The sequence below is a fragment of the Vigna angularis genome, chromosome 5, assembly GCF_016808095.1.
Source record: "Vigna angularis cultivar LongXiaoDou No.4 chromosome 5, ASM1680809v1, whole genome shotgun sequence".
NCBI classification, from domain to species: domain Eukaryota; kingdom Viridiplantae; phylum Streptophyta; class Magnoliopsida; order Fabales; family Fabaceae; genus Vigna; species Vigna angularis.
The window spans coordinates 979,049-1,039,996 of NC_068974.1; the positions used below are offsets into that span (position 1 = coordinate 979,049).

Here is a 60,948-nt window from a genome sequence, read left to right on the forward strand (position 1 = left end):
CACCCAATTTCGAATTGACTAATAGATTTGTTTTATTCATGAGTGTAAAATAAAAAAAAAATAAAAAAAAAATAAAATTAAAACATAACAATAAAAAAAAGAGCGTTCGTCCTCCACCGTTCGTCCTTTACCTCATTCGACCGTTCGTCCATCCATTCCTTTACGACGTTCGGCAATTCTCAGCTTCAACCGTTCGGTCATAGTGTTTTAGTGAACGTTCGGTCTTGGTGAATTCTCATTTGAACGCTCGGCCTCCATGATGTTTCTCTTCAGCGTTCGGTTTTGAGCGTTCGGCCAAGTATGGTTTTGAGCGTTCGTTGACCAGATAACGAACGCCCATCGAACAGCAAGCGAGGACGCTCGTCCAGCGCGCATCGCGGAGGGGACGCTCGTCCAGCGCGCAGAGGAGGCTCGTCCAGCAAGTGGTTGCTCGTCCAACAAGTGGACGCTCGTCCAGAGAGCGGAGATCGCTCGCCCAGCTAGCGGAGAACGCTCGCACAGACGCTTGTCGCCCAGAGGGGACGCTCATCCAGCGCGCAGCGGACGCTCGTCAAGCGCGCAGAGGAGGCTCGTCCAGCAAGTGGACGCTCGTCCAGCAAGTGGACGCTCGTCCAGAGAGCGGAGATCGCTCGCCCAGCTAGCGGAGAACGCAAGCCGAGCTGGCCGAGGACGCTCGTCCAGACGCTTGTCGCCCAGAGGGGATGGTCGTCCAGCGCGCAGAGAGGAGGCTCGTCCAGCGCGCAGAGGACGCTCGTCCTATCAACCATTTACAGCAGATATGTGGTGTGCTACGACTGTCTCATTTTTTGTGATTGGAATTGTTATATGGATTCTTGAACACCGAGTCAATAGTGACTTTCGTGGTCCTCCTAAGAAGCAAATTGTAATTATGTTAATGTACGCTTTTGTAGCGTCATATGATAACCTTTTACGGCCAGTTTATTGAATTTGGTGCAGCAATAGGTGCCCCAATGTTCATCTTTTGTTTAAGATTCTAAATCCATTTAACGAGTTATTGATGATTTGAATTAATGCAGTATAGACTAGGAAGTATTGCGGTTCAGTCATAGATGACACATGAAAAAAAGGGGCGGTTTTTTTTGGATTGTTTTGCAAGGAAAATTAAATTAATTAAAAGTTGAAAGTTAAAAACAATTGACTAAAGACCGAACGGTCCAAAGCACAGAACGAAAGGTTGAAGTATAAATTGCACAGAAGTAAAAACCGAGCTGTAATAACATTGAGACCGAGCGGTCTCCGATAATTGATTTGAGCGAACGCTAAATACCGAGCGTCCTAACTGCACGGTTCTTATAACAAGGCCGACCGGTTAAGGCAGTAAATCAGAAATGAGCACAATAAAGCCGAACGGTAAAAGCAGCTTAAACAGTTAATGAACAGGACGAACGGTATTAGGTGACCGAACGGTATGAAGATAACAGGCAATGGAAAATGATATTGAAAACTAAACCAAACACAAAAACGAACGTTAATGACCGAACGGTACAAGAATATTCATTCATCACTTCCCACCACTAAAACACCAGGACCAGCCTAAGACAAGATCAAAAGTGCTTAAAACTCACTTATTTTGACAATGGTCACCCATGTTAACCTGACTGACTACCTCTGTTAGACTTTCTGTACAAAATCCAATTTTCTCTCGGGTAATCGTTTACAGTGTCCTTGTAATCGATTACAGTGTAAAAGAAGGTGTAAACTTGATTTCTAAGGCATAATTTGAAAGGTCTTTGAGTATAGATTCCAACAAAAAAAGAATCAACTCATTTGGAGTTCGGTGGAGAAAGTTATGACCAAAAGAACAAGCAAAGGTCAGAGTTGGCAAAAATATATGAAACGCTAACTTGAAACAATAAACTGTACCAACTCAGATGTCCAAAAATTACAAATTAGTAGTCATTGGAAAGATTTTTGAGTCTAGTTTCTAATAAAAAAAGAATCACATCATTTGGAGGTCGGTGGGAAAAGTTATCAGTAAAATAGCCAGCAAAGGTCAAAGTTGACAGCATGTTATCTCACCCAAGTTGCTCATCTCATAAACATTGTTTTTTCCCTCCATCATGGGGTGCCAAAACATCACTTCCCACCACTGAAACACCAGGACCAGCCTAAGAAAAGTTCAAAAGTGCTTAAAACTCACTTTTGTTACCAATAAGGAGTATTGGTAAATCTTGAAGAAATTTGTTTTGATGATGCTACAAGAAGTTTTAGTTGAAGAAGATATTATAATTAGTTAAAAGCAATTTGTAGAAATTAAATGTAGTAGGAAATTCTTGTAAACCTTGTAAACTTGCATTTTTAACTGCAATAATCGATTATGGAATGGCAATAATCGATTATCACAAAGTCATACAGGAATAATCGATTATCTCTTCATATAATCGATTATCACATTTTGAAAACCCTGTAACGGACTTGAATAATCGATTATCACTTACAATAATCGATTATTCATGGCAGTTGGGAGCTAACCTTTGGCATTCAGTGTACTTGGCTATATATTTTGATTTGGAGAAATAAAAAAAAAAAAGTTGTTGAACAGAAGCTCTAGCAGAATACTGTTTGTCAGAGGAAGTTCTCAGAAGCTATAGTTCAAGTTCCCTTGCTTGGTCTCGTGAACAGGAGAGGCTCGCGTTTCGTGTGTCGATTGTCGGAGCAAGCTCTCTTCGAGTTAGCAAGGTGCTCTGCCTGGTCTCGTGAATAGGAGAAGCTCGCGTTTCGTTTGTCGATAGTCGGAGCGGTTCTCTTCGAGTTGGCAGAGTGTTCTTCTTCCGGTTCGTTCGTCGAAGGAAGGTTTATTTATCTGCTTTATTAACTATTTGTTGTAATCTGTTAAACCATTTTTAGTGAAAAAGGTTAATCACTATTTATAGTGATTAACGACTGGACGTAGAATCTTTTGATTCGAACCAGGATAAAAATTCTGTGTTGTTCTTCTTATTCCCTGCACTCATTTTATTTTACGTATATCAACTGTTTGATAAATTTTCTCAAAGAAAATTATTTTTACTAAAAGGACCAAATTAATTTTAATTGTGATCGAACACGCTTTCCACTCTCTTTCAAGTTTTTAATTCCGCTGTGCGACTCTATAACGGTACCGATTGTTCCAACAATTGGTATCAGAGCTTGCTTTGATAGTTTTTCAAAATTTGCGAAAATGGCCGGTCACAATCAAAACCATGTATATGCTGAGGGTGCTTCCATTAACAGACCTCCATTGTTTACTGGTGATAACTATGCTTTTTGGAAAGTGAGAATGGAGATTTTTATGGGGTCTGTTGATAGAGGTATCTGGGAAGCTGTACAAAATGGCCCTTATATTCCTATGAATACTGTTGATGGTGTAGAGACTGAAAAACCTTATTTTAATTGGACTGCTGAAGAAAATAGACGAGCTCAGTTTGATATTAAGGCTCGGAATATAATTTTATCTGCACTAACCATTGATGATTTTTTCAAAGTATCTGTTTATAAAAGTGCTCAGGAAATGTGGAAATTTTTAAGAGTCACTCATGATGAAGTATTGAATGTGGCTAAGTTGACTTGTTCGAACTCATGGTCTACATTAAACTCCTCAAGCTCAAGCGATTCTAATGAGCAAGAAAATCTATGCTTGATGGCCAACGATAAATCATCTGAAAGCAAAATCTTGAAGGAAAAGAAGGACTATCAAGGTTCCTCTTCAAGCTTCAAATGTTATGGATGTGGTGAAAGAGGCCATCTGAAAGCTGACTGTTCAAGCAACAAAAGAAGTAAAGAAAGAAAAGAAAAGAAAATTCACAAGAAGAAGAAGGTTCACATTGCCTCGAAGGATAATGCATCAACCACCTCTAGTTCAAGTGATTCTGTTGAAGAAATAAACTTGTGTTTGACAGCTAATTTTGATGATGCTGGAAGCCAAGTAAGTAATTCTAGCTATGAATCTAATGAATTTGATTTACAAAAGGCGTTTCTTGAATTACTTGATGAATCTGAAACATTGAATGCTGCTTATAAAAATATGAAAAAGGAATTTAAAGAATTGAAATGGAAATATGAAAATGCATTAGATGAGGAAGTCATATTAAGAAACAAAGTTAGTAATCTTGAAACAAAATTGTCTGAATCTAATTCAAATGAAAAACCTGTTGAGTGTTTATCTTGTAAAAGTCATATGTTTAACATTGACATACTTGAAAATTTACTTTCTAAAGCAACCAAGTCTGTCTCACATGTTTTTAGAAGGAGCAATGTTAGAAATAAAGAAGTGCATCATAAAAAGTCTAAAGTTAAGAGAACTCGTAGAGTTTGGGTTGAAAAAGGAACAACTGTAAAAACCAAACTGCATGGTGTTTGTTGCTTCTATTGTATGAAAAAAGGACATACTTCAAATAAATGTAGTATCAAACATTTTGATGTTCCTGATGGAAAATGTGCTTGGATTCCCATTATAAAGTAATTTGTCTCTAACCCTGAGGACCCAAATGAGATTATGGGCACCAAACCTCTCTTGGATGGTTTTGCAGGTTAAGTTCTCAAAAAGAGAGGAGAGATCCATGGTATTATGCTTTCGGAAATAATGATCTAAGAGCAGGAAGTGAATCCATCAAATGGCATTCAAAGCCTTGGTTCGAACTCCATGTGATTGAGCTAAGTGTTGTTTGAACTGTGTTATTGCACTTTGTTCTGGTTATCTTTCTAATTTTCCATTATTTGATTATTGTTATATTCATTTAAATGAGTTGGTTGATAGATTTTCATTGGCATTTTTAGATAATTAAGTTATTTGATGATTGAATTGGCATTTCCGTTTCAAAGATGTTTTCTGTGGAGATCTATTTATATGCATGCCATATGAGCTATGATTTGCTCCACATAAAGCTTGATTACAAACTGTGAAAATCACTGTAGAATAGTCTTTAAAAGCAGTTGTCAAAACTACATTTCCTTGTTTGAGTCAATTTTCCAGTTTTAAATTCTGGTTTGCCAATATTTCATGGATAAAATCCATTGAACCAAGATAAACAATGTTATTGAATTAAATCTGATTACTGCATATTGATGTTTTAATTTTTATATATGTTGTTTTATATGCAGAGTTGAATTCATTGGGTTGAACAGATTGGGATATGAGAGTGCATGAATCATAGCTGTTGTTTTGAAAGTTGTAAATTGTGTTGTCAAAGTTAGTTTTTTGAACTGATTGTGCTAGCTGAAATGCTTTCATATCAAACCTGTAGCAGCTGTGATAATTTCCATTTAAGCTACTGTTGCATTCATTTTAGTTTATAAATTGGTTGCTTAATCATTGATATCTTAATTGTTTGAAAAATGGTTGTTGATTTCGTGGGTTAATTGAGTATGCTAAAAGTTAAATTTGAATTGCATATTTAAGGGGGTATCTTTACTTTATGAACTTAGAAGAGAGGTTGGAGTGTTAGACATATCTTAGAATCAAAATCTATGCAAATTTTTGCATTTTTCGTAAACTTAACGCTTCATAATCGATTATCATCAAGTCATAATCGATTATTCATGCATTAAAATCAATTCTGGAAAATCTTGAGCAGATAATCGATTATCATTATGCATAATCGATTATCATGCAATTCTGGGCAGTAATTATTGAACTGATAATCGATTATCACAAGCCATAATCGATTATCACGCTGACATGTTCAAAAATAGAGTCGTTGGAGCATCCCATAACGGCTATAAACGACCATAAACGGCTAGTTTGTCCATTCTTCTTATAATGTAATATTTATTTTCATAAATAAAATGATCTCTTGATTATATGCATCCTTTGATTAATTGAGGGGGAGATCATATTTAGGGGGAGCCTTCAACATCCGATCTTTTTGCTTCTGATCAAAAAGGGGGAGAAGAATAATACAAGGGGAGAAGTATAAATTATTACAGGTATTGCTAACCTTGTTGTTGTTTGTTAGCTTGTATGTTTTGCAGGTAAGCCAAACTTGCTTTTAAAATTGAATTTTTGATCATCATCAAAAAGGGGGAGATTGTTACCAATAAGGAGTATTGGTAAATCTTGAAGAAATTTGTTTTGATGATGCTACAAGAAGTTTTAGTTGAAGAAGATATTAGAATTAGTTAAAAGCAATTTGTAGAAATTAAATGTAGTAGGAAATTCTTGTAAACCTTGTAAACTTGCATTTTTAACTGCAATAATCGATTATGGAATGGCAATAATCGATTATCACAAAGTCATACAGGAATAATCGATTATCTCTTCATATAATCGATTATCACATTTTGAAAACCCTGTAACGGACTTGAATAATCGATTATCACTTACAATAATCGATTATTCATGGCAGTTGGGAGCTAACCTTTGGCATTCAGTGTACTTGGCTATATATTTTGATTTGGAGAAATAAAAAAAAAAAAGTTGTTGAACAGAAGCTCTAGCAGAATACTGTTTGTCAGAGGAAGTTCTCAGAAGCTATAGTTCAAGTTCCCTTGCTTGGTCTCGTGAACAGGAGAGGCTCGCGTTTCGTGTGTCGATTGTCGGAGCAAGCTCTCTTCGAGTTAGCAAGGTGCTCTGCCTGGTCTCGTGAATAGGAGAAGCTCGCGTTTCGTTTGTCGATAGTCGGAGCGGTTCTCTTCGAGTTGGCAGAGTGTTCTTCTTCCGGTTCGTTCGTCGAAGGAAGGTTTATTTATCTGCTTTATTAACTATTTGTTGTAATCTGTTAAACCATTTTTAGTGAAAAAGGTTAATCACTATTTATAGTGATTAACGACTGGACGTAGAATCTTTTGATTCGAACCAGGATAAAAATTCTGTGTTGTTCTTCTTATTCCCTGCACTCATTTTATTTTACGTATATCAACTGTTTGATAAATTTTCTCAAAGAAAATTATTTTTACTAAAAGGACCAAATTAATTTTAATTGTGATCGAACACGCTTTCCACTCTCTTTCAAGTTTTTAATTCCGCTGTGCGACTCTATAACGGTACCGATTGTTCCAACAACTTTTTTTGACAATGGTCACCCATGTTAACCTGACTGACTACCACTGTTGGACTTTCTGTACAAAATCCAATTTTCTCTCGGGTAATCGTTTACAGTGTCCTTGTAATCGATTACAGTGTCAAAGAAGGTGTAAACTTGATTTCTAAGGCATAATTTGAAAGGTATTTGAGTATAGATTCCAACAAAACAAGAATCAACTCATTTGGAGTTCGGTGGAGAAAGTTATGAGCAAAAGAACAAGCAAAGGTCAGAGTTGGCAAAAATATATGAAACGCTAACTTGAAAGAATAAACTGCACCAACTCAGATGTCCAAAAATTACAAATTAGTAGTCATTGGAAAGATTTTTGAGTCTAGTTTCTAATAAAAAAAGAATCACATCATTTGGAGGTCGGTGTGAAACGTTATCAGTAAAATAGCCAACAAAGGTCAAAGTTGACAGCATGTTATCTCACCCAAGTTGCTCATCTCATAAACATTGTTTCTTTCCTCCATCATGGGGTGCCAAAACATCACTTTCCTCCATCATTGGGACATAATCACATCACTAACCTCCCTCTCCCACCATTGGAACACATGGAATAGCCTAAGACAAGTGCAAAAGTGCCTAAAAGTCACTTCTTTTTCCAATGGTGACCCCTATTGACCTGACTGAGTACCTTTGTTGGACTTTCTGTACAAATTCCAATTTTCTCTCGGGTAATCGTTTACAGGGTTGGTGTAAACGATTACCAGACCCTTTTTTCAACACCCTCACTCATCCCTTGCACACCTTGCTCCTCCAACTGATGAGGGGTCACCCCACACTCCTTGGCCTCACATCACATCACCAACCACCCTATCCCAGCACTGAAACACCTGGACCAGCCTCAGCCAGGTGCAGAATTGCATAAAAGTCACCGTTTTTTTTAATGCTGACCCTTGTTCACCTGACTGAGTACCTGTGTTGGACTTTCTGTACAAAATCCAATTTCCTCTCGGGTAATCGTTTACAGGGATGCTGTAAACGATTACCAGACCCTTTTTTGAACACCCTCATTCATCCCTTGCACACCTTGCTCCTCCAACTGATGATGGGTCACCCCACACTCCTTGGCCTCACATCACATCACCAACCACCCTATCCCAGCACTCAAACACCTGGACTAGCCTCAGATAGGTGCAGAAGTGCCTAAAAGTCACCTTTTTTCCAATGGTGACCCCTGTTCACCTGACTGAGTACCTGTGTTGGACTTTCTGTACAAAATCCAATTTCCTCTCGGGTAATCGTTTACAGGGATGCTGTAAACGATTACCAGACCCTTTTTTGAACACCCTCATTCATCCCTTGCACACCTTGCTCCTCCAACTGATGATGGGTCACCCCACACTCCTTGGCCTCACATCACATCACCAACCACCCTCTCCCACCACTGAAACACCTGGACCAGCCTCAGACAGGTGCAGAATTGCATAAAAGTCACCTTTTTTTTAAATGGTGACCCTTGTTCACCTGACTGAGTACCTGTGTTGGACTTTCTTTACAAAATCCAATTTCCTCTCGGGTAATCGTTTACAGGGATGCTGTAAACGATTACCAGACCCTTTTTTGAACACCCTCATTCATCCCTTGCACACCTTGCTCCTCCAACTGATGATGGGTCACCCCACACTCCTTGGCCTCACATAACATCACCAACCACCCTCTCCCACCACTGAAACACCTGGACCAGCCTCAGACAGGTGCAGAATTGCATAAAAGTCACCTTTTTTTTAATGGTGACCCCTGTTCACCTGACTGAGTACCTGTGTTGGACTTTCTGTACAAAATCCAATTTCCTCTCGGGTAATCGTTTACAAGGATGGTGTAAACGATTACCAGACCCTTTTTTCAACACCCCCACTCATCCCTTGCACACCTTGCTCCTGCAACTGATGACGGGTCACCCCACACTCTTTGGCCTCACATCACATCACCAACCACCCTATCCCAGCACTCAAACACCTGGACTAGCCTCAGATAGGTGCAGAGGTGCCTAAAAGTCACCTTTTTTCCAATGGTGACCCCTGTTCACCTGACTGAGTACCTGTGTTGGACTTTCTGTACAAACTCCAATTTCCTCTCGGGTAATCGTTTACAGGGATGCTGTAAACGATTACCAGACCCTTTTTTGAACACCCTCATTCATCCCTTGCACACCTTGCTCCTCCAACTGATGATGGGTCACCCCACACTCCTTGGCCTCACATCACATCACCAACCACCCTCTCCCACCACTGAAATACCTGGACCAGCCTCAGACAGGTGCAAAATTGCATAAAAGTCACCTTTTTTTTAATGGTGACCCCTGTTCACCTGACTGAGTACCTGTGTTGGACTTTCTGTACAAAATCCAATTTCCTCTCGGGTAATCGTTTACAAGGATGGTGTAAACGATTACCAGACCCTTTTTTCAACACCCTCACTCGTCCCTTGCACACCTTGCTCCTGCAACTGATGAGGGGTCACCCAACACTCTTTGGCCTCACATCACATCACCAACCACCCTATCCCAGCACTCAAACACCTGGACTAGCCTCAGATAGGTGCAGAAGTGCATAAAAGTCACCTTTTTTCCAATGGTGACCCCTGTTCACCTGACTGAGTACCTGTGTTGGACTTTCTGTACAAAATCCAATTTCCTCTCGGGTAATCGTTTACAGGGATGCGGTAAACGATTACCAGACCCTTTTTTGAACACCCTCATTCATCCCTTGCACACCTTGCTCCTCCAACTGATGATGGGTCACCCCACACTCCTTGGCCTCACATCACATCACCAACCACCCTCTCCCACCACTGAAACACCTGGACCAGCCTCAGACAGGTGCAGAATTGCATAAATTTGAACCTTTTTTTTAATGGTGACCCCTGTTCACCTGACTGAGTACCTGTGTTGGACTTCTGTGCAAAATCCAATTTCCTCTCGGGTAAACGTTTACAAGGATGGTGTAAACGATTACCAGACCCTTTTTTCAACACCCTCACTCATCCCTTGCACACCTTGCTCCTGCAACTGATGAGGGGTCACCCAACACTCATTGGCCTCACATCACATCACCAACCACCCTATCCCAGCACTCAAACAGCTGGACTAGCCTCAGATAGGTGCAGAAGTGCCTAAAAGTCACCTTTTTTCCAATGGTGACCCCTGTTCACCTGACTGAGTACCTGTTGTCGCAACCGGAATCGCGACGGGACGACGATCCAATAAAAAAGAGTAAATTTTGAAAAGAGATTTTGGAGTCGCCACCATAGTTTATTCTGGAAAACTACGGAAAAACCATAAAATGATAAGGCATGGTCAAATTGAACCAGATTCTTGGTTCGGGAGTCGGTTACGTGTAGGGAAGGTATTAGCACCCTACAACGCCTGCCCTAAGGCAGTACCTTTAACTAAACGTGCGAATGTGGATGTGGTTTTCAAAGTGTTTAACATTCCCTTGAAATAAAACTCTAAAGAAACAAACAATATTTTTTAGCTTTTTGGGGCCCGACAAGGATTGACCTTGCTCCTACGTATTCTCATGTGAGAAATCAGGGTTACGTAGTTCTTTTGAAAACTGCTTGGAAATTTGTTTGAAAATTGTTTGAGAATTTGTTTGGAAAATGATTTGGATTTTTGGGAGAGTGAGCCTGACAAGGACTGGCCTTGCTCCTACGTATCTCCACTTTTGATGGAGAATCAAGGATCACGTAGTTCTGGAAGGCGATATTGTTTGTAGTTTTGAAAAAGGCATGTTTTTTTAGTTTTTTGATGATTTTTACATTTCTGTTATTTTTATTTAGGAAAGAGAAAAGGTTTTTGGCACAAGGACGATGCGTGCGATCACACATGTGCCTAAACCTTTAAAACATATTTTTGGCGTTTTTGATGAAAGAGAAAAGGTTTTTGGCACAAGGACGATGCGTGCGATCACACATGTGCCTAAACCTTTGAAACATATTTTTTGGTATTTTTGAAGAAAGAGAAAAGGTTTTTGGCACAAGGACGATGCGTGCGATCACACATGTGCCTAAACCTTTAAAACATATTTTTTGGTATTTTTGAAGAAAGAGAAAAGGTTTTCGGCACAAGGACGATGCGTGCGATCACACATGTGCCTAAACCTTTAAAACGTATTTTTTTGTAATTTTGATGAAAGAGAAAAGGTTTTCGGCACAAGGACGATGCGTGCGATCACACATGTGCCTAAACCTTTGAAACATATTTTTTTGTAATTTTGATGAAAGAGAAAAGGTTTTCGGCACAAGGACGATGCATGCGATCACACATGCGCCTAAACCTTTAAAACGTATTTTTGATATTTTGAAGAAAGAGAAAAGGTTTTCGGCACAAGGACGATGCGTGCGATCACACATGTGCCTAAACCTTTAAAACATATTTTTTGGTATTTTTGAAGAAAGAGAAAAGGTTTTCGGCACAAGGACGATGCGTGCGATCACACATGTGCCTAAACCTTTAAAACATATTTTTTGGTATTTTTGAAGAAAGAGAAAAGGTTTTCGGCACAAGGACGATGCGTGCGATCACACATGTGCCTAAACCTTTAAAACATATTTTTGGTATTTTGAAGAAAGAGAAAAGGTTTTCGGCACAAGGACGATGCGTGCGATCACACATGTGCCTAAACCTTTAAAACGTATTTTTTGTAATTTTGATGAAAGAGAAAAGGTTTTCGGCACAAGGACGATGTGTGCGATCACACATGTGCCTAAACCTTTAAAACGTATTTTTTGTAATTTTGATGAAAGAGAAAAGGTTTTCGGCACAAGGACGATGCGTGCGATCACACATGCGCCTAAACCTTTAAAACGTATTTTTGATATTTTGAAGAAAGAGAAAAGGTTTTCGGCACAAGGACGATGCGTGCGATCACACATGTGCCTAAACCTTTAAAACATATTTTTGGTATTTTGAAGAAAGAGAAAAGGTTTTCGGCACAAGGACGATGCGTGCGATCACACATGTGCCTAAACCTTTAAAACGTATTTTTGGTATTTCGAAGAAAGAGAAAAGGTTTTTGGCACAAGGACGATGCGTGCGATCACACATGTGCCTAAACCTTTAAAACGTATTTTTGGTATTTTCGAAGAAAGAGAATTATTATTATTTTATTTATTTATTTTTTGTGATTTCTGTTCATTACATATATATAAAAAAAAGAGTGTGTGCAGTGTTTAACAAATAAACAAGACAAATACAATACAGAGGGATGGGAGTTATCTTACAAGGGGATTACACAATAAAAAATAATGACCAGACAAAATAATAAAATTAAGAAACTAAAGCGTAAAAAAATAAAACAAGAGAAAAGCTCAATTAAATTAGGGGTACAGATATAAAAACCAGGGGTGCCAAGTGAAATTGAAGCTCCTTTGTTTGGGTCAATGTTCCTTTTTCTCCAACTTTGGATCCGCTAGGGGTGTAAACATTAAAAGAGGGGGTGCCACTGGGTATTGGCTACTCAGGCCCGAGGGCCCCAAAACTTCTTCCCAGCAGCAGCATTAGGGGTCCGCTCACATCTTCCTCATTCTTTCTTGTCTCTCTCTCATACCGGCCACCCAGGGAGGGGTCCGTATCCGTCAAGATACCAGGGCGCCTCCTTTGTATAGTGCCTTCCGCCTCTTCACAGATATACTTGGGTTCCCTTTTTGGTGATTCGTATCTGTTTTGGCGTTCCTTATTGCTAGAGCAATGAATGGGTGTCGATGAGTCTGATGTTCATGGGGTCAGGGGTATTCTATCGTGTTTGGGTTGTTGGGAAAGGGTGTAGCCGTGGGTGAAAAAAGAAAAAGTGGTAGAGGTGGTTACGGGTTTTGGGGCTGAGGAATTTCCAGTGAATAGGTGAATAGTACGAAGTGTATGATAGGTGATGGGTGTTTGGTGATGGAAATGAAGAAGAAATGGTGTTGGCCGTGAGGTGAAGATGATGATGTTGGAAATAGTATATGGATGAAGATGAGGTGCTGGTTCAGTGTTGGAACAGTGTGGGAGATGAAAGTGATGCTATTGGTCGAATGGTAAGGATGAAGTTGGTGGGTTTGGAGTGGACGAGTATGGGTGTTTGACCGTGGGTGTTAGCAGTGGCCGTGGGTGTCAAGATGGTTGGATGTGACGATTGTTCGGTAATAACAGACATATACAAATATTCACAACACATCTATTTAACAACAATACATGCAAACTCAACCCATGCAAACTTAGCAACAACATGACAGAGAGACAACGTTCAAAGGCAACGTAACCAACATATTCAAAGACAAGTAACCAAACTCAGTAGAACAAGGAGTGGGAAGCATTACTAACCTCTTGGAGCTTGGTTCACTCTTTGCTAATCCCGTGCGTCCGATGTCTTCTCCTTCCTCATGGCTAGCTTGCCTTTTTCGATAAGGTGCTCCACCCTCTGAATGTGGAGTGTTGTAGCGTGAGGGAGTATTGACTGAAGATCGATGTTGGCCGTGAGGTATAAGGATGCAGGTTGGAGAAATGGCGAGTTCTTCTGTTGTACGTGATGGAGGGTGGCTGCTGGATTCTCACGCTTCTACTTGTTGTTGGTGGCTGGACCGTGTTTCCTTTCCAAGCTGCTGTCCGTATCATCCTTCCAAGTGAAAGCTCCTTTCCCCATAACCAACTGGACGGTGTTTCTACTGCCGAGAAGCTCCTGGACAGCTTGCATGCATGAGAGTTGCTGCACCGGTTTCTGGAAGTTGCAAGGGTGGTGAGTTTCTTCCAGGTCGTGAGTATTCTTTCAAGCTTGGATGGGAGCTACTTGCTGGGACTCTTTCTCGGTGGTTGATGGATTGTGGTTGAAGCTGGAGCTTGAGTCTGGTTTGGTGAGTATGATAAGTGTTGAGAGGGAAGAGGATGGGTGATGGAGAATGGAGATATGAGGCAGGCAGTGATAGGGAGTTTCACGGTGGTAACAGGGTTGAGAAGGTGATGGCATGCGGTGACTGCCACTGTAGTGTTGGGTTAGATGGGGAATGTGATGAAGATGGGGGTGCGGTTTAAGAGGAGGAGAAGTTTGGCTGGGAGTAGTGAGGCAAGGTGATAGTGTGGCGGTGACTAGGATGACAGCGGCGGTTGAAGCATGGAGGCAGCAACTTGGCGGTTTGGGTGGAAGGTTTCCGAGGAAGATGATGACGGTGTTGGACCGGTCACGGTGGTGAGTTACAGTGGTGCAATGTTCATTAGAGTGCAAAAACGAATTGGTTCAACCCATGACTGTTGGTTCAATATTTCAGGTTCTCAAAATCTGTCTTGTCTCTGGCCGAGTGGTTATTGATGGTTCCGGGTGAATCAGGTGAGTAGTGTGAGGGGAGGAGATGAAGGTCAGTAGTGGTGTTTGGTCCCGTGAGTTGTTAATGAATGAAGAGTTTCTGGTTCAGAGATGAATGATGGATGATGGGTTATATTTGTTGGGGTTGATGATGAACGTTGGTCGTGTATAAGGGGTGAGGATGAAGAGATCACCGGTCCTGGAGATGATCACTAGTTTTTTTTAGAGATGAATCATCGTTATTGGAGGTGAGGAGTTAGGAGTGAGAGGGAAGTTTTCGAAAATGGTTACAGGTGAGAGGTGGAGAGTAGTCTATTCCAGTTGGATATGCAGCGGTCCTGATGATCTTGGCTTCGTGCCCATGTGGAGGATGATAGGATCAGGATCTAAGTTCTGAAATGGTGGTTTGCCAGGGTGGAAAAAAAAGGTTCCCGTCTCTGTTCCCTAGAATAGTGAATAAGGATGTCTCTCTTTTTTTTTTTTTTTTTTTGTGATGTCCCCCCCCCCCCCCCCACGATCGTATGATGGGTGAAATCATATTCAAATCTCTCCCCCTGGTGATTCCCTTTTGCCATCAGATATTATGGGAAAAATGTTATCAAATTTAAGATTCCTCTCTCTGAACTGGCATACGCCTCCTGTGGGTATCATGGGTATCATGGCTGCCACCATGCGCATGCATCTAAAGATAGAGTGGGAGGCAACCAGGCTGCCATGGGAAGGTGGAAAGCAAATGCAAGTGGCGTCCCATGAAATCTGAAGTGCCAGCTCGTGGATGACAACCCCAAAAGTGGGAGTGCCCCAGATTATTCTCTTCTTCTGTAGAAACTCGTGAGTGGCTCGTCAGACTGTTAGTGGCGGACAGTGGCAGCTGAAGGTGGGAATCCTCCCTGACATATCAATTTAAAATGCAGCCAGCTTTGGACGTTCGGTCAAACAGAGAACGAACGTCCGTTCATGTTAAATGAACGAACGCTCAAACCAAACGCTCACGAGGTCAGGCCGAACGCAAACACAAACAAAGAACGAACGTTCACAATAGGCAGAGGACGAACGCTTGATAAAAGAGGCTGAACGCTCGCAAGCTTGAATACTGGCCGAACGGTCGAATAGTGAAAAAAGACGAACGGTCGCATAAGGGAGAGGACGAACGTTCAAACGAACGCTCAAAACCGAACGCTCGATGAGCAGTGCATAGGACGAGCGTTCATCAAAATATTATGACCGAACGGCTGAACAAAGCAAAGGACGAACGGTCGAATCAGTGCAAAGGACGAACGGTCACTGTTCGGACGAACGGCAACAGCAACAATGGGGAAGGACGAACGTTTACTGTTTGGACGAACGTACACAGTATCAGAGGACGAACGTCTGAACAACAGTTGGGAAGGACGAACGGTCACTGAAAGAGGACGAACGCCCTCAGTTGAGGACGAACGTTTTCTGTCGTTTCATTTTTATTTATTTTTTTTTTATTATTATTATTTTTTTTTGTTATTATATACCCCTTTTTTTTTGTATTTTTGATATTTATTCCTTTTGTTGGTGAAAATAAATTTTATTTAAACAACCCGGACGAAATTGAGTGTTGACAGCTGCCCCTCTTTACTTAGATTTTACTAGATCATATGATAAACAAAGTTTTTTCATATTATCAGAGTAAAAGATAAGTAAAGATAGAAATACCAATTTCGTCTGGATTTCGAGATGAACAAGAAACAAACAGAGAACGAAACAAACAAACAAAACTGAGAATTGAAGTGTGCCAGCCTCGTGGAGGGTGCACCAACGATACAGATGCAGTGAACGAGGAAATATATTTTTTTATTTTTTTGATGAAAGAAATTTATTAATCAATCCGGACGAAATTGAGTGATGCCCCTCTTTACTTAGATTTTACTAGATCATATGATAAACAATGTTTTCATATTATCAAAGTAAAAGATAAGTAAAGATAGAAATATTAATTTCGTTCGGATTTCAATGAAAAGGAAACAGGATCAAACATGGAATTTTTTTTCATTTGTTTTTTTTGTTTTTTTTTTTTTTTTGAGTGCATAAATAAAATGAACAAAATTAAATGAAATGAGAAATTTGAATTTGATTGGTTTGACCATTGCCATGCAGAGGGTCGTTTGAAAAAATTAAAAAACGGGCTCGACCATTGTCTTACAGAGGGCCGAGATACCAATGACAGAAAGTAAAATTGGGCTCGACCATTGTCTTACAGAGGGCCGAGATACCAATGACAGAAAGTAAAAATTGGGCTCGACCATTGTCTTACAGAGGGCCGAGATACCAATATTCAAAAGTGCTTTCGACCATTATCTAGCAGATGGCCGAGATAAAAAAAGAACAAAAGGTGCTTTCGACCATTATCTTGCAGATGGCCGAGATAAAAACAAGACTGAAAAGTGCGCTCGACCATTATCTAGCAGATGGCCGAGATAAAAACAAGAGAAAAATGCGCTCGACCATTATCTAGCAGATGGCCGAGATAAAAACAAGAGAAAAGTGCGCTCGACCATTATCTAGCAGATGGCCGAGATAAAAACAAGAGAAAAGTGCGCTCGACCATTATCTAGCAGATGGCCGAGATAAAAACAAGAGAAAAATGCGCTCGACCATTATCTAGCAGATGGCCGAGATAAAAACAAGAGAAAAGTGCGCTCGACCATTATCTAGCAGATGGCCGAGATAAAAACAAGAGAAAAGTGCGCTCGACCATTATCTAGCAGATGGCCGAGATAAAAACAAACTGAAATGTGCTTTCGGCCATTATCTTGCAGATGGCCGAGATAAAACAAGAGAAAAGGTGTCCGACCATTATCTTGCAGATGGCCGAAATAAAAACAAGAGAAAAGTGCGCTCGACCATTATCTAGCAGATGGCCGAGATAAAACAAACTGAAAAGTGCGCTCGACCATTATCTAGCAGATGGCCGAGATAAAAACAAGAGAAAAGTGCGCTCGACCATTATCTAGCAGATGGCCGAGATAAAAATGACAGAGAGAAAAATGTTTGATTGCTTTGAATTTGAAAATTGGAATTGGTTGAAATTTTGAGAAATTTTTTTTGAATTTTTTTTTGATTTTTGATTTTGATTTTTAATTGATTTTTTTTCTTTTTTGTTTGAAAATTTGAAATTAAGAAACAAGGTGTTGCATTTTTGTACAAGTATATGGAATCTTGATATGCAAGAGAAACTTGGTTGATGAAAATTTTGAAATGAGAAGAACACTTTGATACATGTTGATTTTTTTTGTCTTTTTGAAGGAAGAAAATTTGATGAATATACATGGAGGCAAATCCAAAGTTTGATGAAAATATGTACATGATGTATGGGTATATTATGAAACTATGACATTTTTTTTTTGAGTCAATTTGCTTTCTTGGAAATCATCAAATTTATGACGATCTAGACTTTCAATTTCCTTTCAATGGATGTCCAATTCTAAAGTCAATTGTGCAAAATGAAGCTTGTGTGCCACGCATTTCTTGACGAGATACTAGTGTGTACATGCTTGATATCAGGGGTTGGAAAAATATGTGGAGGATGATTGGAAGGATTTGGAGAGTACCGGGATGGCTACTTGAGCCTCTTACTCCTTAAAACGGCTACAAAGGCCAATGTGAGGTAGTAGATACCCAGAAACTGCTCTGGAACATGGTAGAAGTATTGGTATGGACACATGTATGTGTGAATCGTGAGGGAACAAGTCATGAATCCGGGAGTGAGAATATCATGTGGGATTTGCAAATTGCCCCAATTTTGGTGGTTTTAGGTTTCTGAAGTTCGGGGCGAACCAAGATCATGCAAGGCCCAACAAGGGATGCCCCAGTCTTTGTATGAGCTTTGAATATTCAGATGAAAAAATTTGAGATTTAAGAAAATTGCTCAATACTCTGAATGGGCTGAAGCATATGAAAGTCACGCCTTGGTTTTGGGTATGAGTTAATTAAGCAAGGTTCAACAAAAGGTTGCCCCCCATTTTGGGTTTATGAACGATAAGATGGACTCAAGATCATACAAAACCCCAAAGTGTCTGCCCCTGTTTTGAGGGTGTATTTATGAATTTCAGTACGGACAAATCTGAGAGGCCCAACAAGGGATGCCCCGGTCTTGGTACGAACCTTGAATATACAGATGAAACAAATGTGAGATTAACAAAGTCGCCCCAAGTTTGGGATCCGAGGGAAGAGTTTGAATGGGATTTGAATGTGTTCAGGAATTTGTGATGGATATGGAAAGGGTTGGCTTGAAAAGATTGCCCCAAACGGCTTGATTTTCCTTTGTAAAATCTTAATCAAAAGGGAGTTTCCTTCATCCGAGGACATTTATTTTTCATCATTTTTCATTTTTTTTTATTGCATTGTTGGTCATTTTTGTCTTGTCCCAAAATTAAGCCTCATGAAAAATTAAGCAACCATCATTCAATCTGTGTGGACTTTTATTGGGCTTGTAATGTGGCTTGGGCTAAGGGTATTGAAAGAAAGGATATAAAGGCTCAAATAAATTTTTGTGGGTATTTTTTTTTGAAAAAACAAGGGTTACCATCTGCGCTTGCATGAGTTATTTGTCAAATCTGTTTTGACTACTTTGCCCTTTCTCAAATTTCATTCTTTGTTTGCTATCACTTTGTGATTCTTTGTATTTTTGCTTCACTTTTGAGGAATTCACTTCATTTGATCACTAAGTGTGTTCTTTTGCAATCTGAGTCGACTTCTAACGTGATGGTAACATTTGTTTGGGTAAAAATTTGAAAAGAAAATTCTTATTGGCTCAAATTGGGTATCAAAGGATATTTTTTTTTTGTTGTTTTTCTTTTTGGGAAAGAAAGATGGCCACACATCATTTCAAATTTTGATTGCTTTATTTTCAAAAGATTAATTAGGAGACAAAAGACTAAATGATCTCAACAGAGTCATTTTCATTCTTTTTTTCATTTTTTTTTATTTTTTTTAACGGATTCCAGGATCTCCCAAATGAAAGCAGTGGAAGATGGAAAATCTGCCCTAGTGTAAAACTTGGTGTTTATTACTTGGGCTCAAGAACATGATTGGGTCAATCTCTGGTTTGGCGAGGGTTGAAGGATGATGTTTTCAAGCAATGCACACACAGATATCTCTTAAGAAATATGTGATTTGATCATTTGACTTCAGGAGATTATGACATCCATTACATTTTTCTTAAATCTCATAAATTGGATGATTTGCATCAAAAAAACAAATGACTCAACTTTTGCGTATTTTTTTTGGTTTTATGCATGAAGAAAAGTAATATGAAATGAAAATGATGATGCTTGTTGAAAAACGGGTTTTTTTAAATTTTGTGTTTTTTTTTTTTTTTTTTGAAAATTGGGCTTTGCGGACCAGCCTGGAAACTGGACCTCGCGGGCCGATATGGAAAATAGGCTTTGTGAGCCATTGGGGAAATTGAGATTTTTTGGAATCTGGGCCCTGCGGGTCAGTATGGAAACTGAGCTTTACAGACCAGCATGAAAAATGGGCATTCTTAGCTATTGTGGAAACTGAGATTTTTTACCTTTGTGGAATCTGGGCCTTGCGGGTCAGTATGGAAACTGAGCTTTGCAAGCCATTATGAAAAATGAACCTTTTGGACCAATGTGGAAAATAGGCTTTGTGAGCCATTGGGGAAATGGGATTTTTTTTGGCCAATGTGGAATCTGGACCTTGCGGGTCAGTATGGAAACTGAGCTTTGCAAGCCAGTATGGGAAACGGGCTTTCTGAGCCTTGCGGGTCAGCATGGGAGCTGAGCTTTGCAGGCCAATATGGGAAAATGGGATTTATGAGTTGATGTGGAAATTGAAATTTTTCAGCCATTGTGGAATCTGGGCCTTGCGGGTCAGTATGGAAACCGAGCTTTGCAGGCCAGTATGGGAAATGGGATTGATGAGCCAAAATGGAAACAAAGGCTTGGGAATCAGTGCAGAAACTAGGCTTGGTGAGCGATGCAAAAATTGATATGAGTAAACTTGATTTAGAAAAATGTTTGAAAAATGTTTTTTTTTTTGGTTACTTTCTGACACGGGAAAATCCAGACCGGATCGACACTGAGGAGAAGTAACATAGAAGGAAGTTGGACTTACCAGGCACATTGACCCAATGGATCAGATGACCTGAGCCGTGTGAACTTGTCACAAGAAGATGACAAAGAAAGAAATTTGTTTTTGCACAAATAATTGTTCACACAAATGAAAGGGAAATCATGAATTGAAAACAAAAACCTACATAAACAGCACTTTTTTATTTTTTCAGAAATTCAGATGCATTGGTTTAAGAGAAACCACATATGACAACGGGGCCTAATGGGCTCAAAAAAACTGTTCATCTTTCATTCTCAGATTTTTTTGTTACAAATGCAAAGAAAATTACACAAGCCAATTTGAATAAATGTACAAAACATCATTCAACAGCAAAAATGTGAAAACAAAGTATTTTTGACATATTTTCACAAGAAGTATACTCGAGAGAAAACCACGAAGGCCATTGGGCCTAATGGGCTCGAGCACTGTTCCTTTTTTTAATTTTTTTTAGATTTATTCAAAATGTAGAAGAAGGAGGAATAAAAATCAAACAAAATGGTGTGATGTGAAATTACAAACATGCCGAAATAATTCTTCACTCAAATTTATATTTCAGAAAGAATTGGGTTCAAAGAAGGCTAACATGGTAATGAGGCCCAATGAACCTGAAAATGTCCTTTATCATGCAAATGAAAAACAATTTTGAACACTTCAAATTTTACATCACTCGACTTATATATTTTTGAAAATTTTCCATTTATCATATTTTTGATTTTTTTGTTTTATTATTTTTTGGTGAAATCGGATCATCCAAGAAGTCTTGAATTGGGCCGGATCGACCCAACAAAACCCTACCCGTTTTCAGATTTTCAATTTTTTTTTTTTTACTTTTTTTTTTTTTTTTTTTTTGAACTCAGAAAGACCGGGACCGACACCAGACGGTTGTAGTGACCGGAACTGTAGCTACAGTGGATTTGCTCAGCTATAAGTCGAGAGTTCCTCCGCGTTGGGCGACATTTTCTGATTTCGCTCTCTCTCTATCCTTCTCTTTCTCCCTCTTCTCTCTTCCTTGAGCGTCTGAGTTCTGCGAGGCTCTTCTGCCCCCGCGTGCCGTCGAAGGCGTCTGAGTCCTCCGAGGAGCTTCTGTGTGCCAACACTTCCAGGTAAGTCCTCTAAACTCTTAATCCTCTTTCCTTAAATTTTTCGTTCTTCCTTTTTTCTTTCCTCCTCCCCTTTCAGCTTTCTGTTCTTCTTTTCTTTTACGCTTTCGCTTTCTGTTTTTGCTTTCCTTCCCCTCTCCCATTTATGTTTTTCTTTTCTGCTTTCTTTTCTGCAAGCTCTTCTATTTTCTTCTGCTTTCCGCTTTGTCTGCTTTTATTTCTTTCTTGCCTTTCTCTGCCTTTCTTTCTGAGTCTTCTTTTCTCTTTTCTCTTTTTTTTTAATTTTTAAAAAAAAACTTAAAACACTTAAAAACACAACTGTCTTAAACTTAAGGGGTATATAGGCTGGAAACCAGACGTTCATCTCCCTTCGTTTGAAGGTATGGCAGAGACAATCGGGTAGAACAACGCCACGTACCCCATAAAATCAGAAAACTTAAAAAGATAAATTTAAATGATGAACCGGACATGGACAATATGGACAAGGACAAAAGGACATAGATCCGTTTAGGAACCTTTGCGAGGACCGTGAAACAGATCCGAGACCGGACACTGAAATAACAAAGACCAACTGGACAAAATAAACTTAAAAGGAAACAAAAACGAATAAAGAAAACACAGAAAATGCTTTTTTTTTGTTTTATGCTTCTGTTTTGTTTTTTGTTCTTTTTATTTTCATATTTTTTTTTTGTTTCAGAAAACTTAGAGAGGAAAGATGAACGAGATGGAGATGGAGAGGTACACCAGTCAGCGGTGGAGACCTACTGAAGATCAGGTCAAAATGATGACCCATATCTACAATTACGGGGTCACACATCCCAGCAGAGCCCAAGTTGTCGAGATTGCGTCTCGACTAAGAGTTTTTGCAGACGCCAGCGAATACAATGTGCACTGCTGGTTTAACAACCACGGCAATCGGGTCAGGCGCTGGCAAGCGGAGATAGACCCTACTGGCACTCAGTTCTCACAACTGCCGCTATACATGTATGGTAAGTACCCTGATCACCTCCATCTTTTTTTATTTTTTTTTTTGAAAATTTTCTCCTCATCTTATTATTGACAATTTTTGTTTTTTTTTTTTGGAAAGAAAACGACTGGGTGATCATGAGGGCGCCGAGGCTGCTGAACTTGTTCCCGGTTCCGATCATCATTGACGACGATAGGGACGGACGACAAATCGCTCCACCCATGCTTCTCACATTCCGGACCAGAGCTCCCTCGACGGAGCTCTCCCTCAGACCACCACAACCAGCTCGGGAATACTTTCGCTGAATGTTTTTTTTTTTTTTTTTTTATATTTTCATGGTCTGTAATATTAACGATCACCAGTGATCGAACCCTGAACACTGTTTATTTGCTTTGCTTCCGCTTTTTTTTTTTTTTTTTTTGCCTTTATTTGAGTTTATGACTTTGGACTTTCTTTCGTTATATCTGCCTCTTTTTTTATCTTTTTTATGCATTTTTATCTTACTTATCAAAAGTTAAGATCGTATGAGTGTATTCAGAATGATGTCGTTGTTCAAAAATATCTCCGACCTTACTGTAATTCTGCTCCAATGATGAAATGAAAAATATTTTTATGTTTTTTTTCTTTTTATTTCAGTCTAACAAAATTTCTAATTTAAACAAAATGATGGAAAACCAGGTTCAAAAGAAAATAAAATTATTTACAAAGAAAATACGGAAAAAAGACTTCGAATGAAATGAATGCCATGAGCATGAAGAACACAATTTTGAAATCATTATGCATATGAGACAAAGAAATGGGAGGAGAAGAACAAAGAACTCGTAAACAAATTTGCGCAATTTGAAAATTTAGACAAACCCTTTTTTTTTATTATCATCATTTTTTTTTTTTTTTGTTTCGCGACACCCTATTAGGACATGATTTCCAGTAAACCTTGGAGATACCAAGTAACGAAATTTCACATTAAAATTCATGGATGAAAACGTGATATCAATGGGCATAAACCTCATAGCGAGGCAAATTAAAGCTCGAGCAAAACAACATCAGTTCCAACTTATGCTTTCCCAAATAACCCGCGAGTCCTCTTTCCTCGTCATGGCTTTTGTAGAGGCGAACTCACGCCTTGTCACGACACTCAATTGACATTCTTCAAACTTTTAAAAAAAATCCTGAATTGATCAAAGATTGCATTTTATGTTTGAAAGCCTTGCATGCTTCTGTTGAGTGTCCACGCACTCCTCGATGATAATCACACCTCGCATTTATGTATTGGGTACGGAGGTCGTGTAGGCCTAGTTGGACAAACCTCTATGAGGTTGCTGCGGAGAAGATTTAGTAGTAACTCTGCATAGGTCATAGGGATTGGAGTGAAGTTGGCAACCTCCTCAATACGACATTTGAGGATAGGCAGTAAAATGTGAATTAGCTCTTCTCTTTATCTTTCTCATGAAATTTGCGCCTCTAATGAACCAAAAGACCCGTTTTTCCTTCGCGTTTTGAGGTTAAATAGATACATCTGCAAACGTCGTGCCTGACACCTTCTCATTCGCGCCCGGGCTTGAAGCTCTCTGGAAAATCGCGCACGAGAATTCACTGAAATCTTAACAGACCGATATCTTGACGAGCGTCAATTGAGCGCTTCTCTCGAGGAACATCATCTTCTCATTGGAGAACGAGCGTCCTCTTCCATCTCGTCAATGAGAGTTCTCTTCTAAAGGCAGGCGGAACGTCCACTTTTGTTCGGATGGACGAGCGCGTTAGAGGCGAGTCAAATTCAGCTTGGACGAGCGTCTATTTCGCTTGGACGAGCGTCCATTTGTGCTCGAGCGAGCGTCCGTTTCAGCATAGACGAGCGTCCGTTTCAGCCTGAAGGACGAGCGTCCACTTATAGGACGAACGCCCTGGACGATCACGTGCAGGACGAGCGTCCACTTCCATTATGGACGCGCGTTAACTTCTTGGACGGGCGTTCTACTCAGTTTTACGGACGAGCGTCCAATTGTGTGTGCTGGACGAGCGTCCATTTCTTCAGTTTGTGGACGAACGTCCACTTGAGCATCCAATTCTATGTATTGGACGAGCGTCCACCTCAGTGTGCTGGACGAGCGTCCATTTCTTCAGTTGGTGGACGAACGTCCGCTTCTCTGTGCTGGACTGGACGAGCGTTCACTTCAGTTTGGACGAACGGCTGCCTAACTTTGGACGAGCGTCCGCTTCTTGAACGAGCGTCATCTACTAGCTGAAGGACGAGCGTCCACTTCTGTTCACTGGACGAACGTCCACTTGTGCTCTTAGTGAAGTACTCTCTGTCGTCCATAGGGTGATTGTCCGTGTGCTTGTGTCGAGCGTTTCTGTACTTTGGTTCAGCTCCGCACCCTGTCAGAGACTCTTCCACCTTCAACCTCTCATTGCTTATCATGTGTTCATGATGGTTGTAGAGTACAGTAGTGACCTTCTTGTTGCTCAGAGGTGGTTCTACTTGAGAAGAAAATTTCTCTCTACCTTGGGCATATTCTTTGAATAATTCATACTCCTTCTCTATCATGCTCTATGAGATGTTTCATCCATGTTATATTTGCGCTGTCTCAAGAAAACCATCCACCGGATTCTCCCTAGGCCGATGCATCAAGGTTCGAGATGAGTACTCCCATTAGAGGCAATGCCAGCCCATCTCTCAGAACAGAAGAATTAATAACTTTCCATCACATGCATGAACCATTATTTTCTTGCCATAGATGGCTTTGGGGATAAGCTCTTTCCCGATATTTCTCAAACTCTGGAAACTTGAATATTGGAAGTACCATCAGATCTGAGCCTATTCAAACTTTGCAACATTTTCAAACTTGGCATTTCATCCACCTTCTATGGCTTTCACAATTTTTACAGTTCTTCAAATTTGTGCCTGACAACCTCAACATTGATGTGATGACATGGTGACCAGATTTATTCAACTCAGGTGGCTTTGTCCTCCTAGTGCTTACAATAATTCTCCTAAGGACCATCCAAACGGTTGCCCCCCAAACTCGTTTCCTACTTCAACTGTGTCCCCTTTGACTTTTTTTTTTTGAGCGTCAAGATGTCTCAAATCCATTTCTGAGGGTGGAGTATAATTCGGGGGAAGACCATAGGAAGGGAAAGTTTGTGTCTTCTGGAACTCCTTGTTGTGATCGTTGTGTGCATAAACATCCAGGACTTTGTAAGGCATCCAGGGTCCTTAGGACTTGTCTCATTTGTTCCTTCAGCTGTTGGATATCGGCTTTCATTCCCTCTTGAACTTCTACTTGGTTCTCCATGATTTTGCCACTGGTTCGTGTCCTTTAGGGTGTCTTAGATGTTTAACTGTATTTTTTTTTTTTTGTGAAACAAATTAAGAAAAAAAATAAAAATAAAAATAAAAAAGAAAAGAAAAGAAAAGAAAACCAAGTTCAAATTCTCTAGTCAGAAACTATAAAGCTGTGAAAATATTTGGCCCGGTATAATTTTGGAAATTAACACGAAACAGAGTCAATAAGGTGATTCATCATTCAGAAGTTCCCAAAATGCGAGACATAGGAATTCTTGGTCAACCATCGCAGGCTTTGGTCATCACATTCTTCATTTGTCTGATCAATTTCTTGCAGCAATTGAGGAAAGTTTCAGTCCCCTCAAGCGGGTTGATGATTGACATTACAAACTCAATATCAGCTAAGAACTTAGGGACGTCTTTAATGGCCTCATTGGCAAGGGAAGCTAGCTGTGAGAGACTCCTCTTCCAATTCTTTTAGCTTGTCCTTATTCAACGACATATTCTTTCTTCATCTGACTCACCAATCTTTTATGTTCCCTCTTAGCTAAACGCCGACATTCCTTCTAGTTTTGTCATTGTTGCTTCTATCCACTGCTCATCATTTTGAAATTTCTTCTCATAATTTGGGTAGGGGAAATTAATCTGCATTACAACTTGATTGTCTTAACCCTTTCTGTGATTCATTGGCTAAGGGAAACTTTCATTAACAGTTCATGATCTCGGGCCTTTCATTGAAGCGAACAACATTACCCCCAATTGTCTTTAACTTGATGGAACATTTCAGCGAAGATTCATTCCTCATATGATCTGCAATGTGGCGAGAGATGCAGGTGTTAGCGATCCTCTCAGGATACTCAAATTATTTTTTTTTTGCGCTAACACAGGATAATACCCATGAGGGTGCATTAGGATACCTCCCGGAATGATATGTAATCTGCGATCTATGCTCCCAAGGGACACACCATTTAACTTGTTCTTGATTTAAACTGCACAAAGTTGCGCCCATTCATTTACTCTTTTCACATGTGGTTCACAAGGAACAGCCTAAGACAAGCGCAAAAATGCCTAAAAGTCACTTCTTTTTCCAATGGTGACCCATGTTCACCTGACTGAGTACCTGTGATGGACTTTTTGTACAAAATCCAACTTTCTCTCGGGTAATCGTTTACAATGCCCTTGTAATCGATTATATACTACAATAATTCGTCCATGGGGTACAGGGAATTTAAGGCGTCTCCAGTCTCACGGGAAATGAACCACAAATACACCACTGGTAGACAACATAACATCTTTCCCTCTTTAAGTTCGTAACAACGATTAGGGGTCCCATAAACTTCAGCCAGGATGGCACTGACTAGATTCTCACAGCGCTCTTTGTCTCCCACAAATGCATTCATAGCGGCATAATTGACGAGGTTCTTGACATTTAGGAGAAAGCATGACACCATAGAGGAGAAGAGCTAATACATCCGTAAACATTTCCCAATTTTCCTTTTAAGCCAAACGATGTAGGTATTCCTATAAGTATCTTTGAGGAAGGCCCCTCACTTTGCCCTTGAATGTGAACTCGCTTTCCAACTTCATTGGGTGTACTTTCCTGATCCTCGCTAACTGCCAGACAAGGATATATTGCTCAAGGTAGATGTATGGAGTCTTTTCCATATTTAAGACTTGCTCGAATTCTTCCACTGGTGGTACTAGTTGGAAATCTTGGAAAGTGAAGCACTTTAGTGGTGGATCATAGTACCGGGCTAAAGTAGTAATTGCTGATGTTTGGACCTCCACCTCTAACAGACTCAACAAATTCTTATACCCCACCAATATTATCCTCCTTTACTCGACGTGCATCTTTTCGTCAAAATGTATGAACTCGAATACCTCTTGACTCAAAATTCCATGTTAATTCCCCTTTTTTAGCTTAAGGCCTTAATCACAACTTTATAATTTTTGACTAGAATCCACAAAATGTGACAAGACTATGAAGAAAAACAATGAGCGAAGAAAAAGGAAAAAGCAAAAGAAAGAAAGAAGATAAAGAGATATGAGGATATGTACAAGGTGCGTGATTTTTATTAAGCGAACATGAGGGTTATAAGAATACACATTTCTCCCTTTTGTGCCTTATCAAAGGTTGGATGACTGAAGTTCTAAGGCCAAATATATGCACTCACAAGGATAGCTTCCTAATGCTTAAATCAGGCCACCAGAGCTATGGCTCTTTTCACTGTTTCTCCACAACAGTCAGAGTAATCAACTAGATGTGGAGACACAAATGAAGAGAACAGACTCTGGCTGGGGTTCTCACGATAGCCAAACAGGAAGTATGTCCCAAATGACACCGCTACACAACCCCTCTATTTCTAAGTTGCGCTCAGACCCGGGTATAGGGCCCCACTCATGATATGCATATTGTGTGTGTGTGAAGGGAGAATGCAATTATACACCCCAAACCCTCACCTGCAAAACAACCAGAAAAATCCCAGGCAGATATAACATGTTTTCTACCCTAGGGTTCAATATAAACAAAACAAACACACATACAATTATGACAAAAATCAAACAAAGATAAAGAAAAAGAAAGGGAAGAAAAACACAAAGAAAAACCACATTGAATTCGCACATCTAATTAAATGGCCTGACTCTCATGGGTCCCCAGCGGAGTCGCCATCTGTCGCAACCGGAATCGCGACGGGACGACGATCCAATAAAAAAGAGTAAATTTTGAAAAGAGATTTTGGAGTCGCCACCATAGTTTATTCTGGAAAACTACGGAAAAACCATAAAATGATAAGGCATGGTCAAATTGAACCAGATTCTTGGTTCGGGAGTCGGTTACGTGTAGGGAAGGTATTAGCACCCTACAACGCCTGCCCTAAGGCAGTACCTTTAACTAAACGTGCGAATGTGGATGTGGTTTTCAAAGTGTTTAACATTCCCTTGAAATAAAACTCTAAAGAAACAAACAATATTTTTTAGCTTTTTGGGGCCCGACAAGGATTGACCTTGCTCCTACGTATTCTCATGTGAGAAATCAGGGTTACGTAGTTCTTTTGAAAACTGCTTGGAAATTTGTTTGAAAATTGTTTGAGAATTTGTTTGGAAAATGATTTGGATTTTTGGGAGAGTGAGCCTGACAAGGACTGGCCTTGCTCCTACGTATCTCCACTTTTGATGGAGAATCAAGGATCACGTAGTTCTGGAAGGCGATATTGTTTGTAGTTTTGAAAAAGGCATGTTTTTTTAGTTTTTTGATGATTTTTACATTTCTGTTATTTTTATTTAGGAAAGAGAAAAGGTTTTTGGCACAAGGACGATGCGTGCGATCACACATGTGCCTAAACCTTTAAAACATATTTTTGGCGTTTTTGATGAAAGAGAAAAGGTTTTTGGCACAACGACGATGCGTGCGATCACACATGTGCCTAAACCTTTGAAACATATTTTTTGGTATTTTTGAAGAAAGAGAAAAGGTTTTTGGCACAAGGACGATGCGTGCGATCACACATGTGCCTAAACCTTTAAAACATATTTTTTGGTATTTTTGAAGAAAGAGAAAAGGTTTTCGGCACAAGGACGATGCGTGCGATCACACATGTGCCTAAACCTTTAAAACGTATTTTTTTGTAATTTTGATGAAAGAGAAAAGGTTTTCGGCACAAGGACGATGCGTGCGATCACACATGTGCCTAAACCTTTGAAACATATTTTTTTGTAATTTTGATGAAAGAGAAAAGGTTTTCGGCACAAGGACGATGCGTGCGATCACACATGCGCCTAAACCTTTAAAACGTATTTTTGATATTTTGAAGAAAGAGAAAAGGTTTTCGGCACAAGGACGATGCGTGCGATCACACATGTGCCTAAACCTTTAAAACATATTTTTTGGTATTTTTGAAGAAAGAGAAAAGGTTTTCGGCACAAGGACGATGCGTGCGATCACACATGTGCCTAAACCTTTAAAACATATTTTTTGGTATTTTTGAAGAAAGAGAAAAGGTTTTCGGCACAAGGACGATGCGTGCGATCACACATGTGCCTAAACCTTTAAAACATATTTTTGGTATTTTGAAGAAAGAGAAAAGGTTTTCGGCACAAGGACGATGTGTGCGATCACACATGTGCCTAAACCTTTAAAACGTATTTTTTGTAATTTTGATGAAAGAGAAAAGGTTTTCGGCACAAGGACGATGTGTGCGATCACACATGTGCCTAAACCTTTAAAACGTATTTTTTGTAATTTTGATGAAAGAGAAAAGGTTTTCGGCACAAGGACGATGCGTGCGATCACACATGCGCCTAAACCTTTAAAACGTATTTTTGATATTTTGAAGAAAGAGAAAAGGTTTTCGGCACAAGGACGATGCGTGCGATCACACATGTGCCTAAACCTTTAAAACATATTTTTGGTATTTTGAAGAAAGAGAAAAGGTTTTCGGCACAAGGACGATGCGTGCGATCACACATGTGCCTAAACCTTTAAAACGTATTTTTGGTATTTCGAAGAAAGAGAAAAGGTTTTTGGCACAAGGACGATGCGTGCGATCACACATGTGCCTAAACCTTTAAAACGTATTTTTGGTATTTTTGAAGAAAGAGAATTATTATTATTTTATTTATTTATTTTTTGTGATTTCTGTTCATTACATATATATAAAAAAAGAGTGTGTGCAGTGTTTAACAAATAAACAAGACAAATACAATACAGAGGGATGGGAGTTATCTTACAAGGGGATTACACAATAAAAAATAATGACCAGACAAAATAATAAAATTAAGAAACTAAAGCGTAAAAAAATAAAACAAGAGAAAAGCTCAATTAAATTAGGGGTACAGATATAAAAACCAGGGGTGCCAAGTGAAATTGAAGCTCCTTTGTTTGGGTCAATGTTCCTTTTTCTCCAACTTTGGATCCGCTAGGGGTGTAAACATTAAAAGAGGGGGTGCCACTGGGTATTGGCTACTCAGGCCCGAGGGCCCCAAAACTTCTTCCCAGCAGCAGCATTAGGGGTCCGCTCACATCTTCCTCATTCTTTCTTGTCTCTCTCTCATACCGGCCACCCAGGGAGGGGTCCGTATCCGTCAAGATACCAGGGCGCCTCCTTTGTATAGTGCCTTCCGCCTCTTCACAGATATACTTGGGTTCCCTTTTTGGTGATTCGTATCTGTTTTGGCGTTCCTTATTGCTAGAGCAATGAATGGGTGTCGATGAGTCTGATGTTCATGGGGTCAGGGGTATTCTATCGTGTTTGGGTTGTTGGGAAAGGGTGTAGCCGTGGGTGAAAAAAGAAAAAGTGGTAGAGGTGGTTACGGGTTTTGGGGCTGAGGAATTTCCAGTGAATAGGTGAATAGTACGAAGTGTATGATAGGTGATGGGTGTTTGGTGATGGAAATGAAGAAGAAATGGTGTTGGCCGTGAGGTGAAGATGATGATGTTGGAAATAGTATATGGATGAAGATGAGGTGCTGGTTCAGTGTTGGAACAGTGTGGGAGATGAAAGTGATGCTATTGGTCGAATGGTAAGGATGAAGTTGGTGGGTTTGGAGTGGACGAGTATGGGTGTTTGACCGTGGGTGTTAGCAGTGGCCGTGGGTGTCAAGATGGTTGGATGTGACGATTGTTCGGTAATAACAGACATATACAAATATTCACAACACATCTATTTAACAACAATACATGCAAACTCAACCCATGCAAACTTAGCAACAACATGACAGAGAGACAACGTTCAAAGGCAACGTAACCAACATATTCAAAGACAAGTAACCAAACTCAGTAGAACAAGGAGTGGGAAGCATTACTAACCTCTTGGAGCTTGGTTCACTCTTTGCTAATCCCGTGCGTCCGATGTCTTCTCCTTCCTCATGGCTAGCTTGCCTTTTTCGATAAGGTGCTCCACCCTCTGAATGTGGAGTGTTGTAGCGTGAGGGAGTATTGACTGAAGATCGATGTTGGCCGTGAGGTATAAGGATGCAGGTTGGAGAAATGGCGAGTTCTTCTGTTGTACGTGATGGAGGGTGGCTGCTGGATTCTCACGCTTCTACTTGTTGTTGGTGGCTGGACCGTGTTTCCTTTCCAAGCTGCTGTCCGTATCATCCTTCCAAGTGAAAGCTCCTTTCCCCATAACCAACTGGACGGTGTTTCTACTGCCGAGAAGCTCCTGGACAGCTTGCATGCATGAGAGTTGCTGCACCGGTTTCTGGAAGTTGCAAGGGTGGTGAGTTTCTTCCAGGTCGTGAGTATTCTTTCAAGCTTGGATGGGAGCTACTTGCTGGGACTCTTTCTCGGTGGTTGATGGATTGTGGTTGAAGCTGGAGCTTGAGTCTGGTTTGGTGAGTATGATAAGTGTTGAGAGGGAAGAGGATGGGTGATGGAGAATGGAGATATGAGGCAGGCAGTGATAGGGAGTTTCACGGTGGTAACAGGGTTGAGAAGGTGATGGCATGCGGTGACTGCCACTGTAGTGTTGGGTTAGATGGGGAATGTGATGAAGATGGGGGTGCGGTTTAAGAGGAGGAGAAGTTTGGCTGGGAGTAGTGAGGCAAGGTGATAGTGTGGCGGTGACTAGGATGACAGCGGCGGTTGAAGCATGGAGGCAGCAACTTGGCGGTTTGGGTGGAAGGTTTCCGAGGAAGATGATGACGGTGTTGGACCGGTCACGGTGGTGAGTTACAGTGGTGCAATGTTCATTAGAGTGCAAAAACGAATTGGTTCAACCCATGACTGTTGGTTCAATATTTCAGGTTCTCAAAATCTGTCTTGTCTCTGGCCGAGTGGTTATTGATGGTTCCGGGTGAATCAGGTGAGTAGTGTGAGGGGAGGAGATGAAGGTCAGTAGTGGTGTTTGGTCCCGTGAGTTGTTAATGAATGAAGAGTTTCTGGTTCAGAGATGAATGATGGATGATGGGTTATATTTGTTGGGGTTGATGATGAACGTTGGTCGTGTATAAGGGGTGAGGATGAAGAGATCACCGGTCCTGGAGATGATCACTAGTTTTTTTTAGAGATGAATCATCGTTATTGGAGGTGAGGAGTTAGGAGTGAGAGGGAAGTTTTCGAAAATGGTTACAGGTGAGAGGTGGAGAGTAGTCTATTCCAGTTGGATATGCAGCGGTCCTGATGATCTTGGCTTCGTGCCCATGTGGAGGATGATAGGATCAGGATCTAAGTTCTGAAATGGTGGTTTGCCAGGGTGGAAAAAAAAGGTTCCCGTCTCTGTTCCCTAGAATAGTGAATAAGGATGTCTCTCTTTTTTTTTTTTTTTTTTTTGTGATGTCCCCCCCCCCCCCCCCCCCACGATCGTATGATGGGTGAAATCATATTCAAATCTCTCCCCCTGGTGATTCCCTTTTGCCATCAGATATTATGGGAAAAATGTTATCAAATTTAAGATTCCTCTCTCTGAACTGGCATACGCCTCCTGTGGGTATCATGGGTATCATGGCTGCCACCATGCGCATGCATCTAAAGATAGAGTGGGAGGCAACCAGGCTGCCATGGGAAGGTGGAAAGCAAATGCAAGTGGCGTCCCATGAAATCTGAAGTGCCAGCTCGTGGATGACAACCCCAAAAGTGGGAGTGCCCCAGATTATTCTCTTCTTCTGTAGAAACTCGTGAGTGGCTCGTCAGACTGTTAGTGGCGGACAGTGGCAGCTGAAGGTGGGAATCCTCCCTGACATATCAATTTAAAATGCAGCAAGCTTTGGACGTTCGGTCAAACAGAGAACGAACGTCCGTTCATGTTAAATGAACGAACGCTCAAACCAAACGCTCACGAGGTCAGGCCGAACGCAAACACAAACAAAGAACGAACGTTCACAATAGGCAGAGGACGAACGCTTGATAAAAGAGGCTGAACGCTCGCAAGCTTGAATACTGGCCGAACGGTCGAATAGTGAAAAAAGACGAACGGTCGCATAAGGGAGAGGACGAACGTTCAAACGAACGCTCAAAACCGAACGCTCGATGAGCAGTGCATAGGACGAGCGTTCATCAAAATATTATGACCGAACGGCTGAACAAAGCAAAGGACGAACGGTCGAACAGTGCAAAGGACGAACGGTCACTGTTCGGACGAACGGCAACAGCAACAATGGGGAAGGACGAACGTTTACTGTTTGGACGAACGTACACAGTATCAGAGGACGAACGTCTGAACAACAGTTGGGAAGGACGAACGGTCACTGAAAGAGGACGAACGCCCTCAGTTGAGGACGAACGTTTTCTGTCGTTTCATTTTTATTTATTTTTTTTTTATTATTATTATTTTTTTTTTGTTATTATATACCCCTTTTTTTTTGTATTTTTGATATTTATTCCTTTTGTTGGTGAAAATAAATTTTATTTAAACAACCCGGACGAAATTGAGTGTTGACACCTGTGTTGGACTTTCTGTACAAAATCCAATTTCCTCTCGGGTAATCGTTTACAGGGATGCTGTAAACGATTACCAGACCCTTTTTTGAACACCCTCATTCATCCCTTGCACACCTTGCTCCTCCAACTGATGATGGGTCACCCCACACTCCTTGGCCTCACATCACATCACCAACCACCCTCTCCCACCACTGAAACACCTGGACCAGCCTCAGACAGGTGCAGAATTGCATAAAAGTCACCTTTTTTTTAAATGGTGACCCTTGTTCACCTGACTGAGTACTTGTGTTGGACTTTCTGTACAAAATCCAATTTCCTCTCGGGTAATCGTTTACAGGGATGCTGTAAACGATTACCAGACCCTTTTTTCAACACCCTCACTCATCCCTTGCATACCTTGCTCCTCCAACTGATGAGGGGTCACCCCACACTCCTTGGCCTCACATCACATCACCCCCACTCAAATTGTCCTTCAAATAAACTGGTTTTGACATTCGTCACCCATGTTACCCAGAAAGACCACTCAAACACGAACATCTTACAAACAACCCTGCAACTTAGGAGACACAAAAAATGACCACATTCTGAAATCCACAAACCCACAACTCATAATAACAATGGTATTGAAGAAATAAAATATGAGACCAATTCAAAACCAAAACTCAAATTTTATTTCATTGAACTAAATCGGATACATTAAACATTGTTTTCTTAATCTATTTACAATGATTACAATTATCATTACTTTCCAAATAACATTTTCCATCAACTAAATACACAAATCACTCATTTTTTATTCTAAGCACTACGGTTCCGGTGTATGGAGTCCTAAGTGCTCTTCCCTTGTAACGCCTTCGTGATCGAACCCTAACATACGTCTTCAAAGGTTGTTCATTTCCGTCAATGTCAGTAGGGGATACAAAACCAGTGTTCACAGGTGGTTCTGTACGAGGCCTTCAACAGTGGACGGCGGCACTCCGGCGCGGACTCGGTCTCTCTCTCTGTCGCTCGTGATCCCTCCTTTCTCCAACTCTTTCGTCTCTCTGTCTAGGTCACACAAGTCGTTTTGGTTGTTCGCGCCGCTTCTCTGTCTACGAAGTGAGAAAATAAAATTCAAATTTGAAACGCACACCCCAATCTGCCCGTGCCCGTCCTCGCCACGTCAGCGTTGAGGCAGGTTTCATCAGACTTTCTCAGATTGCAACAACTTTTTCCATTAAAAACGTGGGCCGCTCAAACGCTGACACGTGTGCTGTGTCCAAATGTTGTCAAATTTGGTTGTTCGAGTATCATTTTCCTTTCTATTAAATGACTGAGAGTTGTTGTAACGACGCATATAGTAGGTGGTTTTGAGTTTTGCATTTTGAAGGTTACTCCCTCCACCACAAGTGGTTGGTCCTCAACTCTACAACTTTTTTTTATTTTCAAAACTGACCTTATTTAAATATTTATTTTTACTTTTATTTATTTAATCTAAAATTCTAATCTAATCTTATTTCCTTTTAGTCTCCCACACTCCCACACCATATTGATTTCTGGAGATAGAACTTGCATATTCATTAAAGGAATCCTTACTTGAAGTTGGAAGAGGAAGAAGAAGAAAAAATGTCTGGTGTGAAGAAAGCGCTGAGGCAATTTACGTTCGGAAGCGGCAAGACCGTCGGCCGCAACTAGTCGAGGCGCATAACGTCGTTTCACAAAGGTGGCGGAGCTACGCGGCTGCAACGAACCGTAGATCTCAAAAGGAACACCACTACTTCCCTGGGTGTCGTCGAACGGATCGAGTATGATCCTAACCGTTCTTTCGACATTGCACTCGTTCGTCGGCTACAAGGCGTCCACCACCGCCAACGTCGCACCGGCGCTGCGGCCTGTTCGTCCAAGCTCCTAGCCCTCAATCCCGCTGTCACTAACAGTGACAACATTCGTGGCGTTTAGTGATTCAAATCCAACGATATCAAGCTGGTGGGAAACTCCACTCTGGATAAATCAAACGCCAACAAGTTCCTTGAAACGTCAACCATCTACGTCGTTTTGTTGCTCCTGAAAGGCATGGAAGCGTCGTCTTCCAGTTTGTTCCTTGAAAAGTCTATCCGTTATGGGTCTATGTTGGCCAGGGAAGCCGGAATGGGCCCCGAGAGCTGGTTGTGGGACAACACAAGGTTTGGGCCAGGCCTCTTAAATGACCCAAAGGAATCCAGGATTGGGCCAGTGAGCCTGTTCCAGTCGAGGCGCATGGACAACAGGTTGGGCAACTGGGAAAGCGAGCTCGGTATGGGGCCGGAGAGTTTGAGTAAACTTTATATTTTGTAAAGTGAAAATGAAGTTTTGAAGCGACAAGTTCTAGAAGCCGAGAGCAAGATTTCTCAGTCTTTTTGTCAAAAATGAATTATTGGTTGGAACAAACATCGACCTAAGAACCAAGATTGATGAACTTGAGGAATCATTGAACCGTGCACTATCAGAGAAGGATGTCACTACTCAAGAACTTGTGGCTCATAAGAACAGTCTAGCTGAATTGAATGATTTACAATCAAAATCCACTCAAATTCAAAGTGCAAATGAATCCCGCATTCTATAAGTAGAATCACAATTACAAAAAGCGTTGGAGAGACATACTGAGAAGGAATCAGAAACCAAAGTGTTGAATAAGAAGCTGAAACTAGAGAACCAAATAAAGGTGCAAGGAGTAGAATCAACGGTTTCTCACATCCGTGTAGGGTAAAATGGAAATGATGAGGTATAGGGAGTAACATGTGGTGGTGGAGAGAGTAACTCCCTTACCATTTTTATTTTTGGCTTTTAGAGGTTGTGAATTTTTGGTTTGGTGTTCTTTCTGTAATGTGAAATTTGAAAGCTTCCTAAATTTTATAATTTAAGACTTTTATGGATTGTGTGTTGTATAAATGAGATAAATGTTCTTTTAAATTAAAAATTGTACTTTACATTAATTATGATTTATTGTTTTTTATTACCAATTATGTTATTATTACTTTATTATTTAAGTGAACATCTATAATTAATTCATATAGAAAGATCATTTTTTATCCTAAATCATTAATTATTAAATTTTTATCAATTATGATTCTACTAAAATGACATGTATATTTGGTTTTGTATGACATTAAAAAAATTATAAGTTTACTAAAAGAAAAATATAAGATGAAAAAAAGTAGAAAAATTATAAAAATTTAAAAGTAAAAGAAAATAAGTGAAATATCACATATTTTAATACACATTTTATAAATTAACAATCTTAAAGTTTGTATTTTCTTAAAAGGCAAAATAATAATAAATTTAAAGAATTTTAGAAAAGAAAGTACACTTATAAACATTAAAAAGAAAAAATAGTTGTAAATCACATAAATAAACATATTATTAAATTACATAAATATGACTATCTTAGTCATTTGACATGAAACATGATAATAAATTTCAAGATTCAATTGTGTTTTTTCTATTATTCTTTAAATTAAGGAGTTAACATGAATAGTTAAAAATAAATCTAAGAAACATATGAATAATATTATTTTTGATATGAAAATTTTCAATATAGGTTAGTTTCATTTATGGACTTAATATGACGTATTTCATGTTCTAGTTGACTCAAGGTGAATACTGACAATACAGTTAGGATTATCCTGATTTGACTCCATGTGTTTGGTATTTTTAGAAAAAGTTAAAGTGAATATATGAGTAATTTTTAAGCGGTTTTAAAGGTGCATACTTCTATTTATGCTAAGTTTATAAGGTCATTTATGCTTTGGAACATGCTTGGAGGGAGAACTTTGAGAGGCTTTGGTTAGAGTGTGATTCTTCTTCAGTTTGTTATGGTTTTTTGGATCAACGAGTGATTCCTTAGAATCTTAGTGGGAGATGATGTCGGTGTTTTCGTTTTTGTAAGCATATGTAATATAGTTTCTCATGTTTTTCATGAAGAAAATTATTGTACTGATAAGTTAGCTAATTTGGTTTTGATTCATAGAAAACAATATATGTGGTTTAATGTTTTACTATCATGCATTTATTTAGATTTTTTTCATAGTATAGTCTGCCTATGTTTCATGAAGTTTAATTTTTATCATGAGTTTGATGTGGTCTTTCATACTTTGTATTCTTTTATTATTATTTTTTTAATAAATTTTATGTAAAGGTAAATGATTGATGGGTTTTGAAGTGTTAGTACATTTGAGATATCAAAGTTTATAATAAGGTCTAATATTACCTTATTGGAAAATACATAAATAAAAATAGATTCGTTTAAAATTACCAATTAAATTTGAACAATATTTTAAAACTACACTAATTAAAAGAAAGAATCAAATTAAATCAAATATGAAATTAAATATCAAATTAAATCAAATATGAAATTATGAAATTAAATGTTAAATTAAATACTAAATTAAATCAAATATAAAATTATGAAATTAAATATTAAATTAAGTTATTAAATAATTTACATAAATTAATTATATTATATAATATAGTTAATTAATGGAAACATTAATGTTGTTTTAAATGGAATTATAAAATTTAAGCCTACATTATATATTACAATATTAGAATTATTCTACAATATCACTATTCTCCTATTATTTCGATTGTCTTTTGGATTCATGCTGCTGTCTTTTTTATTAGTTTATCTTAGATAGATCAAAACAATCAAAACAATGTTCAGTCTTCAGTCTAAGAAAGATGAGTACATGTAGAAAACACTTTGACACTAAAATTAGTTTTATATCATGTTCTCGAACAAGTAATTATCAAATCAAAGGAATATGAAAATTTTACCTCACCACTCCTTCTATTTATAAGGTTACATTATGGGCTTTACACTATTCACAAATTAATTAGGGCACAATCACATCCTAATTGTATTTAATATTGTTCATGCACTTTTAATCATCTATTTTGTCCTCTAATCTTGTTTTATGTTGTGGAGTAAGCACCCATCAATTGTAGAAAAAGCGCACCAAACAAGTAACATAAGTCAAAGTTGTTAATAACTTATACCATGAGAATCTTACCTTAAAAGTCGTTCTATATACATATCTTCGATCAAAGATCCCAACGATCAAAGTAAAGAAATATGTGTCTAGAACCAACTGTTGAAGTCTCAACTCGATCTGATGGTTAATGAAGTGTTTCCCAAAATGACAAAATGTAAGAATTTGGCTAGCGCCGAATGCTGGTAAGTGGTGCTCAAAGTTAGCAAGACAATGAATCACTATCCAGAAGGCACCCAATGGTGAAGGGGTGGCGCTCAACACCACGCATATAGTGGCTTCTGGTTTGATCTCTAGACATGCTAGTTCCCAACGATGGAAAGGTATCGCCCAACGGTGATCTTGACAATACCCTCAAACCACCTAAATATAGGTCCAAAATCTCACATGCATTAACCCCAACCAAAACAATTCAAACCCAACACACTAAATATGCATTTTACAACACCCATTCATGCAAATCAAAGCTCATAATTTCAAACAAGACTAGCTTCTTTCACCTCAAAGGAACCCTAAGTTCTTCAATATCATCCCATGACTCCAACTCTGAGAGAACCTAACTACAACAAGAAGATGAAATTAATGATATGTAGACATGACTAGACTCACCAACATGCACAAAGTTCGTGAGAATAGAAATAACCTACATACAACTCAAAAAAAGGCTAAGAAAATGAAGATCATAACTTAGGTTTTATAAAATAAGGTTGAAAAAAACTTATTTTATTTAATATTTCAATTGGTGGGTTTTGTAAAGCTGTTCAAGATGACTCCAATTACAACCTTTGCTTAAAGAGAATTGAGATTTGAATTAGTTATAAAAATAAAAATAGAGATTGGAAGGTAAGGTTTGTAATGAATTTCATGTGCATTTCTTTTAAGGTTATGTATCGTAAAGGATATTTAGGTGTTTTCACAATTTATATTATATTTTTATTTGATATATTATATTTAACATATAAAATATAATAGTTTTACTTTTAGCAGAAAAAATAATAATTTAGTATTGATTGCTAATATAACATGATAATCTAATGCTTCCTAAAATAAAGATAAAACATTTTTTAATATATATATATAATCACTAATTTGGTATAATTGTTTTTAAAACTTTTAAATAAATAATATATGTAAATTAATAATCAATTTAAGTCTAATTTAATTTTATATATTTGAAACAGTCAATTAGTTCAAAATCGCGATAAATTAAAAAAATGAAATTGAAATTGAAAATTTTAGATTAAATAAAAAAGTTTAGTTAATGCTTTTTTAATCTAGAGTTGTCTTTCTCTTAGTAAATGTATAAAAACCAACGTTTTGTGTGCTAATCATAATAATTTTGAGACTTTCTCAAAACAAGAAAATGTCCCAACAACAAATTTGTCACTTTCTGTGTTAACTTGTCTTGGCGTACTCTTTAAGTAAATCTTTAATAAAATTCAATCATAATAATAACTTAGCACTACACTAACGTTAAACACAAGTTATTAAATATTAAATAATGAATTACTAAATAGCCTTAAACATTTTAACAACTAAATATCTTCATTTAGTTAATTTTTTTCTCATTTACTTATAATTAATAAATTACTCAATTTTAATGATTCTTAATTTTAAAGTTTTCAAAAATTTAAATATGTATGTTTTTTCTCCAAACCCTTGTAAAAAATGTACTTTAGACTAAAATTAAATTATAATTTATTCCGTTCCTCAACTTAATGAAAATCAAGTAATTTATAAAGATTGGGACGAAATTTAATTTAAAATTAAAACATAATTTTTTATAATAGTTTAAGAAAAAGTATATATTTAATCTATTTCTAAATATGCATACTAGATTGATTTTTCATAAACTCCAAACCATTATTGGTATATAGTCACCTTAAAATTGTAAACAATTTTAAACTTAAATATGTATATATCATCAACTACATTTATTATTATTTTTAGAACATATAGATGAAATTTGGATTGTCCATAAAATATTTTCTCAAACCCAAATTAAGAATATAAAAGGTGTGGCAAAGAGGTGAAATATGTGGTTAAGATAATATCTAAAAGAGAAAGAAAGAAAAAAAGGTAAGAAAATTCATGTCAACATCCAATTGCAATGAACATGAACAGTGAAAGAAGGATTAAAGACCATACGTGTCACTTTCAACTATAACTTTCTATGAGTGCATAGAAAAGCTGAATTTGTAGCCGTAATGAGAGAAAAACAATGGAAGAAAGCAAAGGAAGAGTGTGTGTAACAGGAGGAACAGGTTTCATCGGTTCATGGATTATCAAGACCCTCCTTCAAGACGGTTACTCTGTTAACACCACTGTTAGACACAATCCAGGTAATAATACAAAAGCTACTGTAAGGACCTAGTATTTTATTTTTATTTTTAATATTATTTTAGAAGGGGTGGGGAGAAGTAATTAGGAAGTCACGGGTTTTGTTTTTTTTGGAAGTGGGGAGCAAAGAACACCCGTGAATTCCCTCTTGTGTTTGGCACCATGCAAGCTTGGAAGATAAAAGGAGTTGAAGGGTTCTGCACTGGGAGAGTTTCTGCACTGGAAGGGGAAGAATCCTTGCTACCTTGCTGCCATTTTTGTGAGAGAAAGAGAAGTTCAAAGCTTGGTGGAATTACTTGGAGCTGCAAGTTTTGGAAGAGTTAGACTCAAAATTCACAAAGGAAGTCTTCAAGAGGTAAGGGGAATTAGATTTTTCGTTTTGGTTAGTTCATTTTGCTGTTTTTGGTAGAAATCTAAAAGCTTTAGAGTTAAAAATGGAGGTTTTCTGGTTTTCTGGAAAATCTGTGATTCTGCAGAATCTGCAGAATCGCGTTCGTCCAATTTGGTTTCAAATTGGACGTTCGTCCAAAACTTGACAAATTGAACGTTCGTCCACGTTGTTTTGAACGCTCGTCTTTTTCTCTGTCGAGCGTTCGTTTCTGAACGTTCGTTCGTCTTAGTACCGAGCGCTCGTCCAAACAGTGTTGTCGAGCGTTCGTCCTTAAGTTACATGTTAAGCGTTCGTTCTTAAATATTCTGAACGTTCGTCCTAACAGTATATGACCTAATATAGGTGGGTTTCTGAGCGTTCGTTCATATATAGTGGATTAACGAGCGTTGGTTATAAGGATTTGAGTAGAGAGCGTCTGTGTGCGCCTGTAAACGTTCGTTCATTCCAGGTAAGGGAAGCTTATTTAATTTAACTGGTTTGATGTATGCTGTGTGAACGTTCGTTATTTGGCTGCATGAAAGTAATGCATGATGTATGAAATGATTTGCATGAACGTTCGTTATTTTGATTATATGAAGCTGTTATGTTTGATTTATGATTGAACGTTCATTTTTATGGAATGAGAATGATATATGACTGAGAGTGGTGTCTGGTAATCGTTTACAGCACCCCTGTAAACGATTACCCGAGAGAATTAGCCAATATGTACCGAAAGTCCAACACAGGTACTCAGTCAGATGAACAGGGGTCACCATTTGAAAAAAAATGAGTTTTAGGCACTTCTGCACCTTCCCTGAAACGCTGTACGTTCGTTCTGGACGGTCTGACCGTTCGGTTTTCCTTAGGAAAATGTTTGGTATGTTGATTCTGTCATTTGACACTCTCTGGTTGAGTACGAACGTCCTCACTGTTTGAGCGTTCGGTTTAGTTCTGTTGAATCTCGTACGTTTGATAAATTCTTTCTTTTTGTACTTGTATATGTATATGTAACAGTGCATCTTCCCGTTCGTATTACTTCTCCAAAAAAATTCTCTTCGTTTATTTTCAAGATTTTCAATCTGAGTTATTGAACGTTCGGTCTTACACCAGACGTTCGCTCAGAATAGCGTTCGGTCTTACACCGGACGATCGTACTGGAAGGCGTTCGGTCTTACACTGAACGTACGCTCAAAGTGGCGTTCGGTTTCATACCGAACGTTCGTCCAAATAGTGCTCGGCCTCGAGCGTTCGTCCAAATAGTGCTCGGCCTCGAGCGTTCGTCCAAATAGTGCTCGGCCTCGAGCGTTCGTCCAAATAGTGCTCGGCCTCGAGCGTTCGTCCAAATAGTGCTCGGCCTCGAGCGTTCGTCCGAATAGTGCTCGGTATGAGCGTTCGTCCTAATAGTGCTCGGTCTCCAACTGAGCGTTCGTCCGAATAGTGCTCGGTATGAGCGTTCGTCCTAATAGTGCTCGGTCTCCAACTGAGCGTTCGTCCGAATAGTGCTCGGTATGATTTTGAGCGCTCGTTCTCTTTTCCCAGCAAATAGCGTTCGTCCAATGAACAGTACCATGTTTGGCCATTTCCTGAACGCAGCTGTTTCTCTGCCGTTCGTACTTAATACGAACGAGTGTTCTATTGGTCTCGTTCACTGCGTTCGTTCTCGGTCTCCTTGGGTTGTGACGTTCGGTACAAGATATTAATGAACAGTACATGATGAATAGTAAATGATGATGAATAGTAAATGATGAAGAGATGAATGGAAATGTTGTGACTTTTGAAAGAACGTTCCCTTTTAATGGCTTCTTTATGAATATATGATCAAAAGTGAATGATGAACTATATATGAGATGAAATGGAAGTATGAATGATTGAAAGAGCGTTCCGGGGAGGAACGACTCAGAATTTGATTATCGAGATTTGTAAAGTATGACTGTGGGAAGTTAATGCTGGTTGTTCGATCCTGATGTTCCGTGAGTGCTTGTCCTCAAGTAGAGGGCGCACGTCATGTGTGGGAACGGCAGGAGGTCGTCGTCCTTAGAGGTACTTTGGACAGGACGTACTAACCTCGGGTGGCAGCTGATGAGGATGCCAGTTACCACACCACCCGGGTGCGTGAACGCCTGTAACTACGCAGATTTCATACAGTCCGGACAGTCAGTCGTGTTGAGTTTTATTTAGTGAGTACGTTTAAGTGGGTTGTTATGTAATGAATGTGTATGTTGAAATATGCATGTATGATGAATTGTTTACTTGAAATTCTATGTTGATGCATGAGTTAAATTATATAAGCTTACCCTTTCGTTTTCCTTGTGTTGTCCATTGTATTTGTACGTCCGTCTTGTCATTGCAATGATCATCCGTGTGGATGTGAGCAGAGGGAGACGAGCGTTTGGAAGATGCGTTAAGCGAAGAGAACCTGGTTGATGCCGAAGTGAAGATCGAGCAGTGAGACCGCTCGACCAGCATTGTATTTTGTTGAACTGAGTGGTCGTTCGACCATCTCTTGTTTTCTTTTAAGATTATTTCGACCGTTCGGTAATTGTTCTGTGTAAACCGTTCGGTCAGGTTTTTTATTTGTGCGTTCGACTTCAGATTGTGATTTGTGTTGTAAGGGGTACGGCTTGGTTTTTGTTTTTAGTGAAAAACTGTACTGAATTATTATTAAATGTGATTTTTCTGAATCTATAGTGCTGACTGTATTTTTGGGATGTCACATTAGTGGTATCAGAGCAGTTTTGTTCTTTTAAGGACACTGTAGGTTATGAGTACACTGTGTTTTTGCTGTGTGCTTAAATTGCGTTAATAAGTTATTTTCAACTCTTTGAACAGGACTAAAGTTCATTTCTTTTCTCTGTTTCTCAGAGAACCTATGGCATCTAGACTACCTCCTCCTCCTCCACCACAGACCAATGATCATGATGGGCCCAACAACAACACCAGGCTATTGGAATCAGTGATCGAGAAGCTACAAGAGCAGAATGCTGTTCTGATGCAGCAAAACGCGGCTAATTCACAAAATCTTGAAGCTGCTCGCACCAATTCTGAAATGACTCAGAGGCAGCTGATGGAGATTCTTGCAGCTACTAGGGGTACGCCGGGGGCATCTGCTTCAAATACTACTCATCAGGCTGAGTGGACTTTGGAGGGCTTCTTGCAGCACCGCCCTGCAAAGTTTGATGGGAAATGCCTTCCTGACGGAGCTGATCAGTGGATACGAGACATGGAGCAGATCTATGATGCCAAGGATTGTCCAAACGATCGAAGACTGGCATTCACTGAATATTTGTTGACTGGAGAGGCCAGTCATTGGTGGACGACTGCGAAGATGATACTAGCAGAATCTCACAGCCCTATTTCCTGGAAAGTCTTCAAGGAAAAGTTTTATGAGGAGTATTTCCCGGATAGTGTTCGCTTCAGCAAAGAGGTGGAATTTCTCCAGTTGGTACAAGGTAATATGTCTGTTTCGGAGTACACCAACAGGTTCAAACACCTGGTTCGCTTTAATACCCTTGCCACCAGTGAAGAGTGGCAGTGCAGGAAATTTGAAAATGGACTGAGAAGTGACCTTAAGGTGTTGATATCCAGCCTCTGCATTAAGTCCTTTCCTGTGATGATTGAGAGAGCAAAAGTGTTAGAGAAAAATGTGGCTGAAGCAGAACGACTGAAGAAGCAGAAACCACCAACTAGAGGGCCGATCATGTCCAGACCGAATATGAATCGGAACAGGTTGCCGTATGCTCGTCCAGCACAACCATCAAATTCTCAGGCTATGGTTGTTGCCGGACAGTCCGGACAGCAGGGATCAGTCAGGTGTTACCAGTGTGGAGGACCACACTACCGGTCGTCATGCCCTCAGTTATTGGGAGTGAAGTCCTGCAACCGTTGTGGAAGAAATGGTCACATAGAACGCGACTGTAATATGGGTGGACGAGCGGCGATGAGACCGCCAAATGCTGGGAGAATGCAGCAAGGAAGGGGTGGACGAGCTCAGGCTGTCGGTCGAGTTTATGCGATCACGGGCGCGGAAGCCGCCAGTTCAGGTACGCTCGTCACTGGTACTTGTTTATTACATGGAATGCCTGTTTGTGTGTTGTATGATTCGGGGGCAACACACTCCTTCATTTCGAAGGCGTGTGTTGAGAAATTGGGATTAGCCGAACGTGAGATGTAGTTCGACTTGGTAGTATCAACCCCAGCGGCTGGTGAGGTTAGGACGTCTACTGTATGTATCAAATGTCCTATAGAGGTTGAGGGACGTAATTATAAGGTGAACCTCATCTGCCTACCCCTAAAGGATTTGGAAGTGATCCTAGGAATGGATTGGCTGGCTACCAACCGCATTCTCATAGATTGTGGTGCAAAGGAATTGGTGTTTCCGGACGAGTATGAAGTGGATCTATCTGTGACGCTCGGTCAACTGAAAGAACACATCGTGGATGGCGCCAGTTGCTTTCTGATCATGACGCATTCGGACGAACGACTTGAAGGTTTGACTCATGGGCGATCGTCCAGTAAACTGAATGGAGGACGATCAGTCGTGGATGAATTCCCTGACGTATTTCCTGACGAAGTTCCCGGATTACCTCCTCCACGCGAGGTGGAATTTACTATCGACCTAGTATCAAATGCTGGACCTATCTCTATTGCGCCCTATCGGATGTCGCCAGCAGAGTTAGCTGAACTCAAGGAGCAGATTGAAGAATTAATGGATAAGCAATTTATCAGACCAAGCGCATCACCTTGGGGAGCTCCAGTACTCTTAGTGAAGAAGAAAGATGGCAGTTCTCGTCTCTGCATTGATTACAGGCAGTTAAACAAGCTGACTATCAAGAACAAGTATCCTTTGCCTCGGATAGACGACCTACTGGATCAATTACATGGCGCGACCATATTTTCAAAGATTGATTTACGGTCGGGATACCATCAGATTCGGGTGAAGGAAGAAGACATTCAGAAGACGGCCTTCCGATCTCGTTATGGACACTACGAGTATGTAGTGATGCCATTCGGTGTGACCCCAGCAATATTTATGGACTACATGAATCGTATATTCAGGCCGTATCTAGACAAGTTTGTGGTGGTATTCATTGATGATATTTTGGTCTACTCCAAGAGCTATGAAGAACATGAAGATCATTTGAGGACTGTTCTGGGCGTACTAAGAGAAAAGGAGTTGTACGCCAAATTCTCTAAATGTGAATTTTGGATGAAGGAAGTGCCATTCTTGGGACACGTGGTTTCAGCCGGAGGAATATCAGTGGATCCGGCAAAAGTAAGAGCAGTATTGGAGTGGGAGAGTCCACGTTCGGTAACTGAAGTTCGTAGCTTTGTGGGACTCGCGGGCTACTATAGACGGTTCATTGAAGGGTTTTCCAAGATAGTAGCTCCGTTGACTCAGCTGACCAGAAAGGATCAACCGTTCGCTTGGACCGATCGGTGTGAAGAAAGTTTCCAGGAACTGAAGAATAAGTTAACGAGCGCCCCGGTATTGGTAATTCCTGACGCGGCTAAACCATTCGTGGTGTATTGTGACGCGTCTCATCAGGGTTTGGGTTGTGTACTCATGCAAGAAAAGAGGGTGGTCGCGTACGCTTCTCGGCAATTGAAGGTTCACGAGAAGAATTATCCAACTCACGACTTGGAATTAGCAGCAGTCGTCTTTGCTTTGAAAATCTGGAGACACTACTTGTATGGATCGACATTCCAAGTGTTCAGTGATCACAAGAGTCTCAAGTATCTGTTTGATCAGAAGGAGCTGAATATGAGACAGAGACGTTGGCTAGAGTTCTTGAAGGACTACGACTTTGAACTACTCTACCATCCGGGAAAAGCAAATGTGGTAGCAGATGCCTTAAGCAGAAAGGTGATTCACGTCTCCTCTATGATGGTCCGGGAGTTGAGTTTGGTAGAAAGTTTTAGAGATCTAAGGTTATAGTTTGACTTGGAACTGAATGTGATTAAATGCTGTACTCTTAGAATCTCCAGTGATGTATACGACCGGATCAGAGAGAAGCAGCGAGAAGATGAAGAGTTGGTGAAGATATTGAACGCACTCGGTACAGATCAGGCCAAGGAGTTCAACACTGGAACTGATGGTCTTCTACGCTACATGGATAGAACGTGCATTCCGAATGATGGCGAGTTGAAAAGAATCATTCTGGAGGAAGGACATCACAGCCGCCTTAGCATACACCCTGGTATGACTAAGATGTATCAAGACCTCAGGAGCTCATTCTGGTGGCCGGGAATGAAAAGTGATGTCGCACGTTTTGTGGCATCTTGTTTAACGTGCCAACGAGCCAAGGCTGAACATCAGAGGCCTGGTGGTCTACTTCAGCAGTTAGAGATTCCAGAATGGAAGTGGGACAGCATTGCGATGGATTTCGTAACTCATTTACCTCGCACGGTCAGGAATCATGATTCTGTATGGGTAATTGTGGATCGACTGACGAAGAGTGCTCATTTCCTAGCAGTCAATCTGAAGATGTCAATGACAAACCTGGCTAAGCTTTATATCAAAGAAATTGTTCGTCTACATGGAGTCCCGTCTAGCATTGTTTCAGACCGAGACACACGGTTTACTTCTCGGTTTTGGCAATCATTACAAAGTGAGCTCGGTAGCAAGCTCCACATGAGTTCGGCTTATCATCCTCAGACAGACGGCCAGTCCGAGAGAACCATTCAGACGCTTGAAGACTTATTGAGGACGTGTGTCCTAGATCACATGGGCGTCTGGGATGAAGTCTTGCCTTTAGTAGAGTTCACATACAACAACAGTTTTCAAGCTAGTATAGGAATGGCTCCTTTCGAGGCTCTGTACGGGAGAAGATGCCGAACGCCCTTGTGTTGGTTTCAGGAAGGGGAAAAGGTGTTAACAGGACCAGAGCTCATTCAGCAGACGACTGAGAAGGTGAAGTTAATTCAAGAGAGGCTGAAGACGTCCAGGAGTCGACAGAAATCCTACGCTGACAAGAGGAGAAGACCCTTGGAGTTCGATGCAGAAGATCATGTTTTCCTTAGATTGCATCCGACCACTGGAGTTGGGAGAGCTATTCGACCCAAAAAGTTGTCTCCCAAGTTCATCGGACCCTATCAGATCTTGAGGAAGATTGGACCAGTTGCTTACGAGTTGTCTTTGCCGCCTCAGTTATCAAACTTGCATCCAGTCTTTCACGTTTCTCAACTCCGAAAATATGTATCCGACCCTTCTCACGTATTGGAGTTAGAAGATATTCGTCTTCGTCAAGACCGTACATTAGAAATGCAGCCGGTACGCATTGAAGATAGCAACACCAAGTACTACAAGAGGAAAGCAATCAGATTGGTGAAAGTCGTCTGGGACGAGAAGACGGGCGACTCTACTTGGGAAGTGGAAGATGCTATGAAAGATTTATATCCCCATCTGTTCGAGACTCCGTCCTAATTTTCGAGGACGAAAATTTTTGTTGTTGGGGAGAATGTAAGGACCTAGTATTTTATTTTTATTTTTAATATTATTTTAGAAGGGGTGGGGAGAAGCAATTAGGAAGTCACGGGTTTTGTTTTTTTTGGAAGTGGGGAGCAAAGAACACCCGTGAATTCCCTCTTGTGTTTGGCACCATGCAAGCTTGGAAGATAAAAGGAGTTGAAGGGTTCTGCACTGGGAGAGTTTCTGCACTGGAAGGGGAAGAATCCTTGCTACCTTGCTGCCATTTTTGTGAGAGAAAGAGAAGTTCAAAGCTTGGTGGAATTACTTGGAGCTGCAAGTTTTGGAAGAGTTAGACTCAAAATTCACAAAGGAAGTCTTCAAGAGGTAAGGGGAATTAGATTTTTCGTTTTGGTTAGTTCATTTTGCTGTTTTTGGTAGAAATCTAAAAGCTTTAGAGTTAAAAATGGAGGTTTTCTGGTTTTCTGGAAAATCTGTGATTCTGCAGAATCTGCAGAATCGCGTTCGTCCAATTTGGTTTCAAATTGGACGTTCGTCCAAAACTTGACAAATTGAACGTTCGTCCACGTTGTTTTGAACGCTCGTCTTTTTCTCTGTCGAGCGTTCGTTTCTGAACATTCGTTCGTCTTAGTACCGAGCGCTCGTCCAAACAGTGTTGTCGAGCGTTCGTCCTTAAGTTACATGTTAAGCGTTCTTTCTTAAATATTCTGAACGTTCGTCCTAACAGTATATGACCTAATATAGGTGGGTTTCTGAGCGTTCGTTCATATATAGTGGATTAACGAGCGTTGGTGATAAGGATTTCAGTAGGGAAAATGATACTCAGACAACGTTTTTTGACAACATTTTGACACAAGACACGTGTCAGCGTTTGAGTGGTTGAGGGTTTTGCATGAAAAAGCTGCTGCGTTCTGAGAAAGTCAGATGAAACCTGCTGCAACGCTGACGTGGCACGGGCAGGGGCAGATGGGTTGTGCGTTTCAAAAATTGAAATGAAAAGGGAGCGGTCAGGGGTTTTTGTTTGGCGTTTGAAATTTGAATTTCATTTTTGAACAATTTTAGAGAGAAGTGAAGGTTGAGAGAGAGAGTGAGAGCCCGAGAGAGTTGGAGAAAGGGAGTTCGAGAGAGAGAGGTCCGACGGATTGCTTGCCGGAGTGCCGCCGGACAACGTTGAAGGCCGTGTCGGAGCTATTCAACCCCTCCAGCCGGTTCCGATTCACGGTCGCCGCAGCTCCGACGTTGGCGAACGAACCGAAGACGGCGTCGTCTTCCCTCCGGCCCAGCGAACTAGGGGCGCGTTCTGAGTCTCGCTTCGTCCCACCTGCTTCCCTCCCTGTGCCGGACCTTTGCATTCACCGCCGGAGCATCGCCGGAGTGCCGCCGGAGTGTCGACTGTTCGGTGGACGAAAAAGAGGGGTTTAGGTTTAGGTTTAATTTTCTTTCCCATTTGGGGAGGTTTAGGGTTTGGTTTCTTTTTTAATTTTCATGTATTGAACTGAGTCTCTTTGAAATTTTCTAGTTGAATCTGTTTCTCCACTCAAGTTTCTTATTGATTTTACGCTTTAACTGTTCATTGTACTGCAAGTTTTACTGTTCATCATCTCTTTCACGCTGCCATGGTAGGATTTTATTGTTCATGCTTGCTTTCAGTCGCTGGTTCCATTCAAGTTTGTGTTTCTGGGTTTGCGTTTTATGGTTAAGTTTAATTTGTGCATGAACGTAAGGTCATACTACGCGTTTTATGGTTCCATTCAAACTTTGATGTTTCAGCCTAAGCGTTCGGTTTTGGTGTTTTAGACTGAGCACGGTGGCAACAACTTGGCGGTTTGGGTGGAAGGTTTCCGAGGAAGATGATGACGGTGTTGGACTGGTCACGGTGGAGAGTTACAGTGGTGCAATGGTGATGAAGGAGCTAGACGGTAGTATTGAGGATGGCAATGGTGGCTGAGGGGGCTTGGGATGATGACGGCTGTGACTCAAAGATGGGTTCCTGGTGGTCCCGTGGAGGTGCAACCTGGTGGCTGATGAGTGAAGTGGTCACGGTATTTGGCGGGGGTCAGAGGTGGTGATTGAAGGATTATGCCGTGAAAATGGATAATGATGTTGGTGGTGGAGTTCGGTTTGAATATGCCCACGTGACCTTGCTGGAGATTCCGTTTCATACCGAACGCTCACAATCAGTAACACAGAACCAAGAGCGAGCGTTAAAAGCATATGCAAGACCATACATGACGAACGTTCGTCCTTATGCGCAACACCATACATGACGAACGTTCGTCCTTATGCGCAACACCATACATGACGAACGATATCATAAAGAGACCGAACGCTCAATTACACAACCAAGACCAAACGTCCAGATGAAGAGCGAACGTTCATTAAAACAAAATAACCGAACGCTCTCAGTTAATGAAGAACGAATGATAAACCTGCATGGCCGAACGGTAGAACGCTTAAGACTTAAACAAAAAATAAGACCGAACGGTGACCATGGACGCCCGCCAAACTCAGAACAAAGCCATAACAAGAACGAACGCATTGTGTAAACATGTAATCATTTAGATAGCCTGATGAGACTCTATGTCATGCGACTTGTTTTGATTCACTGTATCTTTACTGTGTGGACGCTCGTCCAGAGAGCGAAGATCGCTCGCCCAGCTAGCGGAGAACGCTCGCACAGACGCTTGTCGCCCAGAGGGGACGCTCATCCAGCGCGCAGCGGACGCTCGTCAAGCGCGCAGAGGAGGCTCGTCCAGCAAGTGGACGCTCGTCCAGTAAGTGGACGCTCGTCCAGAGAGAGGAGATCGCTCGCCCAGCTAGCGGAGAACGCTGGCCGAGCCCGAGGACGCTCGTCCAGACGCTTGTCGCCCAGAGGGGACGCTCGTCCAGCGCGCAGAGAGGAGGCTCGTCCAGCGCGCAGAGGACGCTCGTCCTATCAACCATTTACAGCAGATATGTGGTGTGCTACGACTGTCTTAATTTTTGTGATTGGAATTGTTATATGAATTCTTGAACACCGAGTCAATAGTGACTTTCGTGGTCCTCCTAAGAAGCAAATTGTAATTATTATGTTAATGTACGCTTTTGTAGCGTCATATGATAACCTTTTACGGCCAGTTTATTGAATTTGGTGCAGCAATAGGTGCCCCAATGTTCATCTTTTGTTTAAGATTGTAAATCCATTTAACGAGTTATTGATGATTTGAATTAATGCAGTATAGACTAGGAAGTATTGCGGTTCAGTCATAGATGACACACGAAAAAAAGGGGGGGTTTTTTTTGGATTGTTTTGCAAGGAAAATTAAATTAATTAAAAGTTGAAAGTTAAAAACAATTGACAAAAGACCGAACGATCCAAAGCATAGAACGAAAGGTTGAAGTATAAATTGCACAGAAGTAAAAACCGAGCTGTAATAACATTGAGAGCATGTTATCTCACCCAAGTTGCTCACCTCATAAACATTGTTTTTTTCCTCCATCATGGGGTGCCAAAACATCACTTCCCACCACTAAAACACCAGGACCAGCCTAAGACAAGATCAAAAGTGCCTAAAAGTCACTTCTTTTTCCAATGGTGACCCCTGTTCACCTGACTGAGTACCTGTGTTGGACTTTCTGTACAAAATCCAATTTTCTCTCGGGTAATCGTTTACAGTGTCCTGGTAATCGATTACAGTGTCAAAGAAGGTGTAAACTTGATTTCTAAGGCATAATTTGAAAGGTCTTTGAGTATAGATTCCAACAAAACAAGAATCAACTCATTTGGAGTTCGGTGGAGAAAGATATGAGCAAAAGAACAAGCAAAGGTCAGAGTTGGCAAAAATATATGAAACGCTAACTTGAAACAATAAACTGTACCAACTCAGATGTCCAAAAATTACAAATTAGTAGTCATTGGAAAGATGTTCGAGTCTAGTTTCTAATAAAAAAAGAATCACATCATTTGGAGGTCGGTGTGAAACGTTATCAGTAAAATAGCCAGCAAAGGTCAAAGTTGACAGCATGTTATCTCACCCAAGTTGCTCATCTCATAAACATTGTTTCTTTCCTCCATCATGGGGTGCCAAAACATCACTTTCCTCCATCATTGGGACATAATCACATCACTAACCTCCCTCTCCCACCACTGAAACACATGGAATAGCCTAAGACAAGTGCAAAAGTGCCTAAAAGTCACTTTTTTGTCCAATGGTGACCTGTGTTCACCTGACTGAGTACCTGTGTTGGAGTTTCTGTACAAATTGGCAATTCCTCTCGGGTAATCGTTTACAGGGGTCCTGTAAACGATTACCAGCCCATTTTTTCAGCAGTCTCACTCATTCCTTGCAAAGCTTGCTCCTCCAACTCATGAGGGGTCTCCCCACCCTCCTTGGACTCACATCACATCACCACCCACCCTCTCCCACCACTGCAACACCTAGACCAGCCTCAGACAGGTCCAGAAGTGCCTAAAAGTCACTTTTTTGTCCAATGGTGACCTGTGTTCACCTGACTGAGTAGCTGTGTTGGAGTTTCTGTACAAATTGGCAATTCCTCTCGGGTAATCGTTTACAGGGGTCCTGTAAACGATTACCAGCCCCTTTTTTCAGCAGTCTCACTCATTCCTTGCAAAGCTTGCTCCTCCATCTCATGAGGGGTCTCCCCACCCTCCTTGGACTCACATCACATCACCACCCACCCTCTCCCACCACCCATCCTCTCGGGTAATCGTTTACAAGGATGGTGTAAACGATTACCAGACCCTTTTTTCAACACCCTCACTCATCCCTTGCATACCTTGCTCCTCCAACTGATGAGGGGTCACCCCACACTCCTTGGCCTCACATCACATCACCCCCACTCAAATTGTCCTTCAAATAAACTGGTTTTGACATTCGTCACCCATGTTACCCAGAAAGACCACTCAAACACGAACATCTTACAAACAACCCTGCAACTTAGGAGACACAAAAAATGACCACATTCTGAAATCCACAAACCCACAACTCATAATAACAATGGTATTGAATAAATAAAATATGAGACCAATTCAAAACCAAAACTCAAATTTTATTTCATTGAACTAAATCGGATACATTAAACATTGTTTTCTTAATCTATTTACAATGATTACAATTGGTCTCATCTGGACGTTTGGTCTTGGTTGTGTAATTGAGCGTTCGGTCTCTTTATGATATCGTTCGTCATGTATGGTGTTGCGCATAAGGACGAACGTTCGTCATGTATGGTGTTGCGCATAAGGACGAACGTTCGTCATGTATGGTGTTGCGCATAAGGACGAACGTTCGTCATGTATGGTCTTGCATATGCTTTTAACGCTCGCTCTTGGTTCTGTGTTACTGATTGTGAGCGTTCGGTATGAAACGGAATCTCCAGCAAGGTCACGTGGGCATATTCAAACCGAACTCCACCACCAACATCATTATCCATTTTCACGGCATAATCCTTCAATCACCACCTCTGACCCCCGCCAAATACCGTGACCACTTCACTCATCAGCCACCAGGTTGCACCTCCACGGGACCACCAGGAACCCATCTTTGAGTCACAGCCGTCATCATCCCAAGCCCCCTCAGCCACCATTGCCATCCTCAATACTACCGTCTAGCTCCTTCATCACCATTGCACCACTGTAACTCTCCACCGTGACCAGTCCAACACCGTCATCATCTTCCTCGGAAACCTTCCACCCAAACCGCCAAGTTGCTGCCACCGTGCTCAGTCTAAAACACCAAAACCGAACGCTTAGGCTGAAACATCAAAGTTTGAATGGAACCATAAAACGCGTAGTATGACCTTACGTTCATGCACAAATTAAACTTAACCATAAAACGCAAACCCAGAAACACAAACTTGAATGGAACCAGCGACTGAAAGCAAGCATGAACAATAAAATCCTACCATGGCAGCGTGAAAGAGATGATGAACAGTAAAACTTGCAGTACAATGAACAGTTAAAGCGTAAAATCAATAAGAAACTTGAGTGGAGAAACAGATTCAACTAGAAAATTTCAAAGAGACTCAGTTCAATACATGAAAATTAAAAAAGAAACCAAACCCTAAACCTCCCCAAATGGGAAAGAAACCTAAACCTAAACCTAAAGCCCTCTTTTTCGTTCACCGAACAGTCGACACTCCGGCGGCACTCCGGCGATGCTCCGGCGGTGAATGCAAAGGTCCGGCACAGGGAGGGAAGCAGGTGGGACGAAGCGAGACTCAGAATGCGCCCCTAGTTCGCTGGGCCGGAGGGAAGACGACGCCGTCTTCGGTTCGTTCGCCAACGTCGGAGCTGCGGCGACCGTGAATCGGAACTGGCTGGAGGGGTTGAATAGCTCCGACACGGCCTTCAACGTTGTCCGGCGGCACTCCGGCAAGCAATCCGTCGGACCTCTCTCTCTCGAACTCCCTTTCTCCAACTCTCTCGGGCTCTCACTCTCTCTCTCAACCTTCACTTCTCTCTAAAATTGTTCAAAAATGAAATTCAAATTTCAAACGCCAAACAAAAACCCCTGACCGCTCCCTTTTCATTTCAATTTTTGAAACGCACAACCCATCTGCCCCTGCCCGTGCCACGTCAGCGTTGCAGCAGGTTTCATCTGACTTTCTCAGAACGCAGCAGCTTTTTCATGCAAAACCCTCAACCACTCAAACGCTGACACGTGTCCTGTGTCGAAATGTTGTCAAAAAACGTTGTCTGAGTATCATTTTCCTTTGAGTAGAGAGCGTCTGTGTGCGCCTGTAAACGTTCGTTCATTCCAGGTAAGGGAAGCTTATTTAATTTAACTGGTTTGATGTATGCTGTGTGAACGTTCGTTATTTGGCTGCATGAAAGTAATGCATGATGTATGAAATGATTTGCATGAACGTTCGTTATTTTGATTATATGAAGCTGTTATGTTTGATTTATGATTGAACGTTCGTTTTTATGGAATGAGAATGATATATGACTGAGAGTGGTGTCTGGTAATCGTTTACAGCACCCCTGTAAACGATTACCCGAGAGAATTAGCCAATATGTACCGAAAGTCCAACACAGGTACTCAGTCAGATGAACAGGGGTCACCATTTGAAAAAAAATGAGTTTTAGGCACTTCTGCACCTTCCCTGAAACGCTGTACGTTCGTTCTGGACGGTCTGACCGTTCGGTTTTCCTTAGGAAAATGTTTGGTATGTTGATTCTGTCATTTGACACTCTCTGGTTGAGTACGAACGTCCTCACTGTTTGAGCGTTCGGTTTAGTTCTGTTGAATCTCGTACGTTTGATAAATTCTTTCTTTTTGTACTTGTATATGTATATGTAACAGTGCATCTTCCCGTTCGTATTACTTCTCCAAAAAAATTCTCTTCGTTTATTTTCAAGATTTTCAATCTGAGTTATTGAACGTTCGGTCTTACACCAGACGTTCGCTCAGAATAGCGTTCGGTCTTACACCGGACGATCGTACTGGAAGGCGTTCGGTCTTACACTGAACGTACGCTCAAAGTGGCGTTCGGTTTCATACCGAACGTTCGTCCAAATAGTGCTCGGCCTCGAGCGTTCGTCCAAATAGTGCTCGGCCTCGAGCGTTCGTCCAAATAGTGCTCGGCCTCGAGCGTTCGTCCAAATAGTGCTCGGCCTCGAGCGTTCGTCCAAATAGTGCTCGGCCTCGAGCGTTCGTCCGAATAGTGCTCGGTATGAGCGTTCGTCCTAATAGTGCTCGGTCTCCAACTGAGCGTTCGTCCGAATAGTGCTCGGTATGAGCGTTCGTCCTAATAGTGCTCGGTCTCCAACTGAGCGTTCGTCCGAATAGTGCTCGGTATGATTTTGAGCGCTCGTTCTCTTTTCCCAGCAAATAGCGTTCGTCCAATGAACAGTACCATGTTTGGCCATTTCCTGAACACAGCTGTTTCTCTGCCGTTCGTACTTAATACGAACGAGTGTTCTATTGGTCTTGTTCACTGCGTTCGTTCTCGGTCTCCTTGGGTTGTGACGTTCGGTACAAGATATTAATGAACAGTACATGATGAATAGTAAATGATGATGAATAGTAAATGATGAAGAGATGAATGGAAATGTTGTGACTTTTGAAAGAACGTTCCCTTTTAATGGCTTCTTTATGAATATATGATCAAAAGTGAATGATGAACTATATATGAGATGAAATGGAAGTATGAATGATTGAAAGAGCGTTCCGGGGAGGAACGACTCAGAATTTGATTATCGAGATTTGTAAAGTATGACTGTGGGAAGTTAATGCTGGCTGTTCGATCCTGATGTTCCGTGAGTGCTTGTCCTCAAGTAGAGGGCGCACGTCATGTGTGGGAACGGCAGGAGGTCGTCGTCCTTAGAGGTACTTTGGACAGGACGTACTAACCTCGGGTGGCAGCTGATGAGGATGCCAGTTACCACACCACCCGGGTGCGTGAACGCCTGTAACTACGCAGATTTCATACAGTCCGGACAGTCAGTCGTGTTGAGTTTTATTTAGTGAGTACGTTTAAGTGGGTTGTTATGTAATGAATGTGTATGTTGAAATATGCATGTATGATGAATTGTTTACTTGAAATTCTATGTTGATGCATGAGTTAAATTATATAAGCTTACCCTTTCGTTTTCCTTGTGTTGTCCATTGTATTTGTACGTCCGTCTTGTCATTGCAATGATCATCCGTGTGGATGTGAGCAGAGGGAGACGAGCGTTTGGAAGATGCGTTAAACGAAGAGAACCTGGTTGATGCCGAAGTGAAGATCGAGCAGTGAGACCGCTCGACCAGCATTGTATTTTGTTGAACTGAGTGGTCGTTCGACCATCTCTTGTTTTCTTTTAAGATTATTTCGACCGTTCGGTAATTGTTCTGTGTAAACCATTCGGTCAGGTTTTTTATTTGTGCGTTCGACTTCAGATTGTGATTCGTGTTGTAAGGGGTACGGCTTGGTTTTTGTTTTTAGTGAAAAACTGTACTGAATTATTATTAAATGTGATTTTTCTGAATCTATAGTGCTGACTGTATTTTTGGGATGTCACAGCTACTCACATGCTAAATTTTTTCCAGAATCACAACAACATTCTCTTTCTCCATCATAAACTTTTTATGTTATAGATTTTCAAATCAAAGTCTACATTGTTCTTAGTTGTTTTCTGAACTTAATTTGACCATATATACTGAATATTCGTATTGATTCCTTGATAACCTTTTGGTGTGACTTACATACTGGATGTTAGAGATCCACATTAATTTGATTAGACATAAAAAGAAGTTTATGATATACAAGTGAATGCAAACATTTGTAGGTAAGGTGGTTATTTTTATTTTGCTTATAAATATAATGACAGGACAAAAGTCTAGGTACGTTCTCTTTATGCTCTAGAGATCCTGAATAATACTTCAGAGCAGTATCCAATTACTCTCTTCTGAGCTTCAGCTCCATAACTCATATCTGACTTGAGTGTCGGAGTATCTTTGCAGGTACCTCCCCCTCCTTTGGTGAATACGAAGGACAACAATTGAAGAAATGCAAGCATCCCAGACATCCAGGAGCAACAGAGACACACAGAAAAATATACACAGAAACATTTTGGCGTCCACCGTGGGGCCGAGTGCCAACCCAAAGAAGCCACAAGAGGAGCCTCGGCCTCAATGAATCACTCGTTCGAATAGAGCTACTCCATCTGCATCGCCACCATGATCCCCATCCGCGATCCGTTGACACCACTGTCACTACCAGATCAAATGACGCCTCCATCGGGTTTCTCTCCTTCTCCCCCCGTGAGTCATTGATGCCAGTTGACATCAACGAAATCACACCCCTTCGCGGGTCAGACTCAGCGCAGAAAACGCCCCCAAATTAGGTCCATCCATCAGCCTCCGTCACACCACCGGACACCACTGTCATAGGGGAACCATTAATTCATCCCCGTCACCTCCAAAACACGATCACAATGATCCTAAGACAGTGATGGAGGCCACCAAACTCATCTTCCATCAGCAATCATGCACCTATGTCGTCATCACCATCTCCATGCCTTCATCGTCACCACTGCGAAGATCAAAACCACAATTCCTAATTTTCCAAATTCCCAGTTACACCAAAAATCGCAGAACAACGGGAACCCTAAATTCCCAAATCGCAACCCAAAACTCAATAGCGCCGCCGCTTTTTCAAATCACTGCATCGCTGTCAACGCCATCTTCACGCCTTCAAAATGGCGAACTCTTCACACAGGAATCGAAACCCCAAGGAACAGAATCGAGATTGAGCAGCGAAAACCCTAAATCCCCAAATTGAGACTAAGAACAGAAAAGCCTCCGCCGCGCCACCAGGCGCTGCTGTCACAGGGGCACCACCGAATCATCCTCCATCGCCGCCTCGGCTCAGACAAGCGCCAACTTCACCAGCGGCAACACCTGCATCTCCAATTGGCGTTGTCTCCAACTATTCCACAGTGTGATTGACTCTAGGGTTTTTTGGGGTAAAGATAGATTTTGCAGAGAGGCGGGAGGAAGACGGTTGTCACCCAGGGTAAACACTTTCGGTGTCTGGTCAAACCCATTCTCCACGTCTTCCGCAACCCTCGCGTAACCCACGCGTCATTCAGTTTTGCCTCCACGTCATCCAACCCAATTTCTATTCCTCAAATACTCCAACGTTCGACCTCGACTTTCGGCTTCGAGGACGCTCGACAATCACAATGTACGAGCGTCCAAACTGTCAGCCTCGCGTACGCCAATGACGTTCGTCCTGGAACGTCCATAGCTCAGCCTCGCGTACGACATTGACGTTCAGCCTGGAGCGTTCGTCTCTCCGCTCAGCATCGACATTCAGTCCCTAGCGCTCGCGCTCGACACTCAACGTGGACGAGCGTTCAAACAAAATACCGTTCATCCTCGCCCTTCGGACATGAACGCTCGACAATGCCTGTGTACGAGCGTTCAACCAGTCAAGGACGTTCGTCTTGGAACGTCCCTACCTCAGCCTCGCGTACGCCAATGACGTTCGTCCTGGAACGTCCCTAGCTCAGCCTCGCGTACGACATTGACGTTCAGCCTGGAGCGTTCGTCTCTCCGCTCAACATCGACATTCAGTCCCTTGCGCTCGACTCGACCGCTCGACAACTCATGTGTACGAGCGTCCAAACAGCCGGACGTTCAACCTCGACTTTCGGAACCGAACGCTCGACAATCAATACGTGGACGAGCGCTCGTCCATCCGTTTCAACGAGTGCTCGTCAATCCATTGCAACGAGCGCTCGTCCATCCATTTTCAACGAGCGCTCATCCATCCATTTCAACGAGCGCTCGTCCATCCACTTCAACGAGCGCTCCTCAATCCATCTCAACGAGCGCTCAAACACTGCTCGACACTCCACTTGGTTTAGGCCGCTCGGCAAGCAATGGGACGAACGTACAAACCATCCACGACGTTCGTCGACTCGGTCATTAACGTTCGTCCTCTCGAATAAATAACGTTCGTCCAATCGACGTTTCAGCATTCGTTCTGACGCCCGTTTCGGCATCAAGAGTTCGGCATTCTCTCAACACGAGCACGTCAACGTTCGAACGTCACTGTCGTGCGTGCAAGCAATCCTCACGCTCAAGGGACGAACGTGAAAACGGTGCACGACGTTCGCCCACTCGATCACCAGCGACGTTCGTCCACTCTGTTCTCAATGATCAGCCATCCGGAGTCAG

The 60,948-nt window shown here is 41.0% G+C and overlaps 1 protein-coding gene across 5 annotated transcripts; it reads left to right on the forward strand.

Annotated features, from left to right (window-relative positions):
• Positions 1 to 41,334: 41,334 nt before the first annotated feature.
• LOC128196550 (uncharacterized) lies at positions 41,335 to 59,601 on the forward strand. 5 transcript variants are annotated; one of them, XM_052877884.1, is made up of 4 exons: positions 41,335 to 41,485; positions 41,601 to 41,838; positions 42,217 to 42,322; positions 44,229 to 46,039. In XM_052877884.1, the coding sequence occupies exon 4, from the start codon at positions 44,723 to 44,725 to the stop codon at positions 46,022 to 46,024; it is 1,302 nt and encodes a 433-aa protein (XP_052733844.1). In that variant the 5' UTR covers positions 41,335 to 41,485; positions 41,601 to 41,838; positions 42,217 to 42,322; positions 44,229 to 44,722; the 3' UTR covers positions 46,025 to 46,039. The 5 variants fall into 5 exon arrangements, 1 of the variants encoding a protein (XP_052733844.1); XR_008248982.1 differs by lacking the exon at positions 44,229 to 46,039 and adding an exon at positions 58,726 to 59,601 and having other exon boundaries at positions 41,336 to 41,485; XR_008248980.1 differs by lacking the exon at positions 44,229 to 46,039 and adding an exon at positions 57,945 to 58,312 and having other exon boundaries at positions 41,337 to 41,485.
• The last annotated feature ends 1,347 nt before the right edge of the window (positions 59,602 to 60,948 follow it).

Excerpts from the sequence above, each read along its gene's own strand:
- LOC128196550 (XM_052877884.1), top strand. The coding sequence starts at position 44,723 with ATGGCATCTAGACTACCTCCTCCTCCTCCACCACAGACCAATGATCAT.